Source organism: Trichogramma pretiosum, unplaced genomic scaffold (assembly GCF_000599845.2).
Source record: "Trichogramma pretiosum strain Unisexual culture from Peru unplaced genomic scaffold, Tpre_2.0 scaffold54, whole genome shotgun sequence".
Classification (NCBI taxonomy): domain Eukaryota; kingdom Metazoa; phylum Arthropoda; class Insecta; order Hymenoptera; family Trichogrammatidae; genus Trichogramma; species Trichogramma pretiosum.
In genome coordinates, this window is record NW_019641628.1 from 35,941 (window position 1) to 96,888 (window position 60,948).

Below are 60,948 nucleotides of genomic sequence, written 5' to 3' on the forward strand. Positions count from 1 at the left end.
GTAGCCTGAAAAAAGTGCAAATTTTGTCCAATACCTTTGAAAGTGCTTGCGTTTGTAGCCATTCACATGTAGAACAACCCCTGAAAGTTTCAGCTCAATTGCTCAAACGGTTCTCATTAAAAGTTACGGCATGCAAGCAATTTTGAGATTAAACGTAACTGCCCAAGAGTTGAAAAAAACCAAAATACATCAATATATGTCATAATGATACTCTCATGTCACTGAGGCTGCTTAAAACTTTTTGGACGATAAAGAACAGTAATTCAATTTGAATTTTCAACATATTGGACCCACAAGGACAATGTTTAATTATCCCAGACAGCCACACAAAGCCAAATGCGCCAATTTCATTACTACATTTTATAAGTTGTACTAAAATATTAGTATACGCTAATATGGGTTTTATGTGGAAACTGGTAACTAAGTTGATTATGTCCAAATCAACTTTTCACACAAATATACACAATCTCACATTAGAACTTGAACCCAGTCTTCTACCTATTCACTAACATTCATAAAACATTTATCACTAGATACTTGGAAATAAATCACTACAAGTTGATCAATTATCACTAATCTTGTTCATCACATGCAACATACAATAATATATATGATACAGTCATATACACATACATAAAGTACAGTGACATACATATACACTGATGTATATATGTCAATTTACATATGTACTTCTGTATTTCTTGAATTAGAACTGCTAAAAATGTCACATTTTTATAACAAGCTATTGAAACTTCTTCATAGCTTTATTATGAAACACTATGTTGAGTTGCAAAGATATAACTGCACTCTACATATACTTTTTTCACTTTAAAAAAAATGTAATTTTTAGCCATTGGAAAATCAAGAAGCAGTCAGCAGACTGTTCTTGACATTTGATCAGGGCTCGTGCACGAAACAGAGAGAGACAGAAGATATGCCGAAACCCACGTGCTGCGAGTGGTGGCGTTACTGCACACCTATAGCTGTGTAAACAAACAAATTTCTGCTGGATGTACTCTAACCAAAGAATAAAACGAGTATCAATAGATGGCGCTACGGACTTATGAAAGTCTCGAGATTCATGAAAGATTGGCCACGATATATCTTTGAGTCGTTTCATTCATTTTTTCTAAATAATCGTAAAAGTATCGGTACTAAATAACCTGTACGTCACGGTACAGTTAACATTTTAAAATTCCGATCACGGCACTGGAAAGCCAAGGAAAAATCCTATCAAAAAAGTCAATGAAAAAAAATTTTTTTTTTTTAGATTTTAGGTGCCTTTCCCCCCTTAAATCATTCTATTGTAAAATTCATCTGCCAACTTCCCGATGGTGAATTCTACACAACGTGGAAATGGAATTAGAACTATTTTATCGTAAGAACTTAAGTGGTATTACATGTCAACTTTGTTAGCGCCGCAGCACGCGGTATTAATAAGTTTTTACACGCGTTTTGCGCCGACTGGACGCCGAAAGTTATGCTTTATCTTCTTTCTTTCGGTATATTTCGGTTAAATCTATAAACGTCTCTTAGAAAAGTCTAAAGTTACCATCACAAAGCTGATTTTTTGAATGCATTTAAATACTTTTAAATTGAATTAAAAAATGTATGATTCTACTCATTAATATCGCGTGGAGTGCTGCTGGGGGAATTTACGTGAAATTTAACAAATTATGAAAACAATGAATATTCATTTAATGGATTTAAATTTTGTAGGGAATTTAAATCGTCTTTGTGTATATTGGATCCGTCTTTTAGTTCTAATGTACATCAAGATGCAGCGGAGTTCATCAATCTTCTGTTGAATCATTTGGACCAATACATGAACATCAGTTATGAATTCATAATTCACGAAGAATTCGCATGCTCAAATTGTGGTAGCAAAATCGATTTTTACTAGCCTGGCTACGTTATTAATGTTTATTTCTCCAGAGTTTCAACAAGACTCACACTCAACCAGTTGATGAAGGAGACGTTTGAAGGAGACGTTTGAAGGAGAGGACACGAATTTAGATTGTAAATCATGTGTTCGTTCAACAAAACACAGCAAAAACATTTCCACCTTCACGAAAACTCCGAAGTATTTATTTGTATCTTTATGCAGATACTTAAACGATGGCGAGAAGGTGGTAAAAATTAATGATCACGAAACTGGCTTATTAAGGCCGATTCTTTGTGAAGTCGAATGGCAAAATTTTTTTTTCCAAATACGAAAAACTTGTTGATTTCGATATCGGATTTGTCATAAAAAATTTTAGAAAATGTGGGCCTTCTAAAAAAGGTAAAAAATTCGCTGTTTTTAATGATTTTAGGCATTTGTTCCGTGAGAGGATAATAAATTATTCGCTTAGCCAATTCTTTAACAAAACTAATAACTTTATTAATGAAAAATTCTCGTCGGTAAATCGAGATTGCTAGTTGGCGTAAAAGCGAGTAACGCGCGACTGGGTCGAGAGCTAGATGAGCTTTCAAGGTCCAACTTCGACTGTTACGATCAAGCAGTTCGATCGAGAACTGAGGCAATAAGCACAAACAGCATCTCTGTCCGTTATTCTCCCATCAAGCACCCGGCACAGTCGCGCCCTACATGCCAAGACTGAACAATAACTAAACAGCATTTGAGGCCTATTTTCGACCTCTTTTGCACGTTTTTTGACACATATTGTTGTATACATTGCGTTAAACTTTAAACCCCATTAAAAAACTTTATTAGGCAATAGTTAACATTTTTAGGAAGCTTTTTACATAGTTTTGAAAAGGAAGTCTGGTTCGAACTCGATTAGATTTCTTGTTTTACTTTAAGTTGTTTTCAATTAATAACCCCACAGGTTGCTCCAATCACTTTTGAATGATTTTTTTCTGAAAATATGGAATATTTACAATAAAAAAGTTCATGGGCACTTTTACTTTTGATTCATTCTACACTGATCCAGGAATTATTTGAATATTTGTGATTTTTCATGAATTTCGAAAAAACGCTAAAATGGCCAACTTTGGGCCTCTGAAAAAGTGTCATAGAAGGCCCCAATTTTTCTAAAATTTTTTTGGGGCAAATCTGACATCAAAAACAATAAGTTTTTCATATTTGCAAAAAAAAAAAAATTTTTGGCCATTCGACTACACAGAGAATTGGCCATATACATTTTTTAGTGCGGATACTTTGGGAGAGCATTATTTCCTTATTTTAGTTATATGTCACGATAGAGAAAGTGTCCAAAGTGGACACTACTCGCCTTATACCAAAGTTCACCAAAACCAATGATAATGTGCAATGACATGGAAATGAAGAGTTTTGCTATAAAATTAGTTTTAGAAAAAATTGCAAATACAGCGTACTTGCTTTTTACGAATTAAAATAGATTATTTTTTAATGCTAACTATGAACCATTCACTTCATTCTCTTTTATATTATCTTAATTTCTGTATTTTCACCCTCTTTATTTACTACATATGGGTCTGATTCAGAATTTTTCAAAAAAACCTGCGGGCGAGATTCATGGATTTTCCTGAAATTTTGGTATGTTATAGTACATCATAAAAGGGTCCCAAAACCAAAATTTTAGACCCCCTCCCCCTTTCTACTCCCCACTCCGCTATCAACGTTCATTTTCTATCTATATTTATTCTGAAGGCCTGAAGTAATACAAAAATCTGGAAAAATTCATGAAGATACTTTTCAACAATCTAAACAACCTAGAATTTTTTCAGATTTTTTGAGTACTTCAGGCCTTCAGAAAAAATCATTGAAAATTACAATTATTTTATTTTCGGTGAAATGGTTCGATATACCAGACCAAAGTATTTTTTTCTAAATTCTGACACCAAAAGACGATTTCATGAATTTTTTCAGAATTTTTCATTCATGCCGATAAAGCCTAGAGCTTAAAAGCCGCTTTTTTTACGAAAATAATTTTTTTAGGGCAGTAGGAAGCCTCAAAAAATTGGGAAAAAATTTTTTCTTCTTTTGTTCATTAAAATACATAATCTTAAATTTTTTCAGAGTTTTTAATTGAAGGCGATAGTATCTGGAGCCGAAAAATGTTATTTTTAACAAAAAAGGTTACTGGAAAAGGTTACTGGCTATCGCCTTCAATTGAAAAATCTGAAAAAATTTGAGATTATGTATTTTAATGAAGAAAAAAATAAAAAAATTCATCCAGATTTGTTGAGGCTCTGTACCGCCCTAAAAAAATTATTTTCGTGGAAAAAAGCGGTTTTTCAGCTCTAGGCTTTATCGGCATCAATGAAAAATTCGGGAAAAATTCAAGGATTCGTTTTTTGGTGTCAGAATTAAGAAAAAAATACTCCGGTCTGGTATATCGAACAATTTCACCGAAAATAAAACAATTGTAATTTTCAATGATTTTTTCTGAAAGCCTGAAGCACTCAAAAAATCTGAAAAAATTCAAGGTATTTTAGATTGTTGAAAAGTATCTTCATGAATTTTTCCAGATTTTTTAATTACTTCAGGCATTCAGAATAAATATAGATAGAAAATGAAAGTTGATAGCGGGAGTGAGGGTTAGGAGGGGGAGGGGGTCTAAAATTTTGGTTTTGGGACCCTTTTATGATGTACTATAACATACCAAAATTTCATGAAAATCTGTGAACTTCGCCCGCAGGTTTATTTGAAAAATTCTGAATCTGACCCATATATATTTTAGTAAAATTCGAGCTCTGAAAGTAGCTATTATAGTTGAGGATTGACATATTTTATTTTTCATTTAATGTCTACGATCAAGTACATTGAAACTACAATATAAAGTATCAACTGAAGAATGATTGCTTAAAAGCCAGCTATTTAACCCTATTCGAATTTCGCGCATAATGTCGCTTGACAGTTGGCTATATACAAAATTAACTAGATCTTGGCCGGTTGCCATTTCAAACACTCGAATTTGTACAACGCTGTAGAGAGCGTACAAGACTTCCTACCACCGAGCCGAGGGAAGTTTTTCTTGCAAGGACTCAAAAAATTCGTGATGTGTGAGCCGTACGGGGATGACTTCAATCTGATAATGTAGAAAAGCAAGGACGTAGGATAATTAATAGTAATTCGCTATAGCCACCTCAAACAAATTTTGTTTTTTTTGTGACGTTATTTTTCGTAATATCTTTCATAATTAAACTACTCATTCATAACAAGGATTGAATCACTTCGCTCGAAGTTGCGCCAGTAACTCTTAATGTATCAAAGAATTATACTACCTGTAGACTGTTTGCTTTTAATATTGTGAGAAATGATCAAATTTGACTCGACAGAAAACGCTAAAAAAGAAAAATTTCACGCACAAGATATACGAAAAAGGAAAATGGAAAGTGCTGTACTTTATTAAACGATTAAAATTCCGAAGTTTAAAAAAAAAGCATTGAGGACGGGAAAAAAAATTCTTTCTAAAAATTTAATACATTTTTTTATTCAATGGTGACTAAAAGTCCTTAAATCATCATCTATATATTACGCGTTGAATGAGTCTCGGGCTAAAATTCTGGCCTCCCAAACGAATCTGGAAAATCGATGACTAAAAAAAAAAAAATAATTTTATTATATGAGCAATTCCGGAATTTAGTTTCGAATTTTTCGACTAAAAACGGAACAATTTTTTTTCGTTGGACGCATACTTTGAACATTGGGTATTGTTCTTGAAGGTCCTAGGAAGCTAAAAAAATGCGTGAACAATCGAAATTTTAATAGGTAATTTTTTTATAAGCATTTGTGTTCCGAGGAAAAATAATTAGTGCAGGCAAAACGCGCGCTCCATTATCCACCGATCAAAACTTTTCTAATTCGCTGGTAAAACTACTAGTGACCTTGAAAAAATAATCGACACATGTATTTTGAAAGATACAGCTCTTTCCGATGGTGACCTTAGATTTTTCGAAAAACGCATGATATGGCCAAAAAAACGGCTCAAAAGTCAAGCGTATTTATACAAAAAAAACACTTTTTTGAGCTATAAGCATATATAGTGGGGTGGTCCACTTTTTCAAAAATTTTTTGTATCTCGGGGGATCCATCGGAATCAGAAAATTTGAGGTTTAAAATGAATTTTCCCATAAACTAGAACTCAAAAAAATGATTTTAGATGGTGTCGATGGATTTTTGAAGTTTAAAAACGTGNACGTCGGTAGCCTGCTCCGGTATTCCCTGCTTAATTATAGCCGTCCGGATAACTGACCTGCCACCAGGGTAATCGACCTCCACATTGGATGATGCCTATTGGAAAACATAATAAGATTTTTATTAGGTTTGAACTTTATGGGCTCCTTCACGAGCATTTTTTTGAATAGAGGGAACCATGGCTGGCCCGGCCAGTCAGGTACTATAACAATGCCCTCTGCTGCATCGATTTTTATCTTTCGCAATACTTTCAGCAAGATACTCAAAGGTGGAAATGCGTAAACAAATAAGCCTTTCCAGCTTATCGTGAACGCGTCCACTGTTTCTGCCTCGGGATCTTTTTTCCACGAGATGAACCGCTCGCACTTCTTATTTGAATGACTAGCAAATAAATCGATGTCCGGGATGCCGAAATTTTTTATCACCTTTCTGAACGCGTAGTCGGACAGAGAAAATTCGGTTTCCGGCTCGAGTCGGCGCGATTCTTCGTCAGCCTCAACGTTCTCTTTGGAGGCTATATACGAGGCAAAAATAACGATGTTACGACGCTCACACCATTGCCAAATTTCCCGGGTAATGTCGTTCAAGTGTGTATGTTGCGCACCGCCCATCTTATTCAAGTATGCTATTGCTGTTGTATTGTCGATACGCAGAAGAATATTGCAATTCTTTAGCGTTTTTGCAAAACATTGCAATCCAAAATAGGCTGCTTTCAATTCGAGAAAATTAATGTGATTATTTTTACCATCGATCGTCCAGAAGCCGTTAGCGCGTTCATTATTACAGTATGCTCCCCATCCGGTTAGAGATGCGTCCGAGAAAATTTCGATAACATGAGGTAACCTCGAGATAGTGTTGTTTCCGATAAATATATTATTACTCCACCAGTCCAAATCCGATTTTACTTCTGTAATAACCATTTGTGCGTTATAAGAGTCGTTATTGGCTTCTAAACTTGTTAGTTTGAGACGTTCGAGTCTTTTGACGTACACCCAGCTATACTTAAGCGCTGGACAGCACGCCATAAGACTTCCTATAAATCGAGCCCACTCGCGGATTTTACAAGTTTTTCTGTTTTTAAAATCGTTTATCATCCGATTGATATTAACTCTTTTATCATCTGGCAATGCCAATGTCATGCTTCTTGTATCAAAAACAAACCCCAAGAACGCTCGGCGCTGTTCTGGCTCTGGTCGACACTTTTTGTCGTGCAAAACGAACCCAAGAAATTCTAACGTCGCTTTTGTTATATCATAATTTGCTTTTACACTCCGTATAATCTTTGCCAATAACCATAATGTCCAAAACCAAAATTTATGCCAATAACCAAAATTTAAAACGAAGATATTTTCTGAACTCTGTATCTATTGATATTACGTGATATGCGTCTTTTAAGTCAATTTTTGACATGAAGTAGCCTTTTTCTAACAAGTTTAACGCGGTCTTGTGACTTTCCATTTTAAAATGTTCCGTCTTGATAAAATCGTTTAACCGTTTTACATTCAGAATAAGTCGATATGTTGACGCCATATAGCCCATATAATAAATACCTTGTACTTACAATGTATGTACATTGTAAAAGGTATATACATTACATATACCTGGTATATACTTTGTGAAAATTTATTTTATAATTCTTGCTTTCTTAAAAATTCTCACAAAACTCTGACTAACCGAGCGAGCGTTATCGAGCGAGGTATTTCGCTAGTTATAATATTATTGTACATATCTATTTTAGAATAGATTTTGTTCATTTTGCCTATAACATGTAATGATGAATTGCATAATGGTAACTAAACTATCACATCTAATGATAGTAGCGAACATGATACATTGACAAATGATTCATAGGCATAAAGAGAATTAATATAAAACCTTATCAAGGTCCTGTATGGATATGTTTCCATTTTCAGATGAAAATGACGAATCATCGGATTGTCTTTTTAGAAATATTATTCAAAATGCTCATGTTTGAGACTCACATTTATTTAAATCAATTCGACAAAATGACGAAAAAAATTTCACAGTATCCACATGAAAATGAAACAATTTAAAACTTTCATCATTTATTAAAAAATGTAAAACACTGTGACTTTTTAAATCTTACATCATCAAAGGTTATAAAATAAAATGATTGAATCGATCTCAGTCTATAACTACTCATTTATAAACAATATATCTGCATTAGGTCAGTTAGATTCTGCACAAACTTACTACAAAAAGTAAAATCTACCACTTAATTAAATAGTAACGCAATACTTCATCGAGGGTATTGATTATAATGCCTCATAGTTCCAGATACAAACTTTAAATAATCATAATCATTGAGTTTTTATACAATACCTTACAGTAGTTTATTACTCACAGTGGTAGAAGATTTAAGACCACTTTTTTAAGCTTTAAAAATAGCTTTTTTTTAAATTACTTGTATCAAATTGTTGATTTTAGCTACAAAAAAAATTTATCGCGCACTCTTCGATTTACGATGCAGAAATTATCCAAAATCAAACTAGCTCTTGAATTTACAAAAAAAAGTGTTTTGCTGTTGTGTTGCTGTCCTCCCTCTGAAAATTCTTCTGCTATGAAAAAACAAATATTCAAATTATCTTGGTGGTTTATGTTTGCATCTTCTCTTTGCTTACTTTTTCCTTTGATGGCCGCTGTATACACTTATAGAAATAGCCCTGAAATAATGACCAAGTCAGTATGTTTATCTTGTGCTGTTTGCCAGTGTTCAATGAAAATGATATTTTGTAGAATGCGTCGGCCTCAATTACAGGTATGGTTTTCTTGCAGTATTCAATTTATTCATTCAGTCTCAAAAATGAAAGAGTATAATACCTTTGATAAAAATACGTATGTTAAAAATTTTAATAATTTACAAATAATTTTTCTTTTTTTTATTACCTTTTGGAAAGAATCTGTTGGAAAAAATGGAAGAATTCATTAATCAAGTCAATCATTTTGAGACTAAAATCTTACAAAAATATGTTGAAAAGTGTTCAATTCTACACATTGGAACCACTGTTTGGGTATATTTTACATCCATCTCTTTCATCATTGGACCATTGTTTTTGCCACAGACATTTCCAACCGATGCTATATATCCATTTTCAACTGAAGAAGTTATCATGAAAATTTTTATTTATATGCATCAATCTCTTGTTGCTCTTCAAACATCTGCGGCGGTTTTGCTTGACTGTTTAGTTGCATTTTTTTTATGGTTTACAACTGCCAGATTTGAAATGTTAGCTAATTCTATGGATGATTTTAATAGTGTTAGTGAGCTCAGACGTAATTTAATAACTTATAGGAAACTTTTAGGGTGAGTACAATAATACAAAACAATCAAATCACAGTTCATAATACTATTTTATGATTTATGATACATATTGCCGATTCTCTGTGAAATCGAATGGCCAAAAAAATTTTTTTTCTGCAAATATGAAAAACTTGCTGTTCCCGATGTCAGAAATGTCCCCAAATTTTATTAGAATTTTTGGGACCATCTATCACTCTTTTTCAGGGGCCCGAAGTTGGCCATTTTAGGGTTTTTTTGAAATTCATGAAAAATCACAAATATTAAAATAATTCCTGGATTAAAGTAGAATGATTCAAAAGTAAAAGTGCCCAGCAACTTTTTTGTTGGAAATTGTCCAAATTTTCAGAAAAAAAATATGCCAAAGTGATTGGAACAATCTAGGTAAATGTAAAGCAAAAAAACTGCAAAAAAAACATAAAACAAGAAATCTACTCGAGTTCGAACCGGACTTTCATTTCCTAAACTATGTAAAAAGCTTCCCAAAGATGTCAACTACTGCCTGATAAAGTTTTGTAATGGGTCTTAAAGTTTAACTCAATGTAGACAATAATGTATGGCGAAAAACGTGCAAAAAAGGACTGAAAATGGCTGTTTTTGGTGATTTTAGGCATTTTAGGCCCATTTTTGACCTTTTTTGCACGTTTTTCACCACACATTGTTGTCTACATTGAGTTAAACTTTAAGACCCATTACAAAACTTTATCAGGCAGTAGTTGACATCTTTGGGAAGCTTTTTACATAGTTTAGGAAATGAAAGTCCGGTTCGAACTCGAGTAGATTTCTTGTTTTATGTTTTTTTTGCAGTTTTTTTGCTTTACATTTACCTAGATTGTTCCAATCACTTTGGCATATTTTTTTTCTGAAAATTTGGACAATTTCCAACAAAAAAGTTGCTGGGCACTTTTACTTTTGAATCATTCTACTTTAATCCAGGAATTATTTTAATATTTGTGATTTTTCATGAATTTCAAAAAAACCCTAAAATGGCCAACTTCGGGCCCCTGAAAAAGAGTGATAGATGGTCCCAAAAATTCTAATAAAATTTGGGGACATTTCTGACATCGGGAACAGCAAGTTTTTCATATTTGCAGAAAAAAAAATTTTTTGGCCATTCGATTTCACAGAGAATCGGCCATATTCTAGGAGCCCGTTATTACACAGCGTGACTAACAAAGTAATAACTGAAAGTATCGAGGGCCCTAGTGTCGGATCCAGATGCGCTTCTTGAGTTATAAGTATTGTATACTTTTTATAGCACTGTGCTAAGTTCAAGTTTAGGCCTCCTTGGCCCGAAATTAATATAAGTGACTCATAATAGCGTACCGTAGTAAGATTAGCGCATGAGCGTAACTAGTTTCCAATGGTGACCTTGAATTTGACCTTGAACGTAAACTTAAAGCTATAGCGAACCAAAAATCACTTTTTTGCACAGTCACCCACATTTTATATTGTACCAATCAAAAAGAGCGTACAATTTTACGTTTGAATAAGCTTTTTTGATTTTTTTCCAAGTCCATTTTGGGTTTGCAGTTAGAAAAAAATTCCTTGCTTGAGCTTAACTTTAGTTTAAACGGGGTATGAGTAAGTGTATAGCGCCCTTAAAATGATCTTAGAAAAAAACTAAAGGCATAATCGAACGTAAAATTTTTTGCTTTTTTCAAATCTGCAATAAAAAATGGCAGTTCCTTTTTAAAAATAAATTTTTGGGCAGCTAGAACTTGAAGGTTTAATTCAAGGTCATTTCATGGTCAAGATCATTTTTTATGTTTATTCCGTGATATTTCCAAGTGTTTCCATACTTTTCTTGTATTCTGTGTAAGAAACAAGATCCTAAAGAATTGGAATTAAATCAGTTCATAGATTTGGTAGAAGAAAATTTTTTTAAAAATAATGTTTTTATCATTTAAAATGGGAATATCCCCTTAAGGCTTCGTATTGTTTTTAAGTAAACAATTTTTGATAAAAAAGGGATTTTTAATCCGAAAGGTGCGTACAAAACCCGAAAAAAGAGAAAAAAAGTTTAGGTTTCTTATCGAACCCTATTGTCGGTAGTACATTTTCAACATTTAAAAAATTATCATTTTCACCCATATTTTTTAACCCTAATTTATAATCTAACTAGTAACTTTCAAACGCTCTTCGCGCGCATCAGTTTTTCAGTCACCCTTTGAAATAGTTGATATTTTGACTGCAGATGTCACTTTATTAAATTCTAGTTCGAGTCAAAAGTCAGTCGATCAATTAGAGGCCGTATAAAATGGCTTCACTTTAGGTCCATCATTATTTTAAGAGAGGATGAATTTTTCATTGTAAATTGAACCACTTTAATGGTACAAAATTTAAATTTTAGATTAAAAGATGTGTCATTGAATAAAATGCTTAAATAAATCGTTTCAGATATACCAGAGAAGTAAGGAATACAATAAATGTTCTAGTTTTTTGTACAATTATAACATCGGTTGGAGGAGTTTTGTTTAGCACTATACAACTAGTGAGTGTAAGTTCTAAATTTATATATTGATAAAATTAAAAAGTTTATAAATAATCGAACGCCACGGGGTTTGGATTTGCCGACGAGCAACACAATCGCACTTTCTCCTACGCGACTAGCTGGCCGGCTAGCACAGGTACTCCAAGACTCGCTCAAGGCAACGCAGGTCCGATGCAGCACTAGGTCTGCTCGCACGCGCCGATGTACCGCGCCTATCTCCGCGTTCCTACCTACTCTGCGTCTAAGCCCTACTGAATTTACACGCGTCTGCGAGGCCAAGAGGCCGGTTGTGCCGAAGTACGGGTCGCCTGAGGGCCTTAAGGCCGTGTCGCGCCGAACCCGGACGACGAGGTTACTCACCACGTCTCCGCTCACACTCACACACTCTAGCACTTGCGAGTGCAAAGTCGTGCAGACTCACACACCCGACGAGGCTATTTGCTGGCACACCTATGCGCCATGCAAACACACACGTATCACACGGTGCTGATCCACACTCACAACGCAATCACACAGCAAGTACAACTACTCTCCAAAACTCTGGTTATCTCACGCAAAATCGCTTCGATAGCTAATGAGGGTATTCTCTGCTTTACGCTTCGAATGAGCTGAAGTCCGATCGTTTTCGCAATCAGTCAACTACTCTACTCTCGCTCACAGACTACTCTGTATATATTTCTACAGAGTAGTCTGTGAGCGAGAGTAGTCTGTGAGAGAGAGTTTTGTACTACTACAAAAAGTATGTTAAGTACTAATTCAATTTGTCAATGATTAAGGGGAGTCATACACCAATTCACTCCTCTTTGTCATATTTGTTATATAAACCAAAGTTTAATCTCAATCTACATTTTCAACATAAAATTGACATCTTTGAGCCCTAAAAAATGTAAAAAAAGTTGCAGAATAGGCCTTTGCATCTAAAAATAGCTCATTTTTGCTAATTTAGCCTTTCGGAACTGTGCGCAAGGTTCAGATCAGAGTTATTTAGGTGGGAGATCCTAATAGGTCTCAAAATCTTCAGAAAAGTATCCTTTATGGGCTGAGTTTTGTAGAATTTTGATTTAGACCTTCATATCAGTTTTATTATTCAATATGTGCTAAAAAACATTGATAAATTTTTTTATTTCTTGCTTTTTTCACATCTGTTGGCATACAAACTTTTTTGTAACTCTAATCAAAATTCCACACAACTCAGCCCATAAAGGATACTTTTCTGAAGATTTTGAGACCTATCAGGATCTTCCACCTGAATAACTCTGATCTGAACCTTGCGCACAGTGCCGAAAGGCTAAATTAGCAAAAATGAGCTATTTTTAGATGCAAAGGCCTATTCTGCAACTTTTTTTACATTTTTTAGGGCTCAAAGATGTCAATTATATGTTGAAAATGTAGATCGACATTAAACTGTGGTTTATATGATAAATATGACAAAGAGGAGTGTGACTCCCAGTGTGTGACAATTGGTGTATGACTCCCCTTAAATTAAGTTGGAAATGTTAAATCATATGATAAACCAAAAAATTTTACGGGCTTCATCCTTGATACATTTGACAATAAATGCAATTTAATTCAACACGATTCACCGTACCGTTTTCTAGATAATGCTCTACACACGTTACACACACACACACACACACACACACACACACACATACAGACATGTGTTAGGAATTCAATCTAGTTTATAAATATGTAAACCAAATTTGTCCTACGAGGTCCGGTTCAAAAACTCATATTCGAACCCATCACATAGCTTCCTCCATGGAGAAAGCAATATTTACAAGGAAACCTTCTCACCTTTGGGTCATGGATTTTTCCCAAAAATTTTTCTGCTCTTTTCAGCTCTTATTTGCACTTATCATCTCATGGATGAAAAAATTTTACGGACCAGGTGTTTAAAAAAAGTGACCCAAATAGTTTAAAGATCGAAAATTAGTATCTTATGCGTTTTACCTATACATTTTTATTATTTTAAGGTCTTTATTTTATCTATGATTCATAGTGCCTATTCACGCTAACCTATATAAAGGAGCATGTTTTCTAGGTGTACTGAGTCCCCAAAAAAATGTTGGGAGAGATCCATGACCCAAAGGTGAGAAGGTCTTTTTGTTAGTATTATATGGCACGAGAAGTCTCTTACGTCGAGCATGATCCAACTTTCCTGTAATGAATAAAAATTGGGACTTTTTTTAAAACAAGAAAACATTATTTATAATGAGATGAATATTTTGAGCATATTTTATTTTTGTAATAAAAATTATTGTTGAAGAGGCATATCTATAAATATAACTAGACTCATTAACGCCCAACGTGACGAAATTTTTCGTTCGCGATCGATGCGATTGTTTACACAAAAAAAAAACCTAAAAATTTCGTGTGAAAAATCCCTTTGGAGAATTTTTTTGAACTAGTTGCGGCGAAAAACTAAAAATATAAGTACGATGATCAGAAGTGATCATGAATGTAAAATATTTAATTTTTATCTCGAAAACCATCGAGGTTATGAAAAAAGTTTATAGAAAAAAAAGTTTTAGAATTGATCAAGAAACATTCTCAAATTTTTTGTTACATAAACTTTATCTCTGAACTCAATGATTTTCGAGTGAAAACTTATACATTCTCACCCGTAAATGCATTTTCTTGCATGATCATACGCATAAGCAGTTTACTTCATGGCCACCATTTTGTTAGAAAAAGTGGTTGAAGAAATATGTAAAAATTCCCTAAGGTACTTAAGGGGGGAAAGGCACCTAAAATATAAAAAAAAAAATTTTTTTTCATTGACTTTTTTGATAGGATTTTTCCTCGGCTTTCCAGTGCCGTGATCGGAATTTCAAAATGTTAACTGTACCGTGATGTACAGGTTATTTAGTACCGATACTTTTACGATTATTTAGAAAAAATGAATGAAACGACTCAAAGATATATCGTGGCCAATCTGTCATGAATCTCGAGACTTTCATAAGTCCGTAGCGCCATCTATTGATACTCGTTTTATTCTTTGGTTAGAGTACATCCAGCAGAAATTTGTTTGTTTACACAGCTATAGGTGTACAGTAACGCCACCACTCGCAGCACGTGGGTTTCGGCATATCTTCTGTCTCTCTCTGTTTCGTGCACGAGCCCTGATCAAATGTCAACAACAGTCTGCTGACTGCTTCTTGATTTTCCAATGGCTAAAAATTACATTTTTTTTAAAGTGAAAAAAGTATATGTAGAGTGCAATTATATCTTTGCAACTCAACATAGTGTTTCATAATAAAGCTATGAAGAAGTTTCAATAGCTTGTTATAAAAATGTGACATTTTTAGCAGTTCTAATTCAAGAAATACAGAAGTACATATGTAAATTGACATATATACATCAGTGTATATGTATGTCACTGTACTTTATGTATGTGTATATGACTGTATCATATATATTATTGTATGTTGCATGTGATGAACAAGATTAGTGATAATTGATCAACTTGTAGTGATTTATTTCCAAGTATCTAGTGATAAATGTTTTATGAATGTTAGTGAATAGGTAGAAGACTGGGTTCAAGTTCTAATGTGAGATTGTGTATATTTGTGTGAAAAGTTGATTTGGACATAATCAACTTAGTTACCAGTTTCCACATAAAACCCATATTAGCGTATACTAATATTTTAGTACAACTTATAAAATGTAGTAATGAAATTGGCGCATTTGGCTTTGTGTGGCTGTCTGGGATAATTAAACATTGTCCTTGTGGGTCCAATATGTTGAAAATTCAAATTGAATTACTGTTCTTTATCGTCCAAAAAGTTTTAAGCAGCCTCAGTGACATGAGAGTATCATTATGACATATATTGATGTATTTTGGTTTTTTTCAACTCTTGGGCAGTTACGTTTAATCTCAAAATTGCTTGCATGCCGTAACTTTTAATGAGAACCGTTTGAGCAATTGAGCTGAAACTTTCAGGGGTTGTTCTACATGTGAATGGCTACAAACGCAAGCACTTTCAAAGGTATTGGACAAAATTTGCACTTTTTTCAGGCTACATCCCTAGCATAATTGTATTTTATTATATAGTATTAATGAATAAATGTGCATATGTGGCTGGCAAATTGTGTATAACTAATTAAAAAATCTGAAAGTGCTTGCGTTTGTAACCACACATCTAATGATCAAAATGAGACCCCAAGGACCATGATTGAATCATCGGTTCTAGCTGGATCCTACGGCACAGGGGTACCTGTCAGGACTGTGGGCTTGCTTCATCGAGGAGGGTTCTATGGTGACTGGGACCTCAATTTTCATATTCCACAGAGAAAAACTTTGAAAAAAGAGTGAAGAAAACAGAGTTTTCTCTGTGTATTCCAAAAAAAATTTTTTTCTTCATAATTAATAAATTTTTCATAAATGTAGGTTTAAGGTACCTTTCCCACCTTAAGGGTCCTCTATACACACTCGGTCGGTAACTATATTCGCGTATTTTGTACCCATTTTTTTCATTTAGTATACAACCTATGGTCTTGAAATTTTTTGGGAGTGATCATGAAACTAATACAGATGTGCCTATGAAGCTATTTTTTCATATAAATATTGTAAAAATTTTTTTTTTCAATTATCTGAAAAAATAGCTTCATAGGCACATTTGTATTAGTTTCATGACCACTCCCAAAAAATTTCAAGACCATAGGTTGTATACTAAATGAAAAAAATGGGTACAAAATAAGCGAATATAGTTACCGACCTAGTGTGTATAGAGGACCCTTAAGGTACTTCTCTAAGTAGGTATACTAGAAGACTTAGATACTCGCACCTCGAAAATTTGCAATCGATTAGTCACTTCCTTCACGTTTTATAAACAACAGCGCGAGACTACAGTTTCACGACGTGTATTGTACAGTTAAGGAAGTGACTAATCGATCACAAATTTTCCAAGTGCGAGTATCTAATTCCACTGGTGTACTCCTACTAGGAAGTCGAAATTTTTTTTAAAACGAAGTTTTTTTTCTATAAAATCAGAGATAACTTTTTATTTGCACATTTTTTTTTGAAAATCTAAAGTTTAATTTTAAAGATCATTAAATTTTACGTTTAAATTGTTTATTTGAATTTTTTAAGTCTCCATTGTACTGAAAATGCAGTGTTCGGAAGAAGGGTCGAAAAATGGCCTCTTGGAACTTACCGGGAGTAATTTTACCACTTTTAGAACTACAAAAAATCTTTCAGTCAACACGTTTCCCGTCACTTTTATGAATTCCTGAGCACATCCGTTTTATGTAAAGCCATATATTTTATGAATCTGCGCGTAAACCTAGAGAATGTTTAAATATGTATACAAAAGTTGGTTGGTCTAATATACATTTTCAATTGATGAAAAGTATTGTATGACTCAATTCCATGACTATTAAAATCATAAAGCACATTTTGCAGGACCAACAAATAGCTGTAAAAATACAATATGTAGTGACTGCTATTTCAGCATCAGTAGGTCTTTTTATTTGTTCTTGGGCAGCTGATACACTATTACAAAAAGTATGTTATCTAAAACAACATTTTTAATAAAAATTTTTAGCTTAAGTAATTATTTAATCCATAGGAATTCAATGTGGGCATAATGGCTTTCCACTCTAAATGGACAGAAAAAGAACAAAAATTTAAAAATTATATTTTGCATGTAATAGCACAATCTCAACATCCTGTTACTATAAAAGCTAATAATTTGCTTCCTACCTTATCTCTGTCATTTTTTTCGCAGGTATGTATGGTTAATTATAATTTTTACTCTATAATACTGCAAATGATCGTTTTCCATATTTGATTTTCAGTTTTTGCTCACTTCTTTCAAGTTTTTTGCTAGTTTGAAAATCCTAGTATCAAACACCAATAATTGAATAATATCAATGCAATTAAAAATTATTCATAACTATACATGCAATATTTATGTTTCAAAGTTGTGATGTACTTCTTTAAACGATAATGAAAGTAATTAAAATTTCAAAGTGTGGTTCAAAATAGACCTACGTTCAATAGCTAATTTCTATTAAATTATACCGCAAAACTGTTCAAATAGAAGTATGAAAACTCCCTATCATTTATCATGTCTGAGTTCAGAATATTTAATTCGTTTTCTTCGTGTCATAATTACTCATTCTCATACTGTCACAGAAACAACAAATGAACTCAATAATTCATGCAGCGTCAATCATATCGATAAAAATGAACAAGTGCTAGGGTACTTATGTTTAATGGTCACTTAAACTTAGCTGTGAGTTTTGATACGCAAGAAATATATATAAATAACGGCGGCAATGAAAATATTTTCGAGTCCTTCTAACTTTTTTACTTTTTTGAAATTCATTGGAAAGTATATATCTATTTGGCCGTACGATTTGACAGCGGATAAAAGAGAAATTTTTATTCATCAAATCAGATGGTGGATATCTTTTATAAACGTTTGCATTCTATTGGTACCTCTAATCTTGGGAGTATATTATTTTCGTCACGACAATGTTAAAATGACTAAAACTTTATCAGAACTTACTTGTTTAACAGAAATATTCTTTAATTTAATTCAAAGCAAGCTGGAGCTCAAAAATTTTCAGGTACACAGTAATTTTTGTAAATTCATAATATTTTTACTCACATATTTTTTTACTAGATAGTATTTCATGAAATCGGAACATTTATCAAAGAAGCAAATAAAAATGATACTGCACTTTTACAAAAATATCTAAACAAATACAGAGATTTTCAGTTATTAATGGGCCTAACATTCATTTTAGTAGCTATATTATTTTCTCTCATGCCAATCGTAACCCGTCAATCTTTGCCTGCTGATGCGTGGTATCCATTTGAAATTAAATCCTCCATTATTTTAATATGCATTTATGCAACACAGGTTTTAGCTATTTTTCAGACTGCATTTGGAATATTTGTCGACATAATGGTTGCTTTTATGCTGTGGTTCAGTGCTGCAAGATTTGAAATGTTAGAAATTGAACTTCAAAAAGCAGTCAGTGAGCTAGAATTAAAAAACTGTGTTCATCAGCATCGAAAACTTATTATGTAATACTTAATTTTTTACTATGTAATGAACAGTTCATTTTTGTATACTCTTTGATAACATAATTTATATATAATGATGTATCAAACAAAATCTTTTTAGATTGACCAACAAAATAAAAACTGCTGTAAAATTAATTATATTAAAAACAAATGCCACTATGTTATTAGCTGTCATATGTGGTGCTTTTCAGCTTCTACATGTAAGTTATTTAGAAGTATAAAATCTGGATAAAATTGTCATATTATCTAATATTTTGTTGCTTTCAGCACGAATCTTTAGAAGTATTGATTCAATTCGTTATGCTAGTTGCAGCTGGTTGCTTGAGATTATATGTGAGTGCTAAAGCCGCTGATGATTTGAAAGAAAATGCAAGTAATCAGTTGAATATCCTTTATTTTTATTATTTATTTAAACAAAAAATATGCTGAAAAAATATGTTTTTTAGAATGATCGATTTTCCCGAAGTATTTTGTACACACCAGTAATTCGTAAATCTAAGTCAGCGAGTAAATTGAGCTCGCTTTTGACATTTTTCAGCCAAAGACCAGTTGTAGTGAGTATTCCAGGTGTAATAAAAGCATATACGTTGCAATATTATGCTTCGGTTGGTATACGCGTCTATCTAATTTTTCACTCCAGTAAATTGTAAAGATTTGATTGAGTTTTTTATTTCCAGTTTTTATCAACAACAGTTACATATTTTTTGCACTTAAGAATAATATTAGATGAATAAATATCATTGAGTCAATGTAACAAACTAATTTATTGCACTTTAGCACAAAATTGATATCGGAAATTCTTTCTCAAACAGTGTTTAACTATATAAAAAGTTATATTTAACGTTAATACATTGTACCTCATAAAGAAATGATGGAATTAAACATTAATATTTGCTTACAAGCTTTATCTTGCATATTTTTTTCGTTAAACTACTCAAGTAAACAATATTATCGTTCAAAAAAATTATTAAATTAAGAAAAAGTTGTAATTTAACAACAAACCATACGTTCAGTTTTTACACTCATCTCTTTCAATAAATCGAAATCTTAGAGGTTTTGAAGGTACATTCATCATCAGCATATTACTGTGAATGTCACCATAATCATATTCAATCCGGTATTCGAGCAAAATCTGAAACGCAAAATATTTTGTATCGTACATACAATTTTTATATGTTAAACTTTATTTAAAAGTATACCTTTGTTATAAGTAACATCATCTCTATTTTAGCCATGTCCTCTCCAATACAAGATCTTAATCCTTTTCCGAAAGGTAAATAGCTATTTTTAGGATGGCAAACATTATCTGTCATCCATCTCTCGGGTCTGAACTTTTCAGAATCTTCAAAATTTTCTTCTCTTTGAGATGATAATTGATTGGCCATTATCAAATAAGTCTGAAATTAACATTTTTTTGTTGAATTCGAGCCTGCATGAGCGAAAAAAATTTGTTTAAAACTTACGCCTTTTGGTATAGTGTAACCGTGCAAGGAAATGGATTTGGACAGTAAACGAGTAAGATATGGAAAAGGTGGCCTAAGTCTTTTGGAAAATATTATTTTATGAGATTATCAGACTTCAGACTTGAAGCAATTTTTTTACCTTAAACACTCTTTAATGCAAGCATTCAAATAAGGCATTTCATCAAACGTTTTTTTTTCTAAAATTAAATCATTTGCGGTTTTGGATATGATTTCGTGATATAAATTTCTTTGCACTCGAGGATTTTTTGACAAATAATATAATAAGAATGACAAACTATTTGTTGTCTGCAAATGAAAGTATTCCATATTAACTTTTGCTTTAAGTATTGCAATAGTTAACTCACCGCCAATACGCCAAGGATAACCATATCCATCAATAAAGTGGATACTTCATTGGGGTTCATATTATGTTTGATCAACATAGTTTCTAAAATAGTCGAATTAATATAGTTTTCATTTTCCAATTTCAAAGCTGAATCATATTGTTGGCTAGTTTGTGCAAAACGTATGTACTTTCCAATAATCCTATACAAATTATTATTTTAATATTAATTTTTCCGATCAACTCAAAAAGTTTAAACACATTTTCAGTAAAGCTTTTTACCCATCAATCACATCACAAGCGTCAAACAGTTTCTTGGACGAAGGTGTATCCATAAATCGCCAGAATTGAAATCCATTTTCGCAGCGGCTTAAATAAAGCTGAGCATTCATTAGCGCTTTGATAAATTTTGTGGGCTCAGAGTTTTCTTCATAGCCCGCTGAATTAAGGAATCCAATTTGTTTGTTAATCATCAAAATCCAAAAACATTCCACGCCCCATCTGGCTAACTCAGAATTGAAATTATCGGGCACCTAAGATTACAATGGCCTAAGATTATAATGTTTTTAAATAATGAAATTACCAATTTGAACTAAAGTAATTGTTACCTCATCTTGACGATTTTTTATTTGTCGAATTCTGGATACAAATTCATTGCAGCTTTTATCTAACTTTCTGAATTGATTTTTTAATTGTTCTGCAATGGGAGCTCTCAATGACTTTTTGGTTTCAATCCATTTCAAACTTTCTTGTCCTTGACTTCAAAGAATAATCATGAAAAAGTGATGATACATTATTCATTTTAATCTTTCTGAATATTTGCAAATTTTATCATACAAAAGTATAATTTTACTAATGCTTTCATTAACGATTACTATTCAATGATTCAAATCATGTACTTCTGGAAACTTACGTGCAGAAGGGTCCTGAAAATCGATATTGCCTATGGTTGAGACGATAATGTTGTAAAATATCAATGCCACTTCTAGTCGGCATTTCGCCTTCTTCATCAAAAACTTTAGAAATGTGCTCTGGTCTAATGAAAATACAAACAAAAATTAAAAAATGTATGAACTTAAAAGATTCAATATTCTTGATGAATATTTTCAGGTATACCTGTGAATTAAAACGATATCATTTAATAAAGGACCTCCTAACCGAACAATCGGTCCGTATTGATTAAATAAATATTGTAAAGGTGTTGAATTGCGATTCCATAAGTTACCTATAACAAGTAGAAAATTATTCTGTAGTGATAATAAAAATAACCAAACGATGTAAAATTGTACCTTCTGTAAGACGATTGATGAGTACGCTATGAAATAATTGTGTACCAAACAAGGGTACGTATTTCCAATATTTATACCACAGTTTAAGAATTGCCGGTCCAGGTACATGATCGAATGATAACGGACTTTTTTCTGTTATTAAATCATCAGCTACTTTCACCGATAAATCTGATTCGTAAGGTTGCAGCATCACTGGTGCTATCACCGTTGAAGACGAGTGAAGATGAGGTGATATTTGTGAATGATCAGAAGTTAATCTATCTTCTACAAAAAATGAAAAATTCGAATGTATGCTATCAATTAAGTACGTATAAAATCCAAATTTACCGATCGTATTAGTCTTATTTTCTTTAATTTCAGGTTTTTTCTCAACAGCCGTTGCAGGGTTAGAAAACTTACATATGCAAATATGTAACCTATTTTTCGGTAATATCCATAAGCGCTGACACACAAAATATTTTAAACAATTTGATAGTAACATTTTAATAATGGGTATAATAAATATTTCAAATTATGATTTATTGGATTTGATATCGATTAAAGATAAAATTATTACATTTATATACGAAAACTTATATGTTATTGATTTTATAAATATCTTTTCTACGAATCAATCAGTTCATCAATACACATGAGTCTACGAGAAAGATCAAGCGTTACCATAGCAACATTCTATCGAAACATTTTTTTATTGTACATTAGACTATAAATTATTTTTAAAAGTATATAAAATTATGCATAAAATTATTATAACACGTCATATTTTCAACTTTTTTAAACTTTACACTAAGGATGTTCTCTTAGTATAAGGCTATTTATTTACATTTTAAAAACATCGATTCAATTCGTTATTGATTAATTCATTCAATCGTTCGAAAAATTTTTTTTCAATTATCTGTGGACTGCAGTTTATTTGATATATCTTTGTAACTTGGAATCGAAACAGTGAGATTCGAAACATTTTCAAACTGCTGCATTTCAATATGTTGCTTTTTTTGTATTTTTTGTCGCCATTTCATTCGTCGATTCTGAAACCACACCTTTACCTGAAATTTTTTTTAAAGTTTAATAAACTTACATCTTAAAAAAATTGTACTTTTGGGTGATTCATGTTTTTAATTTGTACTTGAATAAAAAAAAAATATATCGACTCAAAATTATTATGTGGATTTACAAATTGATCTTACTTGAGCATCTGTGAGCCCCAAAGTTCCAGCCAGTTGTCTCCTGTCAGGCTTAGTTATATACTTTTGAATGATAAACCTTTTCTCTAATCCTTTACGTTGTAACGAGCTAAATACTGCCCTTGACCATGACTTGCGTCTTGAATTATTATTATTATTTTCAATCTGTTCGCAAGATTTTACAGACGACGTAACTACGATTGAAAATATAAAATTAGGAAAAATTTTACAATTGAATCAATGATGAACATTTTTTATAGTATAAAATAATTTTCATCGAATGTAAAAATTATAAAAATATTTACAATTCCTCATAAATAAATATTCTTCAAACTTGTTTTTTACGCGGTGCTAATCAGGGGAATTATGAAATTCAAACTCTTCAAAGCATTCTCAAAGTGTATATTTGAACAACTAAATGTTAGTAAAAGCAAATTTCACTTCCCTAAAATTGCATGCCTCGTGTTTATTTAAAAGTTCGCAGAAGTATACAATATTTCCCCCTTTGCTTCTTTTCAGATCATCTCATGCACTATAATGAATTTTTGAACTCATGAGACCTGTATAAAGTTGCTTTGTACTTGAAATTTTTTATTTTTATATGAATTATTATAACGTAAAAAAGTATTACAGACTCAAAATTTTACTGTACGTGCTAATTATGAATATTAAAAAATAGTCACAGTTATATAAAGAAATATAAGTTTTGGATTTACCTGTAGTCACGAAACGTATCGGCGCTGGCTTGATAATATTTCCACAATTTGTAAAAACACCTCTAGAATAATCCAGTGCGTGGTGAATCAAATTAGAGTGAAAAAATAAGGAGCTCGATTCATTGTTTTGAAAAACTTGATAATTAGGTGCATAATTGTCATTCATATCATGTTTTGATCGGGAAAAATAATATTCACTTGCATGCCTAGAAATGTTCAAGTTATTTTGACAACAATTTTGAAATTTGCAGTAGTTTTCTGAGTTGAATCGATCCGACAATATCTGATCAATACCAAAACTCAAATGGTTTTCTTTTCGTTGAGGTGTCATTATCAATTAAATTCGAAACCCAATTCTTTAAAAATTATTAACTTTTTTTCATTACAATTTGATAGAATTGGTTTTATTACTAACATTTAACACTGTAGCTAAATTATTTTTAGTTTTCTAGTTTAAGTTCAAAACAACGTAAAAATTTTTTTAAAGTGATTAAATCGACCAAACACTATCCTAAGATTAAACTACATCAGCTTCCGATGAGAATTGAGACTGAACTGCTTAATCTGTCGAAAAAGATTCAAGAACTTTCCTATTGGTTCTTGAAATACACGTGGAGGGTGTCCACTTGTGGAGCGCAAAGCATTTGAAAATTCATTCTGCTGAACTGTTACTCAAATAAACATCCAATATATGTTGTTGTCAAGAATAGCATTTTTGAAAATAAATTTGCAAACTGTACACTTTTATTGATAATTATGTACCGAATATAACTATAGGTATTTAGTAACTTTAATTATTTTAAATTTTAATTGTTTCTAACACTATTTTATAAATATTGTAAAACTTAAATGGCAATACACTGAATGCGATTAATGAAAAAAATTGAATTTGTACGGATCAATTATTTCAGAAAATTGTACGATAATGTTATGGAAATAACTTTTTACAGTTTTGCAAATTGCGATTATGAGCCAACTGTTATTAACAATTATGCATGAAACCTATTAAAATTGAATAAATAAGAAGAGCAAATTGGATAGTGACGTTTATCATACTTGTGACGTTTATCATACTAAAGACGTTTATCTCAATAGAGACGTTTATCTCAAGAGTGACGTTTATCATTTGAGTGACGTAGCCGTTGAGATTTAAAAAATGACATCATATGGGATTGACCTTTCAATTCTATACGTTCAAAAAACATCGATAAAAATTTGGTATTCTAATAAAAATAAAATTTTATCAGTTTGATGTAGTAAATTATGACGAAAGAAGTCTAGATTTGACTCATGTTCGGTTCACAACACTGCATTATCTTACATGACCCAACATTCGGCGGGCCATCATTAATACAATCAAGACATGAATTTTTTTATCCAATTTTTTTGGCACGTGGTAAAAATACCGCGCTAAATGTAAAATTATTAGGGTTAATCATTTTTGTATAAACATTAAATGACCTCAAAATTTATTGAACCTTTTTTTAGCTTATAAAAAATTGTCCCTTTCAAGTATTTGAAGTTGAAAATACATAATGATGCACGTAGATAGAAAAGTAATTATAAAATGTACACGTTGAATTTTAAATCTAATGTAAAAGATATTTGTGTATTTGATATTTTTGTGATGGAAATAATCTATAAATTATTATATGATTGAAAAGTATATTTCACTTACAATTTCAGATAAATCTAAATGAAGTAATGAAATGTTAATTTTCATCAGAAGTGTTTATTTTTCATTTCAATATTTTTAACGATAATATTTGTTGTATGCGGAAGACAACATAATCATTCCTCTATACATTTTATCGATTTCATAATTATTGTCCTCGAGATTATAAATAAAAATTTTGCGCTTAGGTCGTTTTACCTTTTGTAGATTTTGTAACCCCTAAAAAATGTTGATTATTTTTAAATTGAAAAAAACAGTTATAGTTTCATATTAAAAATGCAAGTGGCTAATTCAAATAATCTCACCGACAACACTATTACATTCCCTTGGGTTGAATTATTTTGATTGCGCTTTATAGCAGTAATAATGAGCGTTAACAAGTAACCTCCAAAAGCGAGAAATGAAAGAACAGTGACAGTTAATTGAAATATTTTCGATATTTTGGAGTCTTTGCCCTTTTCATCCCATTCTTCGTACCGCCGCATTGGTGTGCTGTCACCAATTCTTTTTAGTGGTAAAGCAATTGGCGACGACAATGATAATGCTGTTTCATCCTGATTGTTATAATTACGCTCATTGAATCCTATATAATATGAAATATTTTACTTTTTCCTTGTTGAACGTATACACTTTATTGTAAATATTTAAAATTTATACTAATATATAAAAATATTATACCTGCATTAGTGAAAGAAGATTTAATTTTGATTAATTTTTCTAAAGGTAATTCACTCAAACTTCTTACTTCATCCAAATAGTAATTAACATTTGTTAAGTTTGATGAATATGTTATTAATGGATGAATTATTAGAATAGATTTAAAAAAAAAAGTGGCAATATTATTCTGCCAGAACATTTTTCTTATTTAATATGAAAGCATGAACAATACACTTCGGTTACAATCATAGAGTATATACGAAATGCACAAAACAGAACTTCTCTATCATCTAAGGAGAAAATAATATTACAAAGGATGCGTACGAGAGCTTGACTTTTAGGATATTCGCATGGTTAACAGAGCGACTGATAATGAGTGCTAAACCGGGACTGGTTGGCATTTTTATTTTTTAAAGATAAAGATAAAATACTTCGTAATTATAAATTATCCTTTGTCATGAAAGGAGCACGTTTCACATATTTCTAATATTATTTAAGTTTTAGTAGAAGCGCATTCTTTGTACTCAACATGTCATATCTTTCAAATATTCTTTACATGTATTTTGTATTATCATTGGTCTATGGTTTTGGCCAAAGTCAAGGCATTTTTAAAACTTTGATCACCTAAATATTATTTATAATTTCAAAAATATTTTAATAATATAAATTATTGTATATTTCCACAGGAGTTTTAGATAAACTTAAAACAGGTTTTTTAAATGCAAAAAGTTATCTAGAAACGGCTCGCGATATAGCTGATCTTGTTTCGAAAAGTTTAAATTCAAAAAAAACCTTAAGCCAAAGAGGCGATACTGCCGACTTTGACGAAAAACCAAAAGCAGAATCTTTTGAACCAGCCGATGTGATATCAACGATTTTCAAACTTTTAGGGCTAGATCCAAGGAAAATTACAGCCGTCGCAGTAAATAGCATCATTTATTTTGCTCAATTGGTAAATTATGAAATTTTCATACTTATTATATTATAAAAACCTTGAATTTTCAAGTGATACTTATAGATTGGAGAACTTTTCAAACTGACCCCAAAAATAAAAGAAAATGTAAATAAAATTTCTGATGATTCCATAGATCCAATCCATTTAATTGTCGAGAAAAAAAATGAAAAGGTAAGCTTATTATAATTTTGAAATAATGCAGGTAAATATCAGTATTATTTATAGCACTGCGTGTCTAAAGTTCACGTTTAAGGCACACTTTGCCGTGATTTATGCTGCTCATTATTGCATCGCGACGCTATTATGAGCACCTTATATCTCGACAAAGGGGGCCTAAATGTGAATTTAGCACAATGCTATAAAAATGCATACGATACTTATGACTCAAGTAGCCCACTCTTACCACGGCACTAGCACCCTCGCTTCGCTCGGGTGCTAACCAAGCCGTGCAATAATGACCTGCTTAAGTTACACGTATCATAATATACTATTTAGTTGATAGTTATTTTTCAGTTTCAGCGTTTACTGCAGCAAGCTGAAGATGATAAGTTGCCAAATCAGTTAGTTGACAGTCTCGATGGTTATAACACAAAATGTATACAACTTTTAATATGCAAAATTTCACCAATCATTTGGGCTGCTCAAAAATCTATAAGAAGTAATCCAAAAAATAGTAAAATTGATATTATATCGTGGCTTCCTTCTAGAGAAGAATTTGAAACTCACTTTGATAATTGCGATAGTAAATATAAAGTCTGTCAACAAGATTACATATTATTATAATCAAAATATGTAAACTGAAAAATCATTTGAACTGAATTTAGCAATAAAATAAATTTTATACAGATAAAAATATTTCATGATAAAACTATAAATTTCAGTATCGATTATCAAGCAAAGATGCTGCTTCAATGATTTATTTTTGCAATTAAAAATCTTTTTTTGTTGAATATATATTCTTTATTTGCGTATTTTCACATACATTTAACAACATTCGTGAACATTTGCACTTTAATTATTAAAATTAAAATCAACATAAGCTTTTAATTTTTTATGCTCATTAATTTGGCCTCACAGTTTTAAGTATTACTTGACTACAAGTATCAATAAATTTAAAACATGCATATTTTACAAAATAGCAAGAGAAACAAATATCATTGTAACTTCCATGAAAAAAAATTTAATTTAATTATCGATAAATCATTAGAAAGTTTTACGAACGTTTACACTCAAATTATTAATTACTTAAATAAGACAAGTTCATTTTTGTGTAAAACGTATTTTCATTATCATTTCGCTTGTATTTATTCTTTTGAGCTGCCAATACTTTTTCGTTTAAAGTTTACTATACGAATATATACGTCGTTATTATTTTGATTCATCTAACTCCTATAACTTTGTCAAATATCAAGAATGATAATGACGTATAAAAATTGTTCTACTTTTCTAAGAGTATCTTAATTTCAAAATTTAAGTGGCATATGAAATATTATTTTAATAACTATGATTGCATTATTTGAATCAATGTCGGTTTAAGTCATTTTTTATACATCATAATTGAAAACAATTCTTAGCACCTTTTTCATCTTTTCAACGTTACCATATCGATTTAAAGTAAAGGAAAAATGATGCTGTGATAAATTCATAACATTTCACGTTTATTTTAATATCACAAACAAGTAAAAAATGTAATTTGTACTATTTACAAAAATTGTCACATACTTATTACGACGTATGATAAGCTCTTCACTCAAAAACGTGAGGCTAGAGTATTATTATCTGTGTCGCACAGGATTAAATAAAATTATATACATATCTTCATCCAAGAGTAATTAAAAAATCTTGAATTATAACGACGAGTACTTAGATGTTTTTATTAAAGACATGCATGAGGTGGTTGTTAAATGTACTTGAACAATCATATTTATCACATTTCAAATTCGTCTGAGGAAATAACATTGACATAAAAATCGAAAATAGAATAATTTCACGAGTAACACGAAATTTTCGTGAATGAATAATTATTTTTTTACTAATATTAGGATAATAATGGATCAATCATAATTTTTCACAATTACATGAAAAATTATCAAGTAATCACAATTTGATGATAATCACAAAATTGAATTCATATGATTCTATTGAAACAGAATTTACAGTAATTACATAATCTGCTTCACAATGAGAGGATGATTATAACTTTTAAAAGTACACTTTAGGCCACAATATCCCCGTTTTTAATTCAGAATTTCGATATTTCATTTTCGAAGAACTATTTGACTATCGAATGCTTTACAATCACAGTGTCGCTTGACTAGAACTAACAATATCAGATGTTTCAACGCGTGCCTGACGCAACCAGTCTTTTAGATTTCTTGTTCTTTCCGAGAGATTTGAACTAGTTGCACCTTCAATTGTACTGACGCTTGTGCTGAACCCACTCGATGGTCCATATTGAGCAATGATATTCTGGGTCGTTCCTGGAGGGTGGTTAGCCGTCAATTGAGATAAAATATTTGATTGAATATTTGGTGTTCCGAAGCCTGTATAACAAATAATTTTAGATTAAACTTTTAATTAAAAGCTTCTAATTTTTGTGCAAGTCAGTAAAATAATGAGAGTGTCTATCTGGAACTGGCTATTCAGGAGAAATTTGTAAATGAAATTTTTCATTTTTAGGAAGAAAATTGAAAAATTGCTAAACGAAACTCTGAATAAACCTAAACAACCCTAGTTTTCGCTGAAAAATTTTCATTTTCCTGTACGAAATTCTATAAATTCTGGTACAAATTTATCTCCGAAATAGTCTCTTCGGTGTCTATGAGGCAGTCAAAATAATCCATGTATGTGCATTGTAAGGCACTTAATTCAGCTTAAGGAGGTACCTCCGTCGAAGAATTACAAAACGGAATCAAACCAAATTATGCGAACATGCTCATTTTTATAATAGGAATGCACTGTTAAAATTTGGTGTAATTTCACTACTTAGTTTAATAGGTATGAGTAAAACATTTTAACATTGTTTCTGATGCAAATGGCGATAATTTTGGCATATCTCATAATTTACAAAACGGATTTGCGTGAAACTTTTTGAGCCCTTCAATGAACTATCACAGTACCTCGTGTTAAAGTTTTGTAAACTTTCACTACACGAGTACTGAGCAATTAATTGAAAACTATATATGAATGAACATTTTAGTGATATTCAGTGCAAATCTCGGGCGTCAGTAAACGAGCGACATAACCTGCATACAAAAGCTAATCAATGTAGTATGCGAAATTGCTAACAACGAGCAGACGCGCCTGCCTAGGGACTTTTTTAGTTAGGTTAGTTCTAGTTATTTCTATCATACGAGCGACTACGAAAACTTGACTAGAGTAGTAGTCGGAGGTACCTCCTTAAAATGTACACCATGCAAAGTAGAGTCTATGTCTATGCTAGCCCTTATATTATTTCTATATTATTGACGCTTACTTTAATGTAAGAGTGTTGTATGTTATGATGTATCTAAGTTTTGTAGTAGAATAATGTGAAGGATTATTTTGGCTTCCAAATAGCCACTTTTTGAAAAAATACTGTGCATTCGAAAAACTCTAAAAATAAATAAAATATATATACATTATGATAGATTTGATTTAATTTTAAAAAATTGAACAATGCTGAGTGCTGAGTTTTTTATATACTGCAAACAAATAAATTACTGGACATAATACATATTAAAAGCATTATAATTTGGTAGAAAACAAATTCATCGGTTTTTACAAAGGAATAAAAGTATCGACTTAGATCGATTTTACTTTCTCTAATGATATTTATGTAACATGCGTTCTACAGTAATACTTATTAATTTATTAATAAAAATCAAAGAAAAAACATTTCAAGGTACAGATGATTACAAAAAAAATAAAAATAAAAATATCAACATTTACAACCGTATTAAACTACCACGAAAGTCAGTTATTATTATACAAAAACTTGCCGCTGCTAAATGTTGATGAACATTTTTCTAAATGAATTATTCGTATGAGGTTGAGATAAATATTTTTAAAAATCTTACCTATTACAGGTACTGATTGCGGAGCCAAATGCTGATATGGGAACCATGACATGAAATTCGGCGGTGGAGGTATAGTATTGTCTTGGCGCTTGTTCAAAACGCCCCATATCTCGCGGATTTCAGAGTTAAGATTTTCCAGGCTCGCTATGATTTCCGTTGATTCTTGATAATGATACAGTATTTTGTCTTAAGTTTTGCGAGTAGTCTGATTTTGTATGATATAAATGAAAGCAAGCGGTGCCCCCCAACGCTTATGAATTCTTTTAAAATTTAATCGATCTTCGTTTTTAAAATTTACAAAAAAGTAAGGAAGTCTACGTTTGACAATAAACAAAGAATTTTCTAATAAAGGCGCAAAAAAAGCTTTGAGACTATACCGATAAATGTATCCGAGCCCAGCTCATTCGAGCTAAAACCGCTGCTTGCGCTTGACATATCACTTAATGTGATCTCGTCGTTCTTGGTCGGCTGTTGTTGCTGCAGGGCTATCTGTTGCATGTCATTCTCATTCCGTTTTGTATTTGCTACGCGCTCCAGTGACTGCTCTAAATGTCGCAGATGAATAACTTTTTCGCCCAAGAGACTGCGGGTTCGGTGCAAGCTTATCTCCATATCAGACAATTCACGCTCTTCCTATGTAAAAAATTACCATTTACCGTTTTAATACGGTTCATTTAAATTCAAGATGAAATGATACGATTTGAAATTACGTGGAAAGTACTAATTTTTGGGCATTAAAAAGCCGTTTTATTAAACACCATTTTATTCTAGGTATAATAATTAAATGTGGAAAAGCTTACTTTAACAATCTGCTCGAGAGTAGCTCTGACACTGTGCTGTTTCCAGGCCTTCTGTCTACTCTGAAAAGCACTTCTCTGTTGTCTTAGTGCCTCTCGAGCTCTTTTCACTGAGTCTCTTTCGACGTGTATTCTATGTCTAAAAAATTCTAGTTCTGAAGATACGTTCGTTGGTGCTAAAAAAATAACTCAAATCAAGCATTTTCTATTAACTTGAAATAATATAGAAACAAAAAAAAAACAAATTTACATTTATCTTGAAATGGATATCGAACCGTATAGGCTGTATCGTTGGTAGGTAAATGATCACCAATATCTTCAAGTTGCTCGAGTTGTTTCCTTATATTCTCAACAGGATTATCTGTCATATTATTATTGATTTTGTTTGACCCACTGCTCGTTTTTTTAGTTAAGCATTTTTTTTTCTTTATACCTATTGCCAATAAATTTGAAGTAGTTTCGCTACACGTCGTAGTATCATCCGACTCAAATTTTAACGACTGACTTTTATGAGATAGATTTTCACATTGTAGAGGATCCGATAGCGTCTGTTCCTTCATCGAGTTTGCATTTGAGCCTCCCAAACTTTCTTTGGACATGGAGTTTGTCTTTGATAACAGCAATCTGCAGTGAAAATTAGGGCCTATAGCCACATATATTAGGAAATATATTATGAAGATGAATATAGCACTATCACGGTTTCATTTACCTAATTTGACTAATTTGATTTCATAAAGTAAAATTTACAATTTATTCATAAAATTCTTTCAATGTAATACTAACGTATTTCTTAAAGAATAAAAGAACCGTGAAAGTACCATTTAATGTTTGAAAGAATGGCGGTGCTTATCACGTCTATATTATTGTGATTAATGTATTGGTTCGCAGCTAGGATGAAAAATAACAGTGAAGCAAAACATATTTACACAAAAAAGATAATGTCAGAAACTATTCCATCTTTTTAAATTTGTCTAATTCATGAAATAAATAAATAGTGATGCCGGATTACTAGAAATCATAGTACAGTGACACCAGCGTAAAAAACACTAAATTCCAAAATAAAGTTTCAAAATAGATGTATTCCTAAATTATACATGGAATAAACTACTTGATCATCGATTATTTAAGTACTCGTTTTCATCTAAGAATATTTTTTGGGATTGGTTTTCTGTTGTATAATAAAACTAAGTTCTTTAACTAATCTTTTTAAATTACTTACATACATTGTGCTGAATAGCAAAATGAAAAAAATTTTTTTAATTCATAAGTAGAATATATGACTGCTAATGATTGCCAATAAAAATAAAAGTTACAATTAGCTCTTATGGACTTCGATAGATATATTTCAATAAAATTGAACTAACTTTTGATCCAAGGACTCTGTTCGCTCCGTTCTCGTCTTAGCTGATGTGGATATTTCAGTTTCCGATGCAGTTGCATTTGCCTGCGCCAACTCTTTTCGTCTATTTCTTTTTTCAATTGCCGCTCGCATATCTTTTTTGAGTTTCAAATATTTTTCTTTTAGAGTATTGTATTTATCTTCAATTAATCTTTTTTCGCATCTAATTTTTTCAAATTCAACATTTTCTTGCCGATTGGCAGTATCGTGATGCTTTTTCAATTCATTTTCGATATCCTTCGAATAATCTGCACGAACTTCTTCCAGACGTTGCTTGTAGACTTTTCTCGCAAGACCTTCCTAAATTATAAATTAAGATAATAGTTTGAGTATTTGTAAAACTCATAATACTACTGTTGTACGATAATAGTTTATTTGTAACTTACGTCAACTCTAAAATCTCTAAGAATATCAGCAAGAGATTTTTCATGGTCTTCGGTTATTTTAGCTATTTTCTCTCTTTGCTGAGCTCGCAACTCTGTTCTAAGTTGATCAAATTCTTTATCAAGTTCTTTTTTTAAAAGTTCAATTTTTTCATTGTGATGTTTGATAATTTCCATCTCTTGTAATTTCATTTGTTTGTCTTCGCCTAAACCTTTTTCATGCTCAGTTTCTAATTTAGATATCTCTTGAGATCTGAGTTCTAACAACTCACGTTTTCTTTGGTCTAGTTCACCTTTTAGATTTGTTAAAATATCTTGACGTTCTTTTTCATAACATACTTCAAGTTCACTTTTTATTTTTTTCAAACTTTCAGCCCTAGCTTCATCCATATCTGCAATTAATTTTTTCACTTCTTCATCTTCTTTTAGTTCTAAATCTTTCTTTACTTCTAATAATTTAGATTTCATATTTATTTCTAAAGATTGGCGCTGCTTTGAGTATTCTTCTTCTAAAATTTTTCGAGTTTCAATTAATTTTTCATTTAATTCTTGTTTCAAGTCATCTATTTCTTGTTTATGTTTACGAATAAGTTCAGCCTTAAATTGATTTGAATCAATGTTACTTTGAGTTGTTTTTGGAGTGCTATCCCCATTATTGGTCTTTTGTTCCAATTTCTTTGCGCTGTCTAATAATGCTTCTTCATTTTTTCGAAATTCATTATCAAAATCACTTTTTGACATTAAATCAATACTTTGATTTTTTTCTACCAATGTCATTGGTGATAATTTGTTCATTGACTTTTTTTCTTGCTGTTGTAAATGTTCTGATTCGGTTACATTTTCTACGATGAAACGCTTTCCGATAATTTTCTTTTGATTAGCCTCGATATCAACCTTTTTTACAAAGGACCTACCTGACTGGAAATCCACACCACCTGGTCGGTTCAAAACTTGCTGAAGCGATAACAGAGATGCCCGTTTGGCTGCCATGTGAGAAGCAACTCCTCCGTCATCTGGATCGCTTTCCTCAGTTTCTTGCTCTTCTGAACCACTTTCGTTAAACTTTGTTGTTGCTGTTTGGATGGCCACTTTTTGAAGATCAAAACGTACACTTTTTCTTTCTTCTTCAACAGGTTTATCATCTATAAAATCAAAAGTTGAATGAATTAATAAAAGTAAAAAATCAATTCAGGTAATATTAATAATATGTTTTTAATTGAATTTTACCGTGCTCACTATTTGGTTCCCTCAGAATGGATTTAAGTCTTTCACCTATCGAAGAACAGAGGTCATCAATTGAGTCTCCTCCACCCTCTCTGCTAGTGGTGGCGATTTGAAAGTCCGTTTCCGTTCTTTTGTCATCTTGGCAAGGTGTTGTATCACGACTACGATTACTCTTCAGAAATATAGAGCCTCCACCACTGAGAGTAAGCTCTTTAGATTGCCTCCTTGCTTGACCAAAACCAGAAGTTCCTGCCGATTCACTACCTGGTGTGTCAGGAGTCCTCAGTTTATCAACATCAATAATATTTTCGGAGCTAAGCTTGATATTCAACTGATGCCAGTCTTTTTCATGACGAGGACTTAAAGATTCTGATCGTTTTAAGACATCGCGAATATCACTTTTTCTTTTATCTGTAATAAGAAATAAAATTCATGACTGGCTTCAAATGTTTATTTATGTAATCAAAATTGTTTCTTTGAAGACTCTTATATTTTCATGAGAATATATAATCAAAACTATTAATTTTCAATAATATTTTTGAATAATTTTAGCTTTGATAATAAAGAGTATGACAAATAAAATAATCAGAGTACATTCTTAAAATAGCATAATATCGGTATATTATAATAAGGTAAATTTAATTAGGTATAAATAAAAATATAAATAAGATTAAATATTCAACAATATTTAAACTTGAAAAATTTTAATTTAAATTTAAAATTACCAAAGGACTTGAATATAAATTATTTGAAACTATTCCTTGATACTTACTGGATTCAAGAAGTTTCGGCTTTTCATAAAATTCTGGATCTTTGAAAGTTAAATTCGTGTAATCCCGTGATGCTCTGTCACTCGACAGTGACACTCTAGCACTGCTACTTCGTGGTTCAGGTTCTACTGATTCTCCGCTTCTCCAACCTCTAGTATACCTATCTAAAGAAGATTCAGCTCTTCTCGGAATCATTGATCCACTCTCGCTTCGATGACGCTTCAGCGGTGCAAGTTTCATTGGAATTCTAGTTGATGGAGATTTTAAAGCTGAAGGTCCAGGTGGAGGTAAGCCACTGAGACTCGTTGGAGGTGTAGCTCTTGATGGTTCTATTGATCTTCGAGAGGATTCGGCATCAGCCAGTGTATCATCGTCTGCGGAAAAGTCTTACTTACAAGAATTTCTAGTTTTCATAATTATTCAATGAATAGATTATGATGAATTAAAAGTTTTTAAATTGAAAGATTGATCTGAGTTTGAACTGAGCAAAAGCATATTTTATTGCAAAAAAATATTAATTGTTTCTGTACATTTTATTGTAAATAAAAATTGACAATTGCAAAATTGGCAGTGTCAAGCAGTAAATATTTCAGGTCTAAAAAAATATTCATTTTTTCAATAAGAATTATTTTTTAAAAAGTTAGGAGTTTGGGCAGTGTTATTATTTTAAGAATAAATAAACTACTTTGACTAACATACATTGTTTGACATAAAGATTTTATTCTTATTATCAGAAACCACTGTATGCACAACAATTGTTTGACAAGTTTACTCTGTTATATACTCGAGATAATAACAAAATAAAAATCGTATGATCAATAACAATAACTATTCAATAACTAATTTTATATTTCGCTTTCCAAAGCATAGAGCTGTGCTAATTTAGTTTACAATATCTATTAAAGGCCAAAGTCGTACCTGCATTGTGAGGCATAAAACTATCGTGTACTTTAAAATTTTATTTGTCATGAAGAGTTTCTACATTTAAATAATCTCTAATTCTCTCACTTTCTGCTAAATATTTATTAAAAAAATTTATTTAATAACTTAGTGAAATTTTACTTGATTTTGCCGAAATTTCATGAATATAAAAAATTAAAAGGTTAATTTGATAAAATTCACTTTTAATTTATAATTATAATAATAGTAATAAAAATGACTACGAAAATGTTATTGACAAAAATTTTTTACAAAAATAAAGAATGTGAAAAATGTATGATTAACCAGAAATTACTTTTTTGAAAAATAAATCAGATATTTTAATTACTTTATACAAGATTGCATCTAAACAGTTACAAGAACTAACACTTTTAAAATTAATGATTTAGGATAAAAGAAAACGATTACTCGCACTTTTTAAGATCAGAAAATAAGAAAAGCAAATTTTTAAGAAAATAAAATAAAAATTCAAACAGGCGTACCGACGCTGATCCGACGTCGGCCAATACCGAGACGAGCCTGAGCCACAAGGTCTTTGTACACTGGATCAAGTGGATGTTCCCATGTTGTTATTTTTGTAGATTTTTGGTAATAATAGTAGTTTTTAGATACTTCATCATAAATGGGTCTCCAGCCTTTTGGAAGAGCAGCCATTAAACCCTCTCGAGCCAAGTCCAACAAATGTGGTTCTGTATCGGGGTCGATACCCAAACGTCGAGCATAATCGAAAACCTCTGAAAACATATTTTATTTAAAAAAGATATTTAAAAAAGATATTTATAATATTTTTTGTTCTCAAGAATTTCAAAAACTTTATCAATTCTATATCAATAATTTAGAAATTCAGTGAATTTTGTATATTTAACCCTAATGGGTATGATAATTTTGAATGCGAATTCTATTAGAAGCATCACTACAATTGCGGCAAGTAAAAATGTATGGTTTTCGCATGCAGGAATTTTGTTTGTATCGTTAAGTTTTGTTTTAATATTCTACATATCTAGTGTACCAAGCACATGTCACGATATCTAACAATATTAAATCTTTTATTTATCGGGCCTTTTACTCTCAATTTTAATGCACACAAAAAATTTTCTTCATCAAATAATTCATGAGTTTTTTTTTCAAAAGGTTACTTTAAAAATTCTATTACTGAAACTCGTCTCGTTCTTTGTATAACAAGAGATAAAGAGGGAGAAAAACGAGCCAGTCATATACTAACATGTACACTTTAAAAAGTCTATGCAGGTGCTCGACAGCTCTGGGGTCAATTATATATGTGTCAGCTGTGTATTTTTTGTATACCATCGTGGACAAGAAGTTAGTCACTTTAGACTTAAGCTAAGAATTATAATTGCAATTTTTACATATTGAAGAATTTTCATTTAAAATGAAACAATTATTAAAAAAATGTTCATGAAAAATGCAATTTACTTCAAATCTTTTAACGACATTATTTGTGAATATTTAATGTATAAAATATTTCTCATCAAGCTTATTTTCTTTACAGATAAATAATCATGTATTACGTTGGTAAGAGTTATATCGAATCGTATTGCAGCAATACGATAAATTATTGAAGATTCCAACGCTATCATAATTTTGTTTTCTTCTTACAACAAATGCAAAATAAGCTTCAATTTGAAATATTCGAACTCAGTCTACAATTATTTTTCAAGTTTTGCTGTGTAACTGCGTTACAAAGTGACAACATTTTTGCCGCACTGCGGGCTCTATTGATTTTCCTTGTACGCGCGCCAACCGACCAACCCGACACGCACTACCACCCCACAAGTATGCATTTTTATGTATATATGTATGCGCATGTGTGTGCTTCACTCAATATATACCGTATACGCATATACATGATATACTGTTATTATTGTCGATGAAGCTACTCGATAGTAAAATAATGAGAAAATCCATCTATTCTCAAGAAAATTGTTCAAGCTTTTTTGTTTAGTGCTGTTGGTAATAATCTTGAATTTTTTGAACAACGTCAGAATTTTCTTAACTGGCCTTAAGTATTAATTTTATTATACAAAAAGTTACTGATACTCTTGGTTATGATGCTTGAATACAATTAAAGTGGCCAATAATCAATACATAAAAGTAATGAATTTCCTTAAAGGTTAAAAGGAGGAAAAAAATTGATAATTAACTCATTAGTTATGCAACAAAGATGACATGATGATTCTTTCAACTCCTTCAAGATGAGTAGAGTTATTAAGATACTGTTTTTCTCTTTCAATAATTTCTCAATGTAGTATAATTATTTAATTAATATTACGGACGGAAAGTTTGATATATTTATTAAATTTACTTGGTGTTTTAATATTTCTCGTGACTAAAATATGTTATTTATGGTTTGAGGTTATTATTTATGAACTTTCAAGAAAATAAACGTTCTATATTTCAAAGCTGGATAAATGATTAAAGATATTCTTTTCCAATATGAAAAGAATTCAAGCGTACCTTTCTCCGATGGATGAGAATTTTCATCAAAAACCTCTTTACAAACAATCGCAGAAGTGCTATTTTCATGGGAGAGACTCATTTTCGATCAGTTGGGTCGTGGGTTGGGTTGACTGGCAACCACCCCACGACCTTGCCAACGCAATCCAAGACCACAATATAGATTCAACTCTTATAGACTCACATTCATACTATTTCACATCACCTTTACTTCGTGTTCAAAACCTTTAACTCATTATGATTACTTTTAATTTTTCAAGTTCGCGCTATTGTGTCTGTATAAATTAATAATCTTGAGTAAAAAATATACTAGCTATCCAACGCTGCTGCTTATCGAGCAGTAAAGTACAGGAACCACGGCAACAGGGGTGAAAATAATTTTGAAACACTAGCGCCCCGTATCTCAAGTGTGCGTAGCTGGAAGGTTCAAATGATCGAGCTTTACGAAAAGCACGTTTTATGTATATAGAATGTATATATTTTCATACAAAAACCATTATTTATCAAAACTTCATTTTAATTTGCTGATAGTGATAGATAGAATTTATTTTCATATCAAATAATTTAAAAAAAATGTTGTATGAAGCATGTTAAACTTTGGTCGAGTCAGCGTCGATAATGTTTTTTCCAACATTGTTGAATGTTATTATATAGATTTCCTTGTAAGTATACGATGAAAAAAATCTTACGAGTAGATCCACCAATCGTAGACAATTAGATTAAAAAAAAATATTTTCCTGACACAGCAGAATGATTTTGCAAAATTAGTAGCAAAATACAGTCCAATAATTTTGCTGTGGCTGGAAAATATCTTTTTCTGAGCCAATTATCCACTTTTGCCGGATCTGTCCTGAAGATTTTTTTCGTAGTGTTAAAATCTTTATCAGCAATTATTCAATTATTCAAGTATCGCAACAGAATCATAAAATGATAAAGTATTTTTGAAAACTTGATTTCAATGGTAACTTCTCGACTATGACATTATATAGAAGAAACTTCGCCAGTAGCAGCGCCCGATATAGATGAAATTTTGTTTACCGACAGAAGAAAAATTTTATAATTACCCTATTTCTCTGAAATGAATCTAAAGAATATTTTATTACGATATATGAATAGACAATGAAAATACTTCCAAAAAAATTAAATACAATTTTCAAATTGTTTTGTAAAAGTATCAATTATTTTTGTCACTTAAAACTAACTTTGTATACGTAAAATTTAGTTCGCTTTAAACTTTTGTGAAACAGAAAGTCAAAATTTTTAAGATAATTGTATCAAATGTAACAGAATTTTTTAAAATTTTTGTGTCCAAATTTGATATAAAAACGTTTTTGAATTTTTCTTTGTTAAATTATCATCAATTCAAAAAAAATCAAAAATGGTTACAGCGTTTAATTCATAGAATGTCTGTTACACATAATCCATATTATATACAATAGATACTTTAACGAAAACTTTACTATTTAAGAGTACAAGTGGTTGAGCCTTAGCAACGCCTCAAAAATTAACAATCAATATGGACTATATCGCGTCAACCCCCCCTCATGGATCAGAGTTGGAATTTGATTTTTCATATTTTATTCTGCTTCCTAAGGGTGGATATAAAAAAATTGTTGAAACATGATTTTTATGTAAAATTTGATGAGGAATTCAAATTTGTCATCCAAAATCATATTCATAACCTCAAAATCCCTAAATTACCAAAAAATAGTTCAAAGACCAAAAATAAACATGTTCGTATCCAGCGATTAGGCCAATATTGTAATATGTTCATCGAAACATCAAAATACAACTTCTGATAAATTTTGGTCATCGGCAGGCAAACAGACTTCATTATTGAGCATCATATGAGTCAATAAAAGATGGTTTTCCTCTACTTTTCCTTGATTCTTGACTCATATCATGCTCAAAAATGAAGTCTGTTTGTCTGCCGATAGCCAAAATTTATCAGAAGTTTTATTTTGATGTATCAATGAACATTTTATACAATCAGGTATTTGGCCTAATCGACGGATACGAAAATGTTTATTTTTGGCCTTCAGACTGAATTTTGGTAATTTAGGGATTTTGATGTTAAGAATACGATTTTGGATGGCGAATTTGAATTCCTCATTAAATTTTACATAAAAATTCATGTTTCAACAATTTTTTTATATTCATACTTGGGAAGTAGAATAAAATATGAAAAATCAAATTCCAACAAATAAAAAGTAAACCATGGAATTAGTTTAAACAGCGACTATTATACAAACTACTTAATTTGTAGTAGCAGGTAATAAACGGCATAGCCTACCCCGTTAACTATACCACTCTTTCCTCGTTTTAAAAATACTCTCAGTTCCGAAGTTATTTTGTATAAACTTTGATATAAAATTGTTACGATTATTACATATTAAATTTGAACACAGAAAGAATCGCGTAGAAATAGCCTGATTGTATAAAATGTGTTCAAGTTCAAAATAAAGATGATTCAAAAGTGGAAATCAGTTGACTTTAATGATACAAATTAATTTTACTTTAAAAACCAAAAACCAATGATTTTTACTGCGATTTTTGTGTGGAAATTATTAGTTTTATTGAACCAATAACATTAGCCTTATTAATTTATTTTATTTTCATAATAAATGTCCTATGTAAATGAAATGAGATCATGCGGATAGATATCACTCGAAAATTTACACATAAATTGGTAAATACAGTGAAACCTCCCTTTAGCGGACACTGATAGTTCCGAGGAATTTGTCCGCTATTGAGAGGTGTCCACTGTGAAGACAGAAAATGAACATAAATATAATGATATAAAATTAAAAATACTGTTATTATGCATTCATTACTTCATAATGAATTACATATAAGTGTTAATGATCAACAACGTATGAAATTGCTGATATTTTTTGGTTTTCGATGATTTAAAAAATTTTTGTATATTTATTATTTCAATATTTCATCATGTGGTGTCCAATAAAATGATTGAAATGTACGAAAAAAGTGTCCATTAACAGAGGTGTCCGCTATTAAGAGGTGGTTTTGGCTGCTTTTAAGAGGAGCTAATCCCGTTTGAAACAATGTATTTCGGCCGGGACAGCAAGATTTGTCCGCTATTGGGAGGTGGTCGTAAAGGGAGGTTTCACTGTACTATCAAACAATAAATTGTGTTCAACACTGTTTACTACAACGTGCGTGCGTATCGCTCACTGCTCCATTTCTAGTTTCTAGTATCTAGTATAATATAAAGGAAGTAGTACAAAAATGTCAAATTGCATACTTTCATGCATCGAAGTAAAAAGGGTTGCATAAAGTTAGGATATATTATTGACTCTATGGTGTTCTTTCTTTTCAAGTGATATATTGAACAATTATTCTAAAGGAAATATATTAAAATTAAAAATAAAATATTTTGATAATTTAACACGTGAATAGTCATAAATAACTATTTCATAGTTTAAAGTAGAACGCAATAAGAAAAAAAAAACCACGTTAAAAAAACTAAAACTTCAAAAAAAAATGAGAGAAAAAAACATTTTAATTTTCACAAAATAATTTTGTGATTATAAGGTGACTTTTAACGTTTTTGTGTTTAATTTGAAGTTCAGCTGCTCATTCTTTGAAATCTGTTCTCAAATACTTCAATAAATCACTTCACACTTTCAAAAAATTAGAAAAAAAATGATGATTTTCAAAAAAAAAAAAATAATAATTAAAAAATCATAATAACTTTTGAAATATTACACAAATTGAAATCAAACCTTTTCAGGATTCATCCTTAACCAAATCGATAATAAATTCTATTTATTTCAATAAAATTCGCATCCACACTTAGTTGAAATATCAATTGATAAAAGTTTATTTTAAACCCATCACAGAGCCCCTCTAAGCTTCCTCTATGAAGAAGCAATATTACTGTAAAAAAATGCTTGAAATTTAACCTTCCAGATTGCTCTAAGAAGGGATCTTTTTAATTATTTCACATAATTGTTTCAGCTTTTTCTGTTCTCTTGTAAGTTACTAAATAAAAACCGCTGCTAATTCATTGGCAAACAGCTTCCTCATTAAAAAATTATCGTTCCTGTTTTATTTAAAAATGCTACTATAGTACATACTGTAGGAGGGGGGTTGTCTATCTTACAAGAGTCTCAGTTTTCAGCCCGAGCGTTGAGAGGGTTGCATTGACACGAGTTACGTATATTATTTTTCATCATCGAGTGCAGGAAGTCGATTTTAAGATTTTCCCGCACGGCGCGGCGTGCGAAGTAGCACTTCCCGCACGCTGTGATGAAATAGTATATTTTGTGATAAGTGCGCGAAGCAGTTGTTACAAAATATACTATTTCTTCATCATGATGTAACTTTTAAAATATTCGATGAATCTTCATGATTTTGATCTTAAATAAAAACGCGGCTGTTCATCTTCTAAAATCACTACTCTAAAATATTAGGAACAAGCTTCAATCCCTTAAAAAATCAGGAAATAAAATTAAAAAAGAACTAAAAATAATTATAATAGTACATTACGTAACTATGGCGGGGGGTCGTCTATCTTGCAAGAGTGTCAGTTTGCAGCCCGACCGTAGCAAGGGTTGCATTGACACGAGTGCAAGATTAACAACCGCCTCAGTTACGTATAGTGTTTTTCATCATCGAGTGCAGGAAGTCGATTTTAAGATTTTCCCACCCGGCGCGGAGTGCAGGAAATAGTACTTTCCGCACGCTGTGATGAAAATCTTATTAACTTTTGAAATTTTAAACTGGTCGAGAAAACTTTTTCGGGGTTCATTCTTTACGTAATCGACAGTAAATTCAGTTTATTTCAGCACACACACACACACGAGCCAGAAAATGTAATAGAAGAAAAAATTAAACCTATAAGTTTTAGAATAAAAGCCTATAGAAATGGCTAGAACAAAGTGAAAAAATCAAAACTTCAAATAATTATATAATACGTTATGGTTTGAGTGATATTTTATAATCGGTGATGCCTTTTAAAAAATATTTTATTCGTAAAGTACCAATATCAGTTAAAAATGATGAATTAATTTTAAAAACGATCACACATAATTAAACTATTATATATTAAAATAATGTACATTTGAATATAATTTGGAATTGTGCTTATTAATGATATAACAAGAATTACATGAACTAATTAAATTATTCAATATTTTTATATTGTAAAAAATGTTTTAAGCTTCATCACATACGTAAAACAATTTTTTGAATTTGATCAAAAATAACAGTGATGGATGGGTAGAGCTGCTTACACAATATAACAATAAATTTTGAATGTTCATTTTAGAATAAAAAAACAGAATATAAGTTTGGAATTTAAATCATGTCATAAACATTTTTAAACCAAACACGAACATAAAAAATTCTCATTAAATTTTTCTGCTCGTGTAATTCAAATCCTTATTTCAAAATAAATAAAAAAATGAGTATTCTCATTGACAAAATATGCCTTCTCTTTGCCAACTCAAGTGTGCTGACTCCTTAGATTTATTCTCGTTAGGATAACTTTGCACCATTATTAATTTAACGAGGTTTCGCGCCTATGCTTACATGTATAATGCGCTTTGTATTTTCTACGAATAATTTGACAAACAAATGAAATAATACTGAAAAAGCAATTTTAAAAATGTCTGCCTTAATGTCAGTAAAATTTTTTACAATTAAAAAGAGCAAGCAACTTTTATTTCACCCCAATTGAGCGTGTGATCTAACTATCAAGGTATTATTCTGTCACTAGCCAGTGATGACGTAATGAATCAAAATGTTTAAGAAAATTTGAGACAGGCAGCTGTCCGCAGATTGTAACGCATGAACATAATCTCTCGTTCTTCACCGAGTCATACTGTATACACGAGCTTCCCACATTATAATATGGAAGCTATGGGTACAGAACATATATCTCGGGGCATGCGCATGGATAATGATAAAAGTTTACGTCTAGAATTGGCACAATTTGTCGAACGGAGAACGGCGGCAGCAGAGGTAGTAGCATCACATTGGCCAGGACGCGCGCGCGCAATCCAATTACCGGGGCAAATGCTCGGGCTAAACGGCGTTCTCTGTTCGGCGCTTACGAATTATTGGCTCTATTCGAAGAGAACGCGTATACCCTACGGCTGTCGTCGGAAATTATCTGCTCGCTATACTGCTACGGTGGCTGCCACCGCTACTGCTCTTTAACACCGAGACGGACAAAAGTCACGATTCTTCAGATATCGCGTCCACGTAGCAGCTACATTTTACATCGAGCGAACGTGTTATCCTTTTTCGTAACTGAGTATTTGATATTTATTTTTCATTAGATATATAGTGAATATGGCATGTAGCAGTTTCGAATTCAATTTTCTAAATGTTACCAGGATCAATTTTAAAGGTAGCCTATTCAATACAGCCATCAATTAACAAAAAATCAAATTGATTTTAGCTATTAAAAATATTTCAAATTTTAATAGTGAATGAATTATATTCCAGGAATAATTAAGAAACGCTTGAGTAATTAACGAGTCTAATTGAACATTATTATTACAAATTATTTACTCTCAATGAGCTCTTTTTATAGCTATCTATTCTATAGCTAGCTATTTTTCAAGCACATGACAGTTACAACTTTTAATCAAATCATTTGTCTGCAATTTATTCGAAACAATTTGATAGCCCTCCAATAATAATAAAATATGGAAAATTTATTTGAATTAGAAAAAAACTTGTTTTTTTTTTAATCTCTTGAGAATAAGGATATCAAATTATCCTCTTTTAGATATCTTATAATCTACCGTTGAAGTAATTTGCTGAAAAATTTAGTTTCGGTCTTCGAAATAACATAGTTCAATTCTACCCCGTTTGCTGCAGACTAACAATTTTATTTTTAAGAGGTTTAGATGAATGAATATGATTCTAAAAAATTAAATGAATTATTCAATTTTTCTCATGGAAGGAAGTACGCAAGTTTCCTTGCAGTTATTAACTATGTCTATTATCTATTGTTGTTATATTGTATGTATCTACTCCGCTTATAAATTTTTATAAAGCAAAATATTGAATATGTGGTTAAATATTTTTCAATATTTAAAAGAGATCGCCTAATAACTTAGTTTCAAATTGGAAAATGACATTTTTTTCATCAAATTTATGAAATTTAAAGAGTCTTGGATGAATCCAACTAAGGATAAGTCGAACATTTTTAAAACTGCAGACGATCGAAAAATTCTTCTTGTTCGTCTTTTCGGCTAAAAATTTCTTGGATACCCTACATACGATCGTCTTTACAATTAAGATAATGAAAATAAATATTAAAAATATATATAAAAAATAAATATTAAAAAAACAAATACTTACAAATAGTAGTATCTCGTATGCTTTCTTTTGGGTGCACTCTAAGTCGTAGTAAATAATTAAATATTTGGTATTTTAATTATTTTCATACAAGTTGTTAAAATCATACCAATTTTTTATCACTAGATTAACATTTCCACTTTATCTATAATTTTATTATCATATTTTCTTTTTGTGTTCAGTTATTACGTATTCAATTATTGTGGGCATACAAATAAAAATGCACAATTACTATATGTCTAAATTATACGTTGCTTTTTTAATTAGTAATAGTTTGGAAAGCATGTCTAGCATAACTAATGTTACTCTTTAAAAAATTGTGTGTCTGCAAAAAATTAATATTACGGGAAAAGTTTAATGGAATTTGATTTTTCGTCCTTCTCTACTGGCATCTTATAGCATAATAGTCTACTATACTGCCTGCGGCTGCTATATGTATGCATTTGTTTTTGTATCGGCGGTGTGCCTGCTCTGCGTAGAGAAAAATTCTCAAAAGAGCATCGTCCCTCAACTTCACAATTTTGCATTATATACTCTGCTCTGTGCATACGCGACGTCATTGCGTAATTTTTTCTCTCATTCTTCACTCGCACTTATGATATGATTCACCATTTTTTCTCCTTTTCTCCTTTATTTTCCAACGCAAAACTCGGCGCAAATGACTTTTTGTCTCTCGTTAGTTATACGTGAGGCATATACTTCTTGAGAGCAGCATTGCTGCAGACCCGCTCGCATTATAACTCATGCCACGAGTTATGGGCCGAGAAGCGAGATGAAACGAAGCATTGTAAAACTCCCCGCCTCGCTCACACAAGAACGGATAATGATTCGAAGATGAAGTGCGGCAAGTCGCTACACATATAACATATACACACCCCCGCAGTTCACACCACTTGTTTTGCAGTTCCAAGTCCCACGTGACGAAAGGCGTGCACCGCCACCACCGCCATCACCACTAATACGACGACTTTGTATTGCACAGACAAACATTCACAAAATCGACATGCGCATATATATGCATTAAGCATACGAACATAATACTTTACACGAACGTTATTACATATACTTTGTAAAGCTGCATTTTACTATTCACATTAATGCAAAAGAAGGGTTGCAATCCTCGAGTACACAGCTTCATGCAAGCTCTAGAGTGATGGAGAGGCAGGCGACGTCAGAGGGGTCACACGAGTAAAATTTTTAAATAGAGAAAAAGTGATTTTTATTATGTAAGCTAGATGATTTATGAATTAGTAAAAAGTAGGTTACGTTAATAGGAACATATACTTTTACTAATTTGTTATGAAAAATATTATAATTTTTTACCAGACTGAGAGCACTTGAAGAAAGCACTAAATAATATAAATGTTTGATTTATTTAGTTTCCGATCGAAACTATTTGAATATGAAATGAGTTAAACAATTTAAATAAAATTACAGTACATTGAAAAATAAATAAATCTCACATTAACTGTATGATGGTACTGTATGATCAAATATTTTGCCATTTTTGTAAGTTAGTATATTACCAAATTAAATAATTAAGCTGAGCTCACCCAATTACAAGGATACGATAGGTTTGTATAAAAACGCAGTAAATGGTGCAAAAACATGATAAATCCTATCATGATATAGGATTTATCATGTTTTTGCACCATTTACTGCGTTTTTATACGAACCTATCGTATCCTTGTAATTGGACAGCGAAGTCGAAATATGGCTCCTTTTAGAACTTTTCATGAGTAACTCTGTTCTACAATAATTTGGAACTTTGTTTCATGATCGGGTTGAATTTTAAGGATAATTCTTGGTGACTCGATGCGTTACTGGTTAGTTTTTTATGTGCAAAAATTGCATTCTTATGCACTTGTTCGCACTTATTATGTACTTTTTCTAAATTTTGTTAATTGATTAGCTGTTGACAGGGAATTTTTTCATTAATTTGTACAGGTCCGTTATTATTTTTTTTTATCACTTTATATTATATACGTCTGGAATATTTGGGAAATAAAAATTCGATGAATGATATGAAATTTTTGATAAGAAATATATCTCTTTTTTATATTTCATAAACAATTGCTCCTTGGTTATTTTGTAAATAATATTCTTGATAAATAAAATAGTCCATTATTTGTTATTAGAAAATTATATACTCTAAGCTGGTACTCGTTGTTAATCATATCGGATAAAAATTTCAAGTTTGTGTAAAAACAACTTTTAGTGTAATCCAAAGTATTCGTGAAATTAATTTGTATACTCTTATCATCTTAACAAATAAAGAGAAATTTATTTGACAAACTAGTTAAAATTTAAACTAATAACGAATTTCGCCTCCAGTTTAACTTTTTGACAAAAATATGCTTTTATTTTATGTAGAAAATCCATTGTAAAGAAATAACTTTTTTTTGCTTACTTTAACCCATTAAGGAGGCTCTACACATAATACAAAAGATCATCCAACAAGATAAAACGTATATCAATCGATTTGTTAGATCTTCAAAATGAGATTCCAAAAAAAAACATGTGGTTGACGATCAAACTTTCGAGATAAACAAGTTTAAAAATGGCTATTTTTACACGGGTTCTTATGGGACGCAGTCTTTTATTGTTTATAACTAATTTAAAAGATCAACCATCTTAATAAAAAATATATTTTCTGAAAGAGAAAGTTCCAAGCTTTCGATTGGTATGTTAAAAATTACCCCTTAACGAACTAACTAATGAGTAATCAAACAAAATGAACGTAAAATAATTGATTTCGAATAGTGCGAGCGGTTGTCTGCCTAATGCGAGAAAGAGACAGACAGATGCCTCGGTGTACTATTGTTATGATTGGTGTAGAGCCTCCTTAAGTCCGGGAAGGACACATTTTTGATACTTTTTTGAACGGTTATACTTTTGCTGAAGATGGGGACTGGAGAACTTGCGAGTAAGAATATTCTACGCAAAACTTAATGAACTTTCCGAATTCGGTGTCAGATTTTTGTTATAACAAACAAGTCGAAAGTTATGGATAGTTTTATGAAAAAAACGTGATTTCGAAAAAAGTTTTTTCTTATTTTCGAATTTTCACATGAAAAACTTTTAAATCCTGGCGTCTTAAGTGTACGAATAAAGTTTCCATGGGTTCTCATCTTAAAGTTAAGATGATTCCAATTAGTGAAATATAATTTTAGGTACAAAAAATGTCGACTGGAACCCGAAAATATATAAGGAAATTTCTGAAATTTTTAACTCAAAAACAATAGATTCTTAAAATTTATCAAAGAACTTATTTATCAGTAAAATTTTTTCCTTAAATCCATCGTTTTTGAGATCAAAATTCCAGAAATGTCCTTATGTTTTTTCGTGTCCCAGTGGCCTTTTTTTGTACCTAAAATCATATTTCACTAATTGGAATCATCATAACTTTAAGGTGAGGCCCATGGACGCCTTATTTGTACCTGAAACACCAGGATTTAAAAGATTCTCATGTGAAAATTCGAAAAGAAAAAAGAAATTTCTTTTCGAAACCACGTTTTTTGGATAAAACCATCCATAACTTTTGACTTGTTTGTAATATCAAAAATCTGACACCGAATTCGGAAAGTTCATTAAGTTTTGCGTAGAATATTCTTACTCGCAAGTTCTCCAGTCTACCTAATATTTTTTGTGAAATATCTTCTGTTTTATGCTTTATATTTATTTGATATTTATTAAAAAAGATGTAATTACTCGAGATTAAAGTTAGCGAGGGTTGCAATACATCGCCAAGTAACGAACATAGAATCTTGAATCATATCATATAGTATCGACTCCGTCTCGAGAGACACGAAAAGGGAGAGCTTGAAAAAAAGTCGTGTAAAGAGATATGCAGCATTTGATACATTGGCACGAAAAAAAATGTATACTCGAGGCTCAAATTTTTCATTCAATCCTTTTTTTAAAGGCATCTCAATATCATTTCACTTGTAATAGCATCAATGGAGCCAGGCGTTTCGATCAATGTCAAATATATCGCAGAGTGTGACAGCAGCTACGGGAAGTAAACACGATTGACAAGTTTGAACAGAAACTTCCGTTGGAAACCTAATTAAGTAAAAAGAATGAAGGGTTTGTTTCATGAGATTGATATGTTATGTTAGTGAGATGAACTCTAACTTGGTGCGTTAAATTTTTTTACTTTTCTACAACTTTGAAAATTAAATTTTTTAATAAATAACTACATTCAAAAGATAATTAATAAGTCTAAATTAAAACGCATGCATTCGTTGTCCAAATAAATTGCATGAATTAACATGGTTATTTCTGCAAATTTTTTAGTAGTAAAAAATTGGATTCCATTTTTTCCAAAAAAATTATTACTTTTGAGAGCAGATTTATTGTCAGAGTGTTAGTTAATGAGGATTTCTGTTAGATCTCGACTCTGGCAATTTATGAAAGCTATTGACGTATTCTACAGAATTTTGTCAATAATCACCCCTTGTACAAAGAAGCTATCAAGGATAAGTACTTTTCATTTCAATTGAAATCCAGTAAAACTAATAGAATTGTACTATTTTTTTCGCTAATCGCATTAAATTGTAATATAAAATTGTATTAAAATAGCATTGTAATACTTTCTAATTGAAAAATGAATTGTAAAAAATTGAAGTAAATTTCAACAGAAAACTGCACGCAAGTACGTAAAATAAAGATGTGTTTAAAAATTCGTGAAGAAGTTTAGAGTGGTCGATAATGTGTATACACACAGATTATATATTATTCCAAAAATATGTGAACCTTTCTTAAATTCTCTGTCAGCGCCCCTAAATGTCTCTTGAAAGCAAATATTTGAACACCTCTCTATGCGTCGCATCATCGAGTACACTCATCAAATGTATACACACGGGGTTGTCTCCTATAACACATGCTAAGAATTACTGACGCGAATATATATTCTAAGGAAAAATTTTTTTTCCATGCAGGGGTAGAAGAGAAAAATGCACCGTTTTATTATTGCAATGCGTATAAACTTCATCTATATTTAAGCTTGAGTTTTTTTCAAAGACTATAGAGTTCAAATGCAGGGCATACGTAGAGCTTTATGCGAAAAGATGTATGAATATTAATAAGTGCTGAGATTGCTGTAGCCACGACCGACGGCGGTGACGACGACGACGATGCCTACGCTTATCGAGTGTACTTTACGTATCGATGGGAACATTTATGCAATGCTTTGGTTGTCGTTAATCCATGCTTTTGCAATATGAGGGCTACGGTGCACAGTACTTATGTCCCAAGTAGTATCAAGAAGAGAGAGAGAGAGAGAGAGAGAGAGAAATGAAGAGAGAAAGATGTAAAGAGATGGAGTTTTGCCTTTATTCCTTATCTATGTAAGAGAGTCTATGTAGGATGCTATGGGCTCGAAGTTATAGTGTATAAGAACGAGAAGACGAAGAACTCAAATACCCTCGGGACGATTTATCGAACTAATGACTCAGCTCATTCGAATTAAATTACATCGAGGCTTCGTGTATATTCATATAATTTGATTTTCTTTCAGTGCATGCGGCTTTTCAGGCTTGGGAGCGTAAATTCGTTTCATACACCTTGCCATTCCTGTAGCCTCATAATTTTCAGGATTTGCTTGGTGGCAATTTTGTGTGCATCAACATGCTAGAATTAAACGCATATTTATTAGATCAATTTTCTTCCATAACTTGAATAAAGTTTTGACACTTAATTTAAGCATGCATTTATTAATTTGGATTTTTATAATTAAGAACTAACTTGATAAACATTAAATTATATTTTTTATACGTAGCAGTTCTTAAGAACTGTTTTTAAGAGTCAATTTACTTGTAAGATCATAAGTCATTGAGATTATATGTTTATGTTCCATCCGTCGGAAAGCAGTTTATCATACGTTTGAATTTCTGGCATTGAACTTTTTATTAAATTGAATAATAAAAGGTTTCATCTGAAATGACAAGGCGTAAAATCGTTATAATATCAATTGCGTAGAATAATCTATCGAAAAAAATAATTAATTCCATATTTTCATAAGGAATATTGTATAGATATTTTAGTCTATTCTGAAAAAATATTCGCTCAAAGCCTCCAGCATTCAATTATAAAAAACAATTATATGAATTCAAATTTTAGATGTTTTAGTGTGATTTTAAGCATTTTAAAAATTTTTAACTTTTTGAAAATTTTAGTTCGAAAATTATAGATTTTAAATTTAACCTTTGCACTTTTTTCTGTGAAGTCGTGTGTGTATGCATATTCATTTCATTTGCAATTAATAGTTTAGGCATTTTTCTATTAAATTAGCGCATTATTACTTATAGTTATTTTCCCTGAGTACGATATACAGTAATGTACCTCAAATAAAATTCATATATCTACGTACAGAATCATTAACACCCTCCCCCACCATTTTTTTTGTTCTGATCTCTACCCTTGCCTTGAGCAACCCCTCGAATACCATCCCTTAATTTTTTTCTCACTTTATTTGCTTTCTTCGTCTCGCCCCGTCTAGATATCGCCTTTTCCCTAATAGTATAGCAGAAAAATAAGTCGAAGAGGTGGTGGTAACTGCAGCGTACGAAAAATGAATGGCCTCCTGGTGTGCTTTGGAGGGAGAGAAAATGCATCGTAGCTCGCAAAAACCATGCATCAAAAGTCTGCGCACATGTAGAAATCATAAGGTACAGTGACACAAAGACCACGCCTACCACCCCGTAGGATTCGCCAATCACCACCGAGTGCATTTCAATGCGTGCCTTGCTGCACATTGTGCCCCAGCGTCCTTCCACACGCGGTACGTATATACCTATATAATTCATCTGCAAGGGAGAGCCATAATTTTTTTTCTCCCTCTCTACGTGCATACATATACAAGCGCGATTTGTACGCAGGCGGAGTATAAGACTTGGAGTCAGACGCGCAGCAAAAGCAAACGAAGTCGTCATTCTCCGAGCATTACTTTATTATACACCCCTCGTTTACTTATTCCACACCCTTGAAACGGCGAAGGCTTGCTGGCTGGTTCTCTTTCCCATTTTTGCATTATACAGACGCGACGGGAGCCTGCCTACTTTTTTCGCGCCTGCACTGTTGCTGCAGCAACTTACATCTCCTCCTTCCTCTCTCTTTCTCTCTCTCTCTCTCTCTATCTCTTTCTCTTTCTATCTATCTCTCTCACCGACGCAAGGCATTGAAAATTGGTTCGCCAGGACTCAAGCTTGGATATATGCAGATTTCGCTCGCAACTCATACACACGATACCATGGTAGCGCTTGCAATATACATAGCGGCGGAGATACGAATGCATACATTTTAATAATCTATATATATAAGTCATATATGATACACGTACGCATTGCGAATTACGCATGCATAAAGATGAGAGATGCGCGTCGAAAAGATGATACTGATCAAAAGATGTATATTTTGCCTGCATATGCTAAAATTGCACGCGAAAGGGTCGGAGAAGTGCTGTCTCGCTTTTGTATACGCGGGCCTATGTGTATACGTTTTTTTGTCGAGCATAAAAGAAAGTGAGAGAACCGATACTTCTTTATTTAACTACGCACGGTGCAGATCTAGAACCTCATAATCATGTGGCATCAAGAAGTGCGATGTATGTAAGGGTTTGCAACACTCGAAGAATAAATATGCTTTTTTTTCATGTCGGGAGACGAATTTCCGCGACAATATCATCATTCGTGATAACGACTGTTTCTTGTTTTCATATCGTTATTTTTTCCAAGCACAAGCATTCTAGCTTGAATTTTGTAGATCAAATCTAGATTTATTGATGTATCAAACTTTTTTGTCAATGCCCAAAGAGGTGTTCAAGCAGCACAAATGATAACATCAAAATACCTTCACCGTTATAGTTGAATTTAATTTCCTGTCGCAAATAAAAAACAGCAATTTTTTGAGCAGTAAAATGGTATATTTCTCAACGAGTGTTGTTAAAAAACCACATTTGTAACAGTTGATAATGCTACTTTTCCTTCAAAAGCCTAAAATGAGCGGAAAAGTTGCGGATTTTTTAGGTTATAGTAAGAAAAATTACGTTGTTTAATTATGTATATTGTTTCCTTCAAGAGAAAACTTCACGTCGGGAGTAGAAGAGGCTTTTATTACCAAATGTCCAAACTTAAATCCATCGATATATTTGAAAATTGTATTACATGTTTCATTAGTATTTACGTCCACCCATAGACAGTATTGTCGTAGGAAAATTTTATTTACATATTTATAAACAAAATTGAATTCCTGATAAATGTCTGTATTTGTGTGCTATTTGAGCAAAACATTATTTTAAGACTGGCACGTTGAATTATATTGGACTAAAATGAATTTATTATCAAATCCGATGACAACAAGCCCACTAAATTTTTTCCTTATTATACATTTGCAAAAAAATTGTTCGATTACTTGTTCCTTAATTGTTGTTCCGCATTGGTAGCGGATTTACTAATTTATTTTTTTTTAATTATTAAAAAAAAATGCCCTGAAAAATAACATTTCATTTTCAGAATGTAATTTTAAACATATTCTGCCTTACACACTCATATAGACAATAAACTGAAATTCGTAACGAAATTATTTTATGATACTAGTTTGAACCGCTTTTATTCGAGCCCATTGCAGAGTTTCCTCTTGAAGGAAGCAATAATATGATCTATTTATCGTAATAAATTAAGTGCTATTATGTGCGCTCTTAGACGATTTTTGTTAATGCATAGTCCATATCATATTTTCAATTTAACTTTTGGTAATAAAATCCTTGACAAGCAATATTTGTTTATTTATAAATTACTTTAAATAAATTTTTTTGTTTTTAAAGTAACTAAGTAACTTACTAACATACCTTATATTAGTTATATTTTTTTGAATTTAAGATTAGGAAAAGAGTTTTATATCATACTTTATTGGATCTCGGTACATTTTTAATCTCCAAGAAAACGCTTCAATACTTTTAAAATTTACTCTAAAAGATAGATTCAAATCCTCTTACGCATCTCCCTCTGTTTATGTCGATAAAATCTTTTAGGGTCATATATGATTTCCATATAAGCGTTGACAAGATGTACACACACTCAGAGAACTGAATAGATATAGAGATCCAACGAGATGAGTGGGTTCAGTGGGGTAAAGACCAAAATTTTTGTTAAAGGCATCGGAAAGTTGTTGCTCGGAGGTGCTCGATGGCGATGACGAAATAGCGTTTTTGACATAGGAGCACAAACACCTAAAGTCGGCTGCATTTTTCTTCGATCTGCTCTCTCCTCATTCAACTTTTTCTTCCATTCGATTTTTTTCAGCTGCAAGGATATATACTGTCTGTATATAGATTGAGGATAAAATAGGATAGAGCCCGCAGCGGAAATGGCTGAGCAGCCATTCGTCGCCTGAAGAAATGGAGTCGTTGTCGCGTTTTCTTCCCTTCGATAAAGTACGCTCGCAAAATGCCCCGAGAAATTGCTGCTTTCCCTTACTCTCTGTTCCCTCCTTCATGCGATCTTCCTTTTTTGAGTGTATACGAACTGCCGATGTGAAAATTGATAATAAATTCGATAACGATGCAGAGGAAGCGAGGAAGGGAGAGAAGAGAGCCCGAGAGAGAGATAGCGGATGAACGTAGAGCAAGCGTCGCACCAGCCGATAATCGCATGAGATAAAATACCGCAATTTTTATTGATATTGGCGAGAACGAGAGAAAAAAAGAAGGGAAAACGAGCGCCGCAAGCGTTAGTTGTCGCTCGTTTGATATGCACTGCATCTTGAAACTTTTTTGGCAATATTTTTTTATCGTCGCAATGAAAATGATTTGCAAGCGATCGCTCCTGACTCAAATATAAACCTGCATGTCATGCGCTTGGGTGTCATCCTGCATAGACCACTTTACGACTTATTCCACGTTTAAATGAGATGAGCTACTCTTGGTAAATTTCATCATCTCGATATCCTTTACTCAATATTACTTTTTATTTTTATATAGATATCAATGATGCATATAAATACATTCGTTACAACTGGTATAAATTTTTCTGTGAACTTTTATATTATTAAATTTTCTTATGGTATAAACTTTTTATATTTTAACTATTCTCATCACAATATATTGAGCAATATTAGTACATGCTACCAGTCAGAGATATGTGAATAAAATGTAATTATCAAATGAAATTTTTGTTTGAACACACGAAGCTCGCTTGGGGTCCATCAAGCGTGACGATGAGAAGTTTTTCCAACATTTACAAGTCATTTATCGCTTGATCTCAACGTTCGTCAAAATGACGAATTAGATTTTTCGATAGCGGCAAAGATCAAATTGCCGCCCTTTGCACATGCATACATTATAATGTAATATAATGTTGTACACTACTCACGCTCGGTGTGGTCCCCCTAACGCCTTACTTGCATTCGCCATATTTTTCGTCGTCTTCGTGTAATTTAATTCTTTTCGGTGACTCGTTTATATTATTTCTTCTTTTTTTAACCATGCACCCAATGAAAGTGACGGCAACAAAAGTGAGCTCGAAATTCTATACGGCGCGCAAGCCTGGGTCCTTTCATACAATTTATAATAGAGTACGAAACACAAGGGGGCACGTGGCTCTCTCTCTCTCTCTCTCTCTCTCTCTCTCTCTCTCTCTCTCTCTGTACTTGGCATTGGACGCGCGCGGCGAGTGACGTAATTACATTTAACATTTAACGAGCTAACTGCTGCTAGAAAATGGCCGTGTATGCTCGGCTGCTTGCGAACAGTATAGCCATTACGGTAGCGCCCCGAGTATAGGCCACCGACGCTTTGCTGCTGCTTCTTCTCTCTCTGCTACGATTTTCTCCTTTTCCTTCGGGCTACTGCGATGATGTTATAATTCAACTTCGTCGCCGCATTGGATACACACCCTTGGATGGAGATTTCACGCTGATGGACTTTACTGTTTGCTGTCCAACAATTAAATTTGCAAGAAAATTAGATTTTATTTTACGAAATGTTATTTAATTTTCTCATTTTCACATAACCAGCAATTAAATAATTATGAAATCTCTTCAATAGCATTACTAGGTTTATCCTTCTGTAATTTATTATCTCAACAACATTGCTTCGGTAACCTTGCTCATTAAACAATTTTTTATTCCAGTTAAATACAAAAAATTAAAAACAATCACTGTTTTTAATAAGCAATAGTTCAAAATAAGTATACATGATGAATTAATCATTTAAATATAGCTCAGGAAATTTTAAGAAGACCCAAAAACAGGTTAAATTAAAAGCTATTTGAATAAAAATCATCTGTAATATAAAAAAGGTTTAAAGAAATGATTGAATAAGCTCTCATTTTATTTATTTCCCAGCTACGTTAAATTCAGCTGAAGCAATGTCTTGGGCAAAAGCTTCTTTCTATGCGGCTGAATGTAGCTTTGCAATAATTGACCGTTCCATTCTAGACTCAAAGAAAAGGTCCATTTGCGGAATTGCTCAAATCGCTATCGGCAATTTCTTGAAGAGCTATCCTGCCACGTTCAGGCAAACCCTCTTTAGCTCTTCTACTTCTTGGTGATTTCCCTCCCTATCTTTTCTATAACCTTAAACATCAACTTTCAAAGGTCCACGTGGACGCGTAAAAAGTTCGTTCTCCCTCTTTCCATCTCTCTCTCTCTCTCTCTCCAACGGAACTATTGTGCAAAAATCACGCTGCTCGGGGAAAAATTTGTGACTTTTCAGCTCCACTACTATCGTTGAATGCCTGTCAGCGCCAGAAGACGAGCTTTGTTATCGTTGTTGGCCAAGAGGGACCAGTGGTCCAGGGAAAAACATTCGTTGTGCACTTAGTTTCTATGCGTACAGTTGTTGATATATATTAGATGCGTGCTCATATCCGAGCATGCTGAAAAGAAAAGTAAGTATAAAATACAAGAAATATCGGCATTTTTTTATTCTCTACCAAATTATTTTTGAGATTTTAGTTCAAAATGTTGAAAAAATTACTCGAAATATCAAATTAAATCGAAGTAAGGTCGGCGGCTTTTGTTGCAAGAAGATATAAGATGGGATCTTGGCAGAACTTTAAAAGGTCATTTTATTGCAAATCTCTGGCAAAGTTATAAATAAAATTCATCGACCTAATGTACTAGTAGAAAACAAAATAAGTGTACTATTTATTTTCTAGAACATATTTTGTTGTACAATTTATCATATTACATGACACTGCCCATTGTGTCGTTCTTCCATATGCCTAGTAAAATTATTTGATATACAAAAAAACTTTTTATGAGCTTGGATAAAACTTTACATTTGACTTGAATGATTGCACGAGAAAAAATACATATATTGCTGATATTATTTTGATGGAGTGATTCGTAGCAGCGAAATGGTACGGTACACGCCGATGCACTCTGAATGCAAAGAGAAATGACATGAGTGTATGGCTGAATAAGATACACAAAAAAGCAATGCGGTGACTGCATCTCATGTGAAAAAAAGAAAAAAAAAGAAAATGGGGTGGACTCGATGGATGCACGAGAGTTGATGCATAAAACACTCATCGCAACAAAAGCGCGCCTGGGAATGAAAAGAAGATGTCGCTGAATAACATTTGGAAAAAATATATAGATTATACGTTGTGGTAGCATTATTTTTAATCTCATGCATTCTCGAAATGATATGTATTCGCGAAACAACAGGCTGGTACGAAGCAGACGCTCTTGCAATTTTGATGGTCTGGTTGACGGAGAGTAGTCGCAGTCGTCATTTCGCATCGCGTCGCGTACATTATAAGCGAGACTTTTACCAAACGTATCCTAGAGTACTTATGTACTTGTCATATAGATTTAAATGGCATATGGATGTCAGAGGATGCAATGGCAAACAAAGGTAGACAAAAACTTTTATTCGGTACCGCCACATTTTGCATATATATGTATATTGCATATAACATCGAGACTCCATATGTACGCTGGTTCGCGCGTAGGGATTCGCGTCGAGACTACGCTTACGACACATATTTAAGGGGATGAAAAATATCCCGAACGTTCACCGAGAGCTGCTTTTTGGTTGAGAATACAATGAACATTTTAATAATAGATGTATCTGTGTATGTTTAGGGCTTCATTGCTCTGCATAATTATTTTTCAACGTGAAGAACTGCTTCATGTTTTACCAGGCAAAAAGTTTTTTGTTTCATTCACATCAGTCAATTCAAAACTGGACAGCTGAAGATTTTGCTGCAAGAACTATTCAAAGAAAATAATTTATTTTCATAAAAATCAAGAATTAATTGCATGCACTACTATAGTAAATTTTATAGTGATGATGAACGTTTATAAAATAAAGAAATTTATTTGAATGTTATAGGTACTAGGATATCAAAATATATGTTGAAAATATTAATAATAAGGTAATAATTTAAGTATTCAATATTTGCCTTGATGAGCAGCTGCAGTTAATTTTGAAATCTCTATGACATTTGTTTCCTTCTTTTAGATTTTTTTATTTACCTATATAAAAAACGGCAATCGAGGGTTTTATGAGATTGAGTTGTAGAACTTTCCACATCTTAATTAACTCGCTTGTTATAAAATAATCATAAAATCCAAAATTACAAGCATATCTAAAATTTTAGTATTAGTTTAAGGGGACATAGAAGCCACCCAAAATTTCAAAATTTCAATCCAGTTTTCTGAAATTTCTACTGAATATTTGGCCACAAGGTTCAAAATGAAAGTCGCCATAGAGCTTTTTGGCAAAATATTCAGTAGAAGTTTCAGAAAACTGGATTGAAATTTTGTTATTTTCGCTGGCTTCTATATCTTCTTAATATATAGAAAACTGAATATTTAATATTCATAAACTAAATAAATAGTATAATATTGAATTAATTTAACAATTTTAAATAAATCTTTATCATTTTAATTTAATAATTTTTTCTAAATAGTTTTTAATTATATTTTACTGATTTTTAGATTTAAGGNGGGGGGGGGGGGGGGGGGTATGGTCCTGACCTCGAAAAGTTTTGAATTTTTTTAATGGTTTTATTTGATTGTTTATACTTTCAAGAGAATTCTGTGAAAATTTCAGCCCAATATGACCAAAATTGACGAAAATATTGAACTTTTAATTCGATTACTATTTGCCATCTGTGGCATTTCACGTCAATTCATTTTGTTCAGAAAATTCGTTTGAATAAAAAAATTTTCGGAAAAATCAAAATATCTCTACATCAGTACCTGCTCAAAGGGCTTATAAAGAACTATGCAAATTTTCAAAAGGATCGGTGAATACTTTTTTAGTTACGTTTCTCACCGATTTGAAAAATC

At 31.9% G+C, this 60,948-nt stretch overlaps 8 protein-coding genes across 12 annotated transcripts; 3 read left to right on the plus strand and 5 right to left on the minus strand.

Moving 5' to 3' along the window:
- Positions 1-6,159: 6,159 nt before the first annotated feature.
- LOC106655901 lies at positions 6,160-7,263 on the minus strand. Its single transcript, XM_023459077.1, has one exon. It carries the CDS (start codon positions 7,261-7,263, stop codon positions 6,160-6,162), a length of 1,104 nt encoding a protein of 367 aa, XP_023314845.1.
- A 1,554-nt stretch (positions 7,264-8,817) lies between these two features.
- LOC106655913 lies at positions 8,818-17,617 on the plus strand. Its single transcript, XM_014376514.2, has 4 exons — positions 8,818-8,903; positions 9,043-9,449; positions 17,345-17,446; positions 17,511-17,617. The coding sequence occupies exons 1-3, from the start codon at positions 8,862-8,864 to the stop codon at positions 17,355-17,357; spliced, it is 462 nt and encodes a 153-aa protein (XP_014232000.1). The 5' UTR covers positions 8,818-8,861; the 3' UTR covers positions 17,358-17,446; positions 17,511-17,617.
- Positions 17,529-19,713, plus strand: LOC106655902. The gene is made up of 7 exons (XM_014376501.1): positions 17,529-17,669; positions 18,280-18,516; positions 18,573-18,979; positions 19,080-19,179; positions 19,247-19,348; positions 19,426-19,584; positions 19,657-19,713. Exons 1-7 carry the CDS (start codon positions 17,529-17,531, stop codon positions 19,711-19,713), a joined length of 1,203 nt encoding a protein of 400 aa, XP_014231987.1.
- A 275-nt stretch (positions 19,714-19,988) lies between these two features.
- On the minus strand, positions 19,989-22,201 carry LOC106655903 (cytochrome P450 CYP12A2-like; the record flags this gene model as incomplete). The annotated part of the gene is made up of 10 exons (XM_014376503.1): positions 19,989-20,111; positions 20,179-20,376; positions 20,443-20,521; positions 20,582-20,748; positions 20,808-20,988; positions 21,068-21,318; positions 21,394-21,544; positions 21,699-21,821; positions 21,902-22,010; positions 22,075-22,201. Coding segments are annotated over 10 exons (1,509 nt in total), but the record flags the coding sequence as incomplete, so codon positions are not given.
- Positions 22,202-22,961: 760 nt separating this feature from the next.
- On the minus strand, positions 22,962-25,100 carry LOC106655904 (homeobox protein DBX2-like). The gene is made up of 3 exons (XM_014376504.1): positions 25,031-25,100; positions 23,262-23,452; positions 22,962-23,120 (listed from the first exon to the last, which is right to left on the minus strand). The coding sequence occupies exons 1-3, from the start codon at positions 25,098-25,100 to the stop codon at positions 22,962-22,964; spliced, it is 420 nt and encodes a 139-aa protein (XP_014231990.1).
- Positions 25,101-25,727: 627 nt separating this feature from the next.
- LOC111693682 lies at positions 25,728-26,248 on the minus strand (the record flags this gene model as incomplete). The annotated part of the gene is made up of 2 exons (XM_023459078.1): positions 25,728-25,868; positions 25,955-26,248. Coding segments are annotated over 2 exons (435 nt in total), but the record flags the coding sequence as incomplete, so codon positions are not given.
- A 587-nt stretch (positions 26,249-26,835) lies between these two features.
- Positions 26,836-28,044, plus strand: LOC106655905. The gene is made up of 4 exons (XM_014376505.1): positions 26,836-26,908; positions 26,993-27,258; positions 27,325-27,432; positions 27,781-28,044. The coding sequence occupies exons 1-4, from the start codon at positions 26,836-26,838 to the stop codon at positions 28,042-28,044; spliced, it is 711 nt and encodes a 236-aa protein (XP_014231991.1).
- An 858-nt stretch (positions 28,045-28,902) lies between these two features.
- On the minus strand, positions 28,903-39,652 carry LOC106655920 (centrosomal protein of 164 kDa). Of its 5 annotated transcripts, XM_023459066.1 has the most exons (12): positions 39,307-39,652; positions 37,314-37,565; positions 35,895-36,278; positions 35,126-35,533; positions 34,813-35,040; positions 33,902-34,740; positions 33,481-33,815; positions 32,367-32,740; positions 32,120-32,292; positions 31,697-31,952; positions 31,320-31,481; positions 28,903-29,804 (listed from the first exon to the last, which is right to left on the minus strand). In XM_023459066.1, exons 1-12 carry the CDS (start codon positions 39,386-39,388, stop codon positions 29,560-29,562), a joined length of 3,738 nt encoding a protein of 1,245 aa, XP_023314834.1. In that variant the 5' UTR covers positions 39,389-39,652; the 3' UTR covers positions 28,903-29,559. The 5 variants fall into 5 exon arrangements, with proteins under 5 accessions (XP_023314834.1, XP_014232012.1, XP_023314833.1 ...); XM_014376526.2 differs by having other exon boundaries at positions 33,902-35,040; positions 35,895-36,266; XM_023459065.1 differs by having other exon boundaries at positions 33,902-35,040.
- Between the last annotated feature and the right edge of the window lie 21,296 nt (positions 39,653-60,948).

What these genes read in the sequence shown, in the direction of transcription:
- LOC106655901 (XM_023459077.1), bottom strand. Translation starts at nt 7,263, where the DNA reads ATGACATTGGCATTGCCAGATGATAAAAGAGTTAATATCAATCGGATG.
- LOC106655913 (XM_014376514.2), top strand. Translation starts at nt 8,862, where the DNA reads ATGAAAATGATATTTTGTAGAATGCGTCGGCCTCAATTACAG. An exon ending in TGCGTCGGCCTCAATTACAG is followed by an intron (nt 8,904 to 9,042) that starts GTATGGTTTTCT and finishes CCTTTTGGAAAG; the next exon opens with AATCTGTTGGAAAAAATGGA.
- LOC106655902 (XM_014376501.1), top strand. Translation starts at nt 17,529, where the DNA reads ATGGCTTTCCACTCTAAATGGACAGAAAAAGAACAAAAATTTAAAAAT. An exon ending in GTGCTTTTCAGCTTCTACAT is followed by an intron (nt 19,180 to 19,246) that starts GTAAGTTATTTA and finishes TGTTGCTTTCAG; the next exon opens with CACGAATCTTTAGAAGTATT. An exon ending in CGTTGCAATATTATGCTTCG is followed by an intron (nt 19,585 to 19,656) that starts GTTGGTATACGC and finishes TTTTATTTCCAG; the next exon opens with TTTTTATCAACAACAGTTAC.
- LOC106655904 (XM_014376504.1), bottom strand. Translation starts at nt 25,100, where the DNA reads ATGATAAACGTCACTCTTGAGATAAACGTCTCTATTGAGATAAACGTC. An exon ending in TAGTATGATAAACGTCACAA is followed by an intron (nt 23,453 to 25,030) that starts GTATGATAAACG and finishes TTTCAATCGTAG; the next exon opens with TTACGTCGTCTGTAAAATCT. An exon ending in TGGGGCTCACAGATGCTCAA is followed by an intron (nt 23,121 to 23,261) that starts GTAAGATCAATT and finishes AAAAAATTTCAG; the next exon opens with GTAAAGGTGTGGTTTCAGAA.
- LOC106655905 (XM_014376505.1), top strand. Translation starts at nt 26,836, where the DNA reads ATGTCATATCTTTCAAATATTCTTTACATGTATTTTGTATTATCATTG. An exon ending in TCATTTATTTTGCTCAATTG is followed by an intron (nt 27,259 to 27,324) that starts GTAAATTATGAA and finishes TGATACTTATAG; the next exon opens with ATTGGAGAACTTTTCAAACT. An exon ending in TCGAGAAAAAAAATGAAAAG is followed by an intron (nt 27,433 to 27,780) that starts GTAAGCTTATTA and finishes TTTCAGTTTCAG; the next exon opens with CGTTTACTGCAGCAAGCTGA.
- LOC106655920 (XM_023459065.1), bottom strand. Translation starts at nt 39,388, where the DNA reads ATGAGTCTCTCCCATGAAAATAGCACTTCTGCGATTGTTTGTAAAGAG. An exon ending in ACAGAGTCCTTGGATCAAAA is followed by an intron (nt 32,741 to 33,480) that starts GTTAGTTCAATT and finishes TTTTCACTGCAG; the next exon opens with ATTGCTGTTATCAAAGACAA. An exon ending in ATATCCATTTCAAGATAAAT is followed by an intron (nt 32,293 to 32,366) that starts GTAAATTTGTTT and finishes TTATTTTTTTAG; the next exon opens with CACCAACGAACGTATCTTCA.